This window comes from Haliotis asinina, chromosome 3, assembly GCF_037392515.1.
Source record: "Haliotis asinina isolate JCU_RB_2024 chromosome 3, JCU_Hal_asi_v2, whole genome shotgun sequence".
NCBI lineage: Eukaryota > Metazoa > Mollusca > Gastropoda > Lepetellida > Haliotidae > Haliotis > Haliotis asinina.
This window is the reverse complement of record NC_090282.1, coordinates 19,682,190-19,745,261: the sequence shown is the minus strand read 5'-3', so window position 1 is coordinate 19,745,261 and position 63,072 is coordinate 19,682,190. Positions and strand designations below refer to the sequence as shown.

At 39.3% G+C, this 63,072-nt stretch overlaps 1 protein-coding gene across 1 annotated transcript; it reads left to right on the top strand.

Moving 5' to 3' along the window:
* Positions 1-18,638: 18,638 nt before the first annotated feature.
* Positions 18,639-53,075, top strand: LOC137277621 (protein Wnt-4-like). Its single transcript, XM_067809437.1, has 4 exons — positions 18,639-19,369; positions 45,208-45,464; positions 48,562-48,830; positions 49,432-53,075. Exons 1-4 carry the CDS (start codon positions 19,302-19,304, stop codon positions 49,891-49,893), a joined length of 1,056 nt encoding a protein of 351 aa, XP_067665538.1. The 5' UTR covers positions 18,639-19,301; the 3' UTR covers positions 49,894-53,075.
* Positions 53,076-63,072: the final 9,997 nt, after the last annotated feature.

The window sequence follows — 63,072 nt, the reverse complement described above, 5'->3', positions numbered from 1 at the left end:
AGAGGAGCGGTTGGTTAGTCTAGTGGTTAAAGGTTTTGTCCGTCAAGCCGAAGACCCGGGTTCGATTCCCCACATGTGTAAAGCCCATATGCGGAAATAGAGCCGTCATATGCGGAAATAGACAGGGCAGCATGGGTGCGCATTCCCCTTTTGTCCTGAAATTTTGTTAAATGACCACTGAAACTTGGGTGGAACTGTACAAGTGTATACCCCTGTTTCTCAATAGTGTGCATCTTCCGCTTTCTCGAGAAGCTGTATCCACTCCTGTGCGTGCTACTGCTGACTAGACTCACTCACTGTCAGAACTAGACTGCATGCTGGATACAGCACGTCAAAGTCTACGGATAGGTTAAAGCACTCTATGGCGTCATTTGTAAAGTTTTGTTGCAAGATATACGGTTGATCCGATGACCCCTGGTCGTAAAACACGAGATATATGCTTGAATGTTCTCTAGTAAATCTATCTCTTCTGTTTTCAATGTCGTTGAATAAGCTCAGTATATTTAAGAGTTTCAATATTTGTTTATTTAATACAACATGCGGCGAAACATTTTACAGCATGCGCCATTGTGTAAAAGCCGTTTTTTAAAGCCGTTTTTCGTTTCAGTTTAATTCATGGAGCTAAACGGGTTATAAGCAAACACTATAAAGATACAGATATAAATTTTCGAATCAGTAACTTTCATTATTATGCTGTTTATTGGGTATAGTCGCACCGCGTTGTGTCGAACTCTCCCGGGTCTGCAAAAAAAAAAAACGCCCGCCGGTTATATATCGTCCACGCCGCATATATCTAAATGTCCCGTGTTTGGAGAATACCTGCTTACCTCATCATCTTGTTGTATTGACACTTGTAGATGGAGTCTTGAAGTGTCTAGTAGGGCGTATAACCCATTCTCACGTGGTTTAAAGCATTTAAGCCAGGGAAATCAGGTATATTCGTTCACACAATTGTCAGTCGAGAGGTCAGAGGAAAGTACTGTTAATATTTTAACCACTGTAGAACGTTCACTTGCCACATTTGTTCAGATCTCATTCTAAAGTTGGGTCACACTTATGGAGGGAAAGCGATGCTTAACCTGGTCTTTAAAGGTGATCCACATTGTCATTACAGTGTTCTCTACCAAGCAACACACATAAGCGTCGTACATACTTATTATATCATTGACTTGCCCGTATGGCGCCAAGCCCTACTGGACCATGCCTAATCACTCTGTATTGTGAAACTGGACGAAAGTGCCAGATGGAATCAAGACCATCACAACCACAACCACAAACCTTCGTATGTTCGCTACAGTCAGTCACTCGCTTTTAGGCTTGAAAATAAACTTGCAACAATGTGGACGTAGCTCATTGGTCTAGTCTGTTGGCCGGTTCGAATCCAACAAATTCTCATCAAAGGACCCAAGAACCCATGAAGATCCGGGTTAAAATTGGTCTTCAGCAAACAATGTTTGTCGTAAATCTCGTTAACTTGGATGACACAAGTCAACGTGTCCAGTTGTGTAGATCAGTGCTCATGATGTTGATCACTAGATTGCCAGTGACATAAACACAAAAACTCAACAGCATATTGGACAAACAAACCTAGTGAGAAATTTGATCCTGAGGTCAAAAAGAACTCCCATTTACTTCAAGTAGAGAACGTCAAAATGGCCGACACAATAAACGTGAAGGAAGACAATACCTGTATTGCCAGTAAACCCATAGTTTCTTCATTTTTGTCAAGTCGAACAGATACTGAAGTGTAATCCAGGATTGGTACACAATTCTGTTGACTGGTACAAATCGATTCGTTAAATTAGGTGTGCATTTCTTCGTTTTATTTACCGGGAGCACTACCGGGAATGTTGTCAAACACTATTTCAACCAATGTATGACTAAATGCGTTCAAGGCTGAAATATCCGAATTGTTAGAAACAAGTCCGGGAATTCTTGTTTCTCCAGAAATGTTGGAGTAGTCCAAAATCGTGGAAAAGACTGTGAGCATCAAACTATAAACATAAGTCTCGTGGTCATGTGGCCATCCTCTCGTCAAATACTGACGCAGTATGACGCAGCATGACGCAGTATGAACATGTACACAATATCTCACAATGCAGAAGACACATTTTAGATTTTCGGCTGATGTTGCAACACGCTGGGTAATCTTAACATTTGAAATCTCTATCGCAAGACGTCAAAGCCAGTGCCATTCAAGGGTGCTCAGCCATACCCGCAAACTTGAACACAATAGTTCTACACAACGGGCGTCTCTACCATTGTGTCATAACGTTTACCAACACAATATTATTAGTCTAATGAGGTATGTATGCGAGATACATGTATTCTAAATTGGACCCGGATTACTAGGGGATCAGGCCTGATGCTGTGTGTCTATAGTTCACCTACTAGTAACACGTATGTACTGGTGTTATACTGACTCATCTCATGGAGTTAACAATTATCTATGGCCCCTGCCCTGGTGGTATATCACATTAAGTCTGTGTATACTTGTATCGCCACCTATGTGTAGGGTATGGCTGGTATCACTTGGCAGGCAGGTATCAAACACTATTTGAAGAAATTAGGCCACAAACATCTGGTTTCCTGTTCCTCGGAACCTACTTTTATGTTTTTAATGAAGTTACTCGGCTGCTCGTACAGTCTGTCATTTTGACCCTGAAACAAATATACCCACTGCAGCCCATGCAATTTTCGAATAACTGGCAAGTCTAGATTACAACAGTCTTGGAAAATGAAGGTAGTCTCTAGGCTACTTTGTATTGAATTGTATTTTCATTCAATTTTTTTCTGCAGGTTCATGTCAGAGACTATCTGTTTCTTTGGTGCCCGTATAACCGACAGATGTACTCAGAAAACGTCAAGTGAGTGAGTGAGTGAGTGAGTAAGTGAATCGAGTTTCGCGAATTTTAACAATATTCCAGCAATATCGCCGAGGGGTCACCAGAAATGGACATCTCACTTTGTACCCATGTGGGAATCGAACCAGGGCGTAGACGTGACGAGCGAACGCTTCTACCATCACATTTCAATGTTCATTGAAATGTTGGGGTAGGGTGTCCATGGGAGAGGGAGTGTTATATTTGACAGCTATTTCAGTGTCACTTTCATTGTGTTTGCTAAATTGCTGACACATCTCGACGCGAATATCACTATTCACTCATTTATGAGGATATGCCCCATCATCCAGTAGTTATTGCAAGAGACGACTAAATGAATCAGAGGGTCATTGTAGGTCACCTGGATGATTCCATGCGATTGCATCCTAGTATCGTAATTTGACAATCACTGGATTGTCTGGTCTATAGAGCTGTGGTGCGGGAGGACATGTTACCGAGTGCGGCTTTAAACAATAAACAAAATAACCACTGATGTTGTGTTTTTTCACTTTAGTCAGCATCGATAACAGTTGTATACCTACTTTCACCCAGCAATTAACCAATACCAAACTATAAAAAGCATCTAAGAGGAACAGAAATCCGTGCATCTGCTCAACAAAGAATGTTTCTGGTGTGCATCTAAACAGAGACACGTTTGAATTGTCAGCATTTTCAGCTTTGATAAATCGCGTAAAAAATCTATAACATCTCGTTTCTATAATCCTTCATTTCTTCCCGTTGCTGGGATCGTTTATCTTCATGGACCAACAGCTGCTAAACTGCAGTCTGTTTCATTGCTCTTTTTACGCCGCACAAAATATTTTTGAAGGTTTTTGCATGATTACATTGATGTTACATCAAAAGCTTTTGCCGTTTATTTTTGCTCTCTGATTTCAGTTCATGTTATTTCTTAAATCAATTTTCTGTCTGCATTACGACAAGCACGTCAGGACGCTCCCAGCTTACCGCGACCGGGCACGTTCCTCGCATCAGCGTGATACTGCACGAACATAGAGTCCCTATCAAATTTATACCTTGATTGAACGATTTGCTCAGCCTCTTCCAAACTATACCAGATTCTAACAGAACATTGCCTTGGACATACCAAAGTATCAGTTCCACTGTTAAACCATTTGGCATGTTTGACGTCAACGATCTGTCGTGGATCTCGACGGACCGTGCTGTTTGCGGGAGTGACATTTCTCTGTGAGGTGGCTTTACATAGTATTTCAATGGTTTGGACCATGCCAATGGAAATGACATGTCTGGACGTTTACCGCTTTCTTGTGTTAGAGTAGGTATCTATGTCACACTGTGGCATGTATTATGGTATTTCGGTGGGCTGGGACTATGAAGCGATTATTAGTCATTTCCAGCACAAGAAGCAACACACGTGTAAGCTATATCAGTGCAACCCAAACACTCGTACTTGAAGTGACGAAACTGACGAAACAAGAACAGGGACATGCCCAATATATCTTTATCTTTGCCCTGCCAGAAATGTCCAGAAATATATTTGTAACCGTCACTGAACCCACTTATTCTTGGTCAGTCCCAAACCAGACACAAGACCTTGCCACTAAAAAAGAGTGAAGCTCAGTGTAACACAAGATTATGGTGTACTGGTAGAAGGTATAGTGTACTGGTTATTATAAGATCTCAGGGACACAGGTTATAACAAGAGGGAAAGAAAGTGTGGCGTACCGATCAAAGTGTGGCAAGAGGGAAAATCGTGATACTCTGGTCTACAAGTAACAAGGGGAAACAAAACATGGTGTGCTGATCTTACATGTAACAAGACAAAGCATTGTGTAATAGTCTTTCATGTAACAAGACAAAACGTTGTGTAATGGTCGTTCATGTAACGAGACAAAGCATTGTGTAATGGTCGTTCATTTAACGAGACAAAGCATTGTGTAATGGTCGTTCATGTAACGAGACAAAACATTGTGTAATGGCCGTTCATGTAACGAGACAAAGCATTGTGTAATGGTCGTTCATGTAACGAGACAAAGCATTGTGTAATGGTCGTTCATGTAACGAGACAAAACATTGTGTAATGGTCGTTCATGTAACGAGAAAAAGCATTGTGTAATGGTCGTTCATGTAAGGAGACAAAGCATTGTGTACTGGTGTTACATGTAACAAGACAAAGCATTGTGTACTGGCCTTACATGTAACGAAACAAAGAATTTAGGAGCCGATATTCTCAGTGTTGATTTGCGTCCTTGGGCACGCCAGAAACCTGTGACTGTGGTTTTGAATCCTGGATTCAGTTGTGAAGAGTGCTAGCACCATACGGTCGTGTATATCCATTGTACTTTATAGATGCAGTGTCACACTCTAGTTCTCGTAACATTGCATGCCAAACAAGTCGCGGCTTTCCATATAGCACACTCGCACTGACAAACACGTCTGGACCATCAAAGAATGTTATGTAATTATGTTTACGGTTACATCTGTAATCGCTATAATGCCTTGATTAATGTTCAGCTTGATCATTGTGACACCTTGGCTTAATGCGACCTAACATTCGCCAAGTACCTCAGGTTGTACTCAAGACAATATTGGAGCTATCCTCTACCGTTGCAGGACGAGGCATAAACGGCTAATCTTTCATTATAGACCTGAGACAGAACAAGATTCGTCATGTGAGACAATTTTGGTACCTTCAAACAAACTTTAATCCAAAGCTTAGAGTAAGTGTTAAATTAGGCAATCTGTCATGTCACAATTACGCTGAACACTCAAGCACCAAAGTACTACTCACGAACACGTACGCATGCACAACCACGCTCATACACACGCACAAGTACACAGATTAGCACGAACGCACACGCACGCAGTCCAGCACGTAAAGAAAACGAAAGGTTAGTCTGTTTCCCAAACCCGCATCCTCCTATTGGTCTCTAAGTGAGTGAGTTTAGTTTTACGCTGCTCTCAGCAATATTCCAGCTATACGGTGTGGTCTCCAAAGACTCAAGACACAGAGTATGTTTATCTTCCAAACCTACTCATTCCTGCCCAGTGCTGTCTCCATAGCAACTTGGCCAAGTTCCGCGTATGGTTTCAAATCCAAGCAATCCAACTCAATAAGGAAACCCAGACTACTTTCCGTAGACAGTCCTTCACTGATTAAAACACAATCACACACGCATAGGATCACGTGAAGAGGCCATCCCGTAAGAGGGAAAAAAAATAAATGTTTACCTGTACTTTCAGTGAGTAAATTCAGATTGACACGTGGTTTGGCAGTATTCCTAAATGACGACGTGTGACGTTAATATTGCAGTACTGAAAGAAGAGAGGAAACGGCAGTACAAGTATTTAAGTTCATAATTATTAAGTAAGTAGTCTTTCTGCTACGATCATTTTAAGTCTGTGTTTGCGCATAGAAGGGAAGTTAGTCTTGGCGCTATAACTGTTGGTAAGTCCATATTATTGAATAGAAATTACGGTAGTTTTAGAGCTGGAACTAGGTCCACGTTTTTGTATAGAAGGTATGGTCGTCGTCTCGTGGATTTTAGACACAGTTTTTATCTTCCGCTACAACTATTGTAAGCTCACGATCATGTACAGAAGGTACCATAACTTCGCGTCACGATCGCTCTGTGCCATTAGTTCCATGAATGTTCTCTTTATACCTAATATTGAACTATGTGTGTTGAGGCGCAATGTGGTATGCGTACACCTGATGGATTGTTGTGCATTCTTGTAAACATGTCTCGTTTTGAGGATGAACACGCCAAACAATGAAGCGTGTGTATTTAAAAGCTTTATTATTAAGGGCTAAACATCCTGTCTTACGTGGCCTTTGTCATGCGTCCATTGTGCAGTTAGTGATTGAAATATGTGGCAACATCAAAGCGTATATATGTTTGTTACTGAACACTGCTACTTGTTGAAAAACCTTTGATACAATATGCCAAAAGGTAATGGTGAAAAAGGATTCATCAAGCTATATCATCTGATTTGTGTGGTAGTAGAAAATGAAATGATAAGGTCACATCTGTTTGGGCGTGGGCGATCAGGTCTAATGGGTTCTAATGCTTGAAGAGATGATCGTGCACTTGGTCTTAAGATGTGGAGGTCGAATTCAAAGTCTGCCATTAATATCGGGTAGATCCACGTACGTTGGCTATCCCTTTTGATGATTCTACCTCCGTCAGGGCACCTAACTCAGACAACTAATGGTGTGTGCATTTGGACGTTGTCGTAGATGACTGGCATGAAAGTCCCTAGGGAGTTCGGGTCCAGGCCACTGCAAACTCATGACATGGATGATTAGATTTTGTGGGAATAAGATCACAACCCTGATCTTATAATATGGAATAAAGAAACGTTGCACAATATGCAAATGGGACTACAAGTGATGCAATGGTGTTCCTACTGCATTGACGTCTGGAACCATTGAAACCATCCTGTACCATCACTGACATGTACGTCTGGAACAAACCTCGATGCATAAAATATGACATTATCCGAATTCTCCATTCACTACTGACTTCTGATTTAAATGACAAGGTGTAAGTTGACAATACCACATCCTGAGAATCAAGCTCTGTCTCACTTTCAGCCGATCTCTGATACAAGTCCATTTGCTGCCGATTTCTCAATACCCGTGTTCTGTCCTGGGCTTCAGTTAATTGTTGCCCCCAGCTGTCTACAGCGTCGTCAATCTTCGAGGCATGTGTTTGCTGGTATCGGGCCCACAATCAACTGATGACAAACTGAGAAACATGCAACAATATTCCGACGTGTGACCTGAAAAAAAACTCAAAACAATGTGCGAGTGCTAAAAAATGAGTCTGAGTGTGGATGGTAAAGCTGGCACGTTGATCCTTGTATGTGCTGTTAGAGTTCTCGTATTTCCTGACTGTCACAGTGCCGTGTTATGGAGATTGATTTCTACGGAAATGTTTTTGCCACATAAATCACCGTCTTCCCGTGCCAGACATTCGTGAACGTTCCAGTAGTTTTAGCCAAAACAAAGTTCCTATTTTAGGTTTAGTATATTCGTCTGTTTCCATTTCTAGAGGAACACTCGTTGTGCACTTAAGTACCTTAAATAATCCTGAACATGTCATGTTTCGGAAAATATATTTTGGAAAACCAAAAACTCAAAATTTGCGGCTTATTTCGCACAATTATTGCAGGAAGCATTGCATTTAGTACGTTTCATCTCAAGGACAGTTGTGTCCGGAGGTACTTATTATATATACCCGAGACCTATGTTACAGTAGTTTCTGGAAAGCTTTGTACAGCAGGTATCTCATATTTGGTATAATTATTTCTGACTTCTGTGAGTGACATTTTAGTAGTTGACAAGGTAAATATTGACAAATTTCTGACATTTCGTGACTGCGACGTTTCGATGGAGTATCCGTCGGATGTTGATGCACATTTCTTGAAACATACATACTCGAATCATTTCATAACAATGGTGTCGACAATACCAGGTAATCCACATTATTTCTGATGAAAGCCTCTTCACTTCACATATCTGAAAATTGCTGAGACAAACTCAAATTTCCGGATCCATCATATATTTGTTTATGTGGACACAAATACTACTTCGGCTACAGACCCTTGTTATGCTGCCAACACGAGTAGAATATGTGATGGCCTTTCTTATCTACTGCATCATTAAATCACTAAAAAGATTGGTACAGTAGGAGTGAAACGATACTTACCCGTCCTCACTAAGTCGGTCGATTCGGATAAATAAGGTTTCATTCTACATTACTTCGTGACCCATATAATTTCGTCACGCATCCCATGATATTTCAAAACACACCATACTCTTTGTGGACATTTTAGAATCCATGTAATTTTTATGAAATTCAATGCATCCACGCCCCGTCATTAATCATCAACGAGTAACACGTGAATTATTGCAGAATGGAAACGCGTTATTTTAAACTTAATACCGCAAATAATGAAGACGTTCAATTTACATTAAAGTCCATGCCGACTTGGTCCTACTGTAGAGAAAGAGTTCATATCGCCCGACAGCCACCGACTCCATCTGTACGGGCTCAATACCCAGCATGACTGCCACCCATTGTCAATTCAGTTGCCAACGATCCCCCGAGGGAGTACCCGTACCCCTTCTTTCACTAGGGTTCAGGGGGACAAAGAAGCTCAACACCCTATAATTATATCCTCTTTGCAGGCAAACATTCTATTTTGTCAGTGTTTCTAAAGCGTTATGAAAAATAAACAGCTTCTCCTTATTTGTTTCCACTTGAGTTATTGTCGGAGGTAGGAGGCAAATATTTGTAGGTAATAAAAAGAGCAAGGCTGGGGAAAAATCTTTGAACAAACTCAGGAAATGAGATTTTAGTTCACGTTTAAGCCTGAATTTGACGTATAAATGCTAACATGGTGTTTTTGTTAGGTGGCCTTAGGGACGACGAGTGCTATTTGAGGGTGCTTCTAAGGCATAATATATACAAACAGTGGTTAGGAACACAGGCTAACATCAACACGAAACTACATACCTGACGACTGTATACAGACTTGACTCGGGTAAGTAAAACACCGTATTTCGTGATGCTTTCGTACATGCATATTTCCAGACTGTAAACCATTATAAATGTGGGCGTCCGTGTTTACCATTTATATTTGGCTGGCGCAAACACCCAAATCTAACTGAAAGATACAGTTTAAAACAGACCGGGGTAAATGGGTAAAGGTAAGGGAGTATGCGGAGGAAATGAAATTTTGATACATCGTGTTACATCGAGTTACTATCGGTAGATTTCTTCAAATTATTATTTTGTAACTTAAATAGAATTCGTATAGAAGTGAAAATTATGTTGTAATGGCCGTACCTCGTACCCATTCATCACACAGTGTTTTCCAAACACGTTGAAGATGTATGTACAAATATCCCGGCATTGTGATATTATCATCTGAATCCGATATTGAGTGAGTTAAAGCCAAACACTAGCAAGAAGAAAGTGCTCCACGATACTCAAGTAGGGAACACTGTGTGCTTGTGTCGATACAGCATTGCGATTGTACGGGGAAATATTTGTTTAGTTCATTACTGTGTACCTATCTAAAGTTATACAATAATAAATAGTGTGATTATTCAATATTCACCTTATTCATCAAATATCCATAAACATGTACTTGTGAATGTTTCGTAATGCTTACGTACACACTAGAAGCATGACTAGAAAGGCGAATAGCCACTATGGTATTGGTTGTGATGATTGGTATTAAGAGTATTACTTAAACTGATATACGAAGCTGTCATTCTATGTTGGAGGCGTTTGTTCCACTAATCAAAGGAAATAATTATTAAATTTTAGAAAGATTAGGCAATAAGTTCATGTTTCATGAAAATTTTTAGTAGTAGTTAGGTTATGGATGTAAATCACCCCACGTGCTGTTATGGAAGGTAAACTTTGTAAATATATTTCAATTTTCGGGACCACAAGCCCATTATGACGTCATACGCACTGTGCTTATCTCTTAACAGTCCTCGTAGACATTTGTTCAAAAGTGTTCATAAAGTTAACAATCAATATATCAGCAGCAAATGGACAATATTAATCATAAATGAATATATATGAGTTACTTTGTGCACTGTTGTATGTCAACATGACATTGTTATGTTTCCAGACTACCGTTTCACTAATAACATATAACAGTATAACACAGTAAAAGTATCTAATGCAATATTCATTTGGTTCATAACATATAAATCATGGAAATATATATTTTTATTAACAGTGCAATACTTACCTGAGTATACGTAATATGTACATGTATGTGCCTTACCCCATCTGAACTCCTCATGATCACTCGTTTCAAGTCAGTAAATAACAAACGCCAAAATACACCATTAAGTTTTAAAGAAATGATTTGGGTATCAGCTGTCCATCACCCACTAACACACCATCAATCATTCCGTGCAGTATCTATACATAATGTTAGTGTTATTATCTGTAATTACAGAACGATGCCTTGGCGAAAATCAGAAACCCCATGAATCATTACATCAAAAGGTTAGTTGAACAGTGGGCACTATATTTATATTTATGCCATGATAAACGTCGCCCCTGACAAGCAGGCAAACCTCAGTTTATCATTCTAGTGAAGAGATATGTATATAGACACTAAATCAAACGAAATCCACACCTGAGCAGAAGCCTTCAGATAACCCACGGCGTACTAGACAATCATATTCACAGAAACATTTGTTATCTCGCATGTATTTATGATTTAAACTTTCCAAACACAACCACAGACAACTTAACATCTACTCTGTCTTCGTTTCCTATACAAGACATATTTTCACGACGTGTGGAGCTTTTTGGCAAGGGTCTGATGTAGCTTGAAATGTCATAAAACATACTTCGTAGAAATTGAAAGATATGTGAATGGCGTGTGCTATCACAGCACTAAAGTCAGTTTTGTTTAATCTGCTTCGTTCCCCGCTTTCACTGCTGGTGTCTGCCGAAGTGGTATGTGAACTTTGACCCCCGATATGGGTCATATGTCATGGTGAAATCCTTATTTATGAAAGGGATTGTAAATTGTGTAATCTGCTGTGTATATGAGCTATCGTATTTCAGTGGACGTCCCTCGAGAGGGGCTATATACAACGAATGTCACCTACGAATTATGCAATGAACGGCGATGTCACTGCGTCAAAATAACATAGAGGAGACACAAACTTGCTGTCACAACCTTGCATATATTCTATATATAGAGATTTTATATATACGTGCACAGCTTTGAGATACAGTTACGTTTTCTTAACAGATCTGTCAGAGCAATTTCATCTAATATTTCCGTGTAGCTGATCGCATTAACAAGATGGTGACTGTCCACGTGTCTGTCATTTATGAGGTTCTGTTGAAAACATGTCTCAAAATAAGAATGAATGCGCGCTTTATTTGCCTGAAATGTTCATTCGAAATAAAAAATGCAAGTATGTCAAAAATGAAAGAGTTGAGATATCGTGATTTACACAATACCAAACTCGGTGTTCATATATGATTATTTGATTTGAAGACATGCTGTAAATAACAATAAAATATTCCTGTAAAATCTGTTGAGGGTAATTTTGAGATGTGTTTTTCTTTGAGTGTTTAGTGCGAGCGTGTAAAAAATGTGACGCCGCATCGACAATATTTCAGCCAGATGGTGACAGTGTTCAACATTATAACGATATGAGTTACGGAAAATAACGAGTGAACCACGATACTAACTCCTTTTGGTACACTCGGTAACTTAAATATTCCCTTGATATAAAAGAGAAATATGATCAGTATACGTTACCAATTATCATACCATCTCAGATCAAGATAACTGAGATTCAGCTATATCCATACCATGTCCATTTAACGTATCTCATGCCGTTTGATTACAGTGGCAAATAAGTAAGGAACGGTGCGTAACAGGTTTTACTTGAATAAATCAAGAAGGTTTAAAACATTTTTTCAACACTACCGGCAGTTAGAGTGGCAGTGCCATAACTATAGCATTAATCATAGCAATGAGCTGCAATTAGATTTGAGCAAGAATGTCCCAGACCAGGAGTGGCATGTGATTTTAATAGGGAGTGTTATAAGAGCGTCTTATGAGAAATTCATAGATAAACATATTTATATGACACCACTTTGAAATATAGTATGGTCAGAAACATTGGACGTATGAAAGGTGTGTTCCTTGATTATTGTACTGAAACTGACTGATAGCTTTGGATGATGGACAAGTGCGTTGGACCTTTTGCGATGCGAGTAGAGAAAAGGATAAAGCACCATTATGAAGTATACAGAACCAACCTATTGATGCATTGGCACTATTATATACAGTTTTTGACGCACCAACTATGGTAGATGCAGTATTTGGAATTTTGGGCAAATATGTTCTCAAGGTGACTGTATATATCAGTAGCAATTTTCAGTATGTACACAGGAAAGAAGACGCACTTTACCATGACGCATATGGTATAGTTTTAGATAGGATTGTTCATGATTAAATATTTCCATAAACTGTTTCCTACTGCTCGATGTCTCCCTCTTGAACAACTACTACTGAAAAGATAGTCATGGAAAGATAGAAGAAATCAGAAGTGAGAGTTAAGAATATCGTATTCACTCTTGAGAACAGAGGACTTTGTGAAACAGTCCCACGCCGGCGATATGCAGTCATAGTATTGGATTGACCAGAATCAGCCAGAGACCAATAACTGTCAAGGCAATAGGAACATCAAACAAGACGTAATCTAAAGAAGGCAATGCTTGTTCCAGTAGCTGGAAAGGTGGTAGTTTCCTTTTCTGGGTTTCCATGGAATCATGCTGGGGGTCCACCTCTATGGAGGTCACACAAGTAATGGACACGAGAATGCAAGAAGGCGTGTCTGACTACATGTATCTATTAAGGCTAAACGTTGTGAGTGTGTTGATCCACTGGACAAGTCTGTTGTCGCCATGGTTGCATTGCACGACCGTGGCTTTGAATGTCCCACTATTCACCAGACCACCAACAGGAAATCTTTACAGCAGTAGGATGCTAGCACTGGTTTGCCCCTAGATGATATAATGTTAAAAATAACGTATTTTAGAGTTAGGCTAACAGATTTAAATGTTTTTTTCAGAAGCCTGCATCAAATATTTTGAACACGAGGATGACATCGTAGAAGAACATGAAACTTGTCTATTATAAAATTTACTCTTGAAGATGTTCCCTCATGTAAGCCATGTTGGTTTGACATGAATGATTAAATAGTCTTGCAGACTTGAGAAAACTTTAAACCAGTTTTATTCTCTCACCATGCCAAATCAAAATCACGTAAACGGTAACTGTGTAACTGGACATGTCCACTGGGCAAAGAATAGTCCTCATAACGACTTGTCCTTTCCCACCATTTCCAATGAGCTTTTATAGTCTCACAACAGTGAATCACATCGGAAAACTACGTACATGTGTTCTTCACGTCAAACTGTCGGAAGAAACGTCTTCTGTGTATCGTAAAATCATAAGAAATTATCAGATATGCAAAACTAGTAGAATGGCTGATTATTTTGTTCATAAATGAATCAAGTGTGCTGTGATGAAGATGCACACAAAACATGATTTATCTCAAGTTGAAAGTTTCAAAACTTAAGAGTGAGAATATCTAGCTCCGCTGGTATTCAGTGTTAATCCATCTCATGCCAACACGAGGAGACGTGTGATACAACATGGACACCATCTTGTTTGGCATGCACAACAAACCGATTATCACTTGCTGGTCAGCTCTGTGACCACTTAGACCAGGAGATGAATCGGCGGGGCTAATGGGCGCGAAACTATCTCGACATATGCGATACATCTAGGTTGTATGTCGGACAGCACGGTACAAACAAAGGGCGCCAGAAAGAAGGCGTCGAATTAGCAGGCATGGGACGTATGTATAAGGCATGGGAGAAAGATGACAAGACATTCTTGCTTTTGGATTAAAAGAAGATTGGCATAATAGCGCGTTTCTTTGGATGAGGATGACGGCTCTTGGTTCTCCTTTCGCACATCTAGGAAAGGCATGCTGCGACATAACTCTAATTCCTGGAAATAACAATATTTTGTTACATGATGGCTTTAAAGTCCATGATATCCAGAGGCCAAGCCATTGTCAAGCATCTCCCATTGTTTTGTAGTGTGGAGTATAGCAACGTTCATGTGATACACAGACATTTCGAGCATATTGTCATCATATTTGGACATCATTTCTTCGAAGGCGCACCGATAGTATTATGTAAGTGTTTGTAGATAGATATCCCTATGCAGAAGCAACTTATTAAAATGCAGATGCCTTGAAACAGACGAAAAGTGTATATCAGATTGAAATGGATTATTCAACCGGGTTAAAGCTGCAACCGAGTCAAAACGTTAAAGCATCGGATATACCAATGCTTTGAGCAGCACGTCTATGGTGACATTTTGGCAACATTCGTTAAACATGTGGGCATCAGCCTTGAAGAATTGGCTGTCATTGCAGTCTCTTCGGTTGAACAATATATTCACCGTGGTTACATTTTACCATCTGGGTTTATTGTTTATAGATTTCCTTCGACTGTAAGGGTCGTTCTATGAAACATAATATTATTTTGTTCATTTTCTAACATTAATTATTCATACGAGTAACTTTCGAAGTTTTCAAATATACATTTTTGTAAGGATTCAAACTTTCAGCCTTCAATATCTGTTCAGAGGAGACAGAACAAACTAGTTTTCACCCGCCAAATTGAAACCAAACCAGTGATATAAAAGCCTTACTGTGTTATGTTTATCCACTGCTGCATGTGCATATTGGTTTTCAGCTATCCAGTTAGATCATATTCAGCCTCATTTTAGCGTATACGACCAATGCTATCTGTTTCTACAGAAAATCGAGACTAGTTATTCGCTGCCTTTCATGTGTACTCCAGCAACATTGGTCCATATACCGTTATGTGTTAGCTATCGATATGAATGCAGAGAATATTTATATCAAAGTGCATAGTTTTATCAGTTTGAATGTCGGCATTCTGCTCGGCACCATGCTTAATTCAAAAGTGAAATACAACGACAACACCTACTGAACATATCGTTACATTCAACAACCATTGGCAAACGGGTTGCAAGACCTAGTACACCTGATCCTTTTTCCCAAGCTGTCTGAATCAGTTATATAGAAAAGTCTGTACTCTGCTACTGAGTCTATAGTAACAAATTTTAATTTCAAATTTTCCTATAATAACAAATATTTTAGCCACGCAGATCTGCCTCTGTGCTAAGGGTGTCATCCATAAACTAGACGTATACTTTGCTGGATATAATGAATGTTATTTTAATTTTAACAACAATAACGAAAATACATATTCGACAATTAAGTATGGCCTGGTGGAGTATCTATCATCAGTTTTTTTAAAAAAACAATGTACGGATGTACATTTTCACCTTTCTAAATTTCTCCATGTCTGGAAGAATTTCAACTGAAAATAATGAAATATAAAAAATCCATATAATGGTATTAGTGAAAAGCAGTAACAGTACCAAACATGTATAATTCAACTTCTTATTGCTTTCAACACAAATAACTCCTTTACTAAACATATGTGTCTCTTTCAAAACCAATTGCACTGTACAGTAAAGCAAGTATTCTATCCTATTTGATATATCTAGCAACTCATTATCTGGTATCTATGGCTATTAAATTTGAATGAATGTACTGTACCCTGTTACCTATATGTAAGCATGGAGCACGTGTTACCTAACTTAGTTGGTACTTTATTCTCATTATTCTACCATATCAAAGCGACAGCTTGTAGGTTGTCACAGTAACTTCATACCGCCTGTCTAAAATCGTTTTCCCCCAGGAATTCAGAAAGAATAATTAAATATTCGCAATGTGCAGGATACCTGACTACCCCATATGTCTGTTCTCATGCTTCAGTTTTAACCATCATTACGCCATAAATCTCGCTTGAGCTGATGACGTGTTGATCGTTTAATACCAGGTAAAATTCTTCGGGGGTTGTTGTTTATGAGATGCCTTAAGACTCATAATAACCATTTAACGAACCAGAATGGACGTGACACTTTTATAGTAAAGTGATATATGCTAGATTATGGAATGACAATTAGAAACACATGAAACTCGGTAAATATGTGACTATAATCTTATAGAGATATGCAATGCCTGATGCACCTTTAGTACATTCACTTTGGTTCTTTCCGTCCCTTTCAAAGGGTAGACACATCAAATCACAGTAGGAAACGCTGGTCATTAAGACCTTGTGTTATTTACATCTTATGAACGAAAAAGGTGAATTGTCCTGGTCCAACAGTCAGCGCTTGGTAGATTATTCCCAGACAGGTACAATGATTGGTCAATTACATGTAAGCAGGAAATATTAGTTTTCCTAATACATGTATTGTGAACTGAAAAGAATTTGGTCAAATTGTGAATTCAGTTAAGGACTTGTGTATATGTTATACTACCCATATAACATTTAGACTCAATAGTGTAAGTGCAGCACTTACTTCAGTCAAGTGATCTAAACCCGAATTTGTTAAATATTCCATACTGTTTAAGGGTACAATTTACACATGATCTGATGTATTGTAAGACAAATTGGTAACGTTGATAAGATTATTGTCATTGGTTCAATAAATGATGAAACTCAGTGAAAACTGATGAATTCTATCCAAAATACCACACCAAAACGCAGCTGTTCACATGCAAGATATTTGCACACGATCTTCAGAAATTTGATGCACGATCCTCGTGCAGATCACCTACACAGGGTTTTCAGAGGTTCCCCCATGTCCGTCGAGAAATTCACCTTCAGTGTAACCTTACATGTGTAGTGAGTGTTTTAAATCAGTGTACACTTTTGCTGGATAGTATATAATTAGTCTGTGCTCTGTTTAGGGGATATTATTAGGTTATGCAAAATGACATACACGATTCTGTGAAGTTTGCCTCTCATTAAAGCAGACACATCAGATCTTTAATTCCCCGAAATTACCAGCAGTAGTGTGGCAAATCGGATGTGCAGTTCGACGAGAACTAGTAGCATCATTGTGGAACAGTCACCACCACCACGTTTACATCTTTCTATTGGTGAAATATGGATATAAGGTATAATGATGATACTTGAGCGTATTCTGTAAACGCACGTTTCCTCAGGAATATAACTAGACAATAACTACACAATTACTAGATAGTAATAAACAAATTATTTCAAATTAGCGTCAGTCAAAATATGTACTTTAATCTAAGTGCAAATATCTAGCCCGTACCCGCCCCCCATCCCGCCCCCTCATTAAAAGCATTCAATGCTTGGAACATAAATTGTGGCGGTTAAAGAAATTATGAAGTCGATCTATGTACATTACTCCGAATTAAGGTATATCTATGGCGTATATATATTGATTAAATATTTATTCATAAACAACGATTTGTGTGTCATGCAATTATTCATTTAGTGAAGTCTAAAATGTTAATTATTGAATATTGTCCCATCGGAAGTTATCGGATGATAAAGTGAACACTTTTTTCTGGATGGTTTAATCATGATTAAAACTCCTTCTCTATTACAAGTAAAACAAGAGAATATTATAAATTTTTTACTTTAAAAAGCTAATTTTGAATTTTGGATGAAAATGATGCAATGTGGCTGAAATAAAAAGCAAAGAAGTATACATAAACCACCTTTCCATTTAAATATCCAAAAACGTAGAGATGCCAGTTAATTATGTGTGTTCGGATTAATTAAAATGACTATCCTCTACCAGGTGTTAATAGACGGTGTCAGTTAATGTCGGATTAGATTGCTGAAAAGGTTACTCCAAAGGTAAGGGCCGTGTTTTGACAAGGAGTCGGTGAAGCTAATTGTCCCACCCATTCAGGCAGAAGAGCTTAATAAGATTGGATTAAGAAACACGATATGACTCTTCCATCAATACATGCCATATTGTGTGGTGTGATGGTAATTGTTTTAAGAGATTAAACCACTGAATACGGGAATTGATGGGACACAACACCCAACACGTTCCCAATTGATAGAGAATGGGTGACACCAGCGGGTGGCCTGTTGAAGTGACAGGTTTTGGATAAAGCCGATTAACATGTCAAATACGGAATTTATGCCATTTGGATACTGAAGATATCATGACGTTTCGTTTTGATTTTGCAGGTTTGTTTGGTCAGTATCTTTTGTGCCACTGTCCGGTGCTTTTATTGGATGAAGTTCAGCCACGTGGTCCAATGCAGGTGTGAGAACAGAAGGGGAACAGCCCCAGGCGTTTCAGGGAGATACTTGCAAGAACGTAGTGTTTGAATTCATCAGTTTGAGAAGCCGTCGCGTGTTGATCGGAGCTCGTCCCTCTTGGTGTGGAGGTAGCGCCGTAGGCCGGGCTTGTTTACCTAATTTATTCACAAACTCTCGCGACGTGATTGTAGTCCGCAGGACCCAACGCCAATCACACCATACCGTGGAAACCTCTACTTAGAAACAATACAACGAGAATTACACGTTCCTGTGAGTCCTCTGAAGTTAACCAGCGGAAAATTGGAACTTGGACCATCGAGTATCCTCCTGGCTTATGTAATCGAATTTTGGGTGAATTTGACCAGCAGGCTCACGGTGAAAGATTTGACAAGTGCTTCTCGTGGAACTTTAGCCCTGTGCGATAAGCGCGAGCCATCCAAGCGGTGGTAAGAAACGCGTGTATAGCCGGTTAAATAGGTACCTCCACCACGAGAGCCGTTCACGTGAGATCGACTACATAGCGTACAGTAGCCTGTAGCAATCGCTCACAATTGTCTCAGCAGTCAGATCGGACCGGCCCCTACCTCAGAGCAGACAAGCTTCATGATGTGCTAAACTCTATAATATTTGGATATATATATCGTATGAGTGTTGAACAATGCCGTGTTACATAGTGTACACATTCATCATCGTGTTCGTGCTTCAGATAGTCCACGCGTCCTGGTGGTAAGTAGCATATTTGTTCTATTTTATTGTTTGGCATCATAACGACTTCTCTGTGTATGTTATTCGAATATTTTACCATGATCAAAGGTTATGACTCGTAGAGAGTGATCCTTGCCGTCCTCAAGGACTCGTATGCGACTCCTAACCGACACCGCCGTAGGGCCTTTGCCCACAAATTGTAAATTTATGACCAGTTTTAGCTGTTTTTAAGACACACTCGATATTGTCTGACTTTTAGATAGCCCTGAGTATATTTAGTCAACAGCGAACCGAAGACGGTTTAATGTAGCGAAGAGTAACAGATCTCGGGAGCATTGTTAAGAGCGCATACAACAGGGAAACGGGATGAAATATGGCATCTAATTTGTCTCTGTCTTGGGTCGGGAACACGGATCTCGAATCCCGATTCAAGGGTTTGTGGACTCCGATTCAAATATACAACAACTTGCACTGGGGTATGGGCAAGTTTAACTTCCTTTGTGGTTCTCTTTCAGTTTGAAGTAGGTGCGCGGTTTTGCGTTACATAGGAATGTTGACTCTTGAGCTCATATTTGACATGCAGGAAAATATTATCAGTGTGTGGGAGATACATATGCTTTTCTTGCCATGGCACAGCTTTTACGTGTCATGCGTTATATGTACTCGATGACAATATTTGTTAAATCGACGAGACAGTAATCTTCTTTCTCATCATATTTCCGTTCACCTTTGTGATTAGAAGATTAGGAGATTAGAACCAAGTTGATGCTTGTCAATAGCTGTTGACAAGGGCCTTTACTGGCATTTTCACTGAGCACTGGCCAGCAAAGCGTCTTGATTTATTTCGTGTCACGACTCTCGAATTTTATCCGGCGGCGAATACAAAATCAGAAACCGCTCCAGCATGTTACTCGTCTGGTTAACATTTCCCCTTTGTCTGTGTTTGTATTTATCAATAGATATTCGGTCCGCTTGATCATGTACATTTCGACGAACCCTTTAGAATTAGCACATGACTGTTTAAAAGGCTACAAAAGTTTTCTGACATTAGATATAATGTCATTTTTCTGTTTATACTCAAGAATCCTTCAAAATATCACCTGATAGTACATGATAGTATGGTGTATAAATTACATTATTGTTAAACCCAATGGTTCCGTGATAAGCAATATTTTATAAAAATCAGCAACATTTATTTAACAGATGGTAATGAGCTATTTCTAGAAGAAATGGGGAAGGACGTAAAGAAAAGGGCAACATAAAATTTTTAAATTCAAAGTTTGCTTAAAAAACACCACAGAAGTTGCATGCAATGGGAGGTTTTCTTGCTTTTTAATTGTGCAATGCGGAGGGTACAGTTCGACCTGAACATGTGTGCATGTATGTTTGAGCTATCTCTGTCCACGTCTAGAACCTGTTAAATGGGTGTCAGTGTTATTGTATTGAAAGGAAGTAAATGCATTCCTGCATGCATGCATACTTACTTGCACAACACTGACACCAAACAACACCGGGCTGAAATTTGATGCAATTATTTTCTCCATACACACGAAAGAAGAAAACAGTTATCCTTGTGTAACAGAAGGCAAATTTTTCCCAGTTGTAAAAGTTAAAATTAAAATTTAGTTTGTGTGAGTTGAATTTCAATATTTACGTTGATGATATAGTCGGAATCATACTATGGCCCATAGATTATTTATGAATACTGAAAAGGTCATGCTACGTTTGTTTAGCAAATAAAACTGTCTTGCAAGAAGGTGTCATTTGTGTATATACGACAATATGACTTAGTTTCCAATAAATTAATTTTAATTATCGACAGATTTAATGTGTACCTTAAACAGACCGATGAGTTTAATATGTTCAATAATTATGCCATTTTAGTAAGGAACGATATTTTAACGCGGCGAGGACATAGCAATAATGTGAAAACTACATAGTAACTCCGGAGTTAAAATGGAACAACACCGTATCTTATAGGACAACACTGAGTATTATCATGGTTCAGCGTATGATCTAATCATTTCATCCATACGATCTCACGGTCTGTGTACTACATACATTCTGTTTTCAACGAAATTTCTTAATAACACTCAGGTTCTGTAAAGTAATGATATCAAGATAGGTTTTTGAAAAGAGGTTTCTCAACACAAGCGGTTAAATCTTTTGTGTGACTTATGATGGACCCAGGAATTCGAGCAAATATTGCGAGGTAAATGACTTTTTAAGAAGCACACAGACACCTCTCTCCCACACCTCAGACGATGATAGCGGCTGGTGTGAGCGACACTGGGGACACGGCTCTTCCTGTCGGCAGAGTCTGAAATATTGACATATTAAACTCAAATGTTTCACGCGACAAGGGGTATCATTAATGTTTCCTGTCACAATCCTTATTTCATTTACTGTAAGTTGTTATCCATAATGTGCATCCTCTGCCAGGTAGTTATGACTTTGAGTATTTGTTAACGCTAATTTTAAACACGTCGACAGTTTCAGTCATGATATACACTTACTTATATGTGTATGTGGCAGTTTTCAGTGTTGTGGCTTCTAGATAAGTATAATGTAGAAATGTCGGAATTGCCTGAGAATGATAGTACTTTTGGAACCTATGCGGATACAATTTATATAAATTATGATCATGTTAAGAAAAACACTACTGCTGCTGTTGCTAGTACCACTGTGGCTGCATCTACTACTACTACTACTACTACTACTACTACTACTACTACTACTACTACTAACTACGACAGTAGTTAAACATTACACATCATTCTAAGAAAGAAAGAGATCAGATATTAATTCGAAAAATATAAAGTGTTGATTGACCCATACCAAACATACCAGATGCCGCTTGAAAAACTACATTATGAAAGCGATAGTGTGAATTACGTGTATATAAATAAACAAATTACAGTTGTTCAGGGTTTCCATGCATAGTGTACGTGCGGAATACAGGGTGTAACCCAATTCATCCTATTCACGCAAAAGAAAAAGGAAAACCGCGATAGAGGTTGGACTGAAAAACACCCCATCTTATCACCAGCATTTCGTCGTAGCTCGCTGTCAGTGAGAGAGGACAAATATTTATTATTGCTTCCAGATCGTGATATGTCGTACAAATAAACACAACCGACATCTATTTCACACATTTCAAGAGTGATACGGCAATGGATTATTAAATCTGAATTATCCATGATGTTGGCACGTGAAGACAAAGCCATGAACGGAACGTTGCTGGGCTTATTGGCAATTCCCATTCATCTTGTTTCGTGATACTGTTGGAGAGAAGGGGATTAAATGACATGCTCCTGGAATTCAAATTTTAAACGACAAATTGTGTTAATGATTTTGTGTGATTCATATTGAAGTGCCATTATTCTATGGATCATGTTCACTTGTGTTGACCTTTGCCGTCCCTCTGGTGAGAAAGTTCTCCCAAGGAAAGGATTTAATGTCTGAATTCCAATCAGAAAGCTGTATCCTTTGATGCACCACACCATATCCCTATATCTGTGACTCTACAAACACCGCGAGGCGAGACGCTGCCAATTTACTTGTATTAATGTCCAGAGAATCGCATTAAGAAGTTAAGTAAAGACATGCCTTTCTTAGGGTTCCCATCCAACCCAAAGCTTTTAGTATTGACCATTGCTCATACTGTACGCAAATGATTAAGGTTTTCACACGGTAGGCAAACGACGGAGGAAGCTGATGGTTTGTTTCGATAGGGCTCTTTTAACGCAAGTGTTTAGACGCTTTAACTGTGACCTAACTTTCAGGGGATAAATTTGCGCCTTTTATCAGAGAAACTCTCGTTTTTGCGCCGCATCTGATCGAACTCTGTGCCCTAGCCTTATACGCATAGCACGTTTGAACATTCCACGTGTCAAAAGGAATTGTCTTTAGTTGCTCTCCCTGAAACTCCAAAACTACACTTTTCACACTGTGTTTCCTAGAGAGCTTTGCTCCAGGAAAAAACAACTTTAAAGGCCCCATCAAAGACTCCCATTTCCCTAGCTCCCAGGCATATTTGTACTTCAAATAACCAGCCAAAAATCGGTTTTGAACTCGATCTAAACCTTTCAAATGTGCTTGAAATGAAAATGTTAGTCACTGATTCCACGTGACAGGACAGGTCATGGGATGTTACCAAACTGAAATGGCGCTTTTCTTGTTTGCTTCACCATTTTGATGTTTTTGCAGAATGCCCTGTTGATTTAATTTTCCCGTCATTTTGTAATATATTCTTTTACATTTGTTACATTGCCATATTTTACATCACTGCAAAATAATGTCTGTTTCGCCACATTTTTCACAAAAAGAGACATAGTGAAATCTTATTTTAAGTTCACCTCGGTGCTTTTTTAAACTAAACTTACAGCCAAGGAGCGGATACCATGCAGAAATAATAACTGAGCGCATGTCTTAGCCAGCCTTAGTTCAGCTTAAATTGCTCCTCTACCGATGTGCAATGAAAGCTGATCAAGAGAGCAGCACTTCATCATGAGACTAACACTGATTTCAATTAGGGGATAATTCTACTGCTATCTGGATGCATGTTTATAAAAACGACATCAAACAGCTGGGAGATGAGCTGATATAGTTGAAAGTGAGCATGCAAACGGCATCTAGTTTATTGATCTTGCGAGATGCCTGGATAGCGATGCCAAATTCGTTTCAGAATTTTGCCGTTCGTTCACCATACTGTTTACGAATGTTCTACAAACTTCTAACAAGCAGTCATTTGAAACCTGTAAGCCGGTCTTCCTTTTGCGAATAAAGTGAATTTACCGTTTGTCCAATTTTCGTAACTCCCCGGTAATAAAGATAGTATCTTTTAGACTCCAACACCAAAACACATAAATTTGTTTTTGACATTTTCAAAAGTTAGGATAAGAAGGTTCCCCAGTTTCGTTTGTTCTCTGCCTAAGGGAGACACTAAAATTGGTTTGTCCCTTAGTGTTAATACTACTGGATAGTATCGTGTTCCCATCTACCCATTCTTGCAAAGACTCTGATAATTTTTACAACTTTATGGATTTGGACTTGTGTTGGTTGAATCATCTGATGCAAGACCACTGAGTGACATTTCCTTTTTGCTTGAAAATCCTGAGCTTAGAAGCAGTATTAGGCAGATGAGCCGATGATAGGGTGAGGAATATTTCCTCCGCCTAACATCCTGCTTCGTATGCTGTTGTGTTCCTAACACAGGTGTTCGTTTCTTCAATGAGTCTTGCAGCCAACAAACAAAACAGACATACACTTATCCAAGATTACAGAATATCCGTGAAATACGAAGGTCTGGGCAATGATCTGATATTTCAGTGCGACAGACATCTTGCCTTGGGCATGATAACGTAATACGTCTTATGTACCTGTTTGGAAAGTAACCATGCAATTAGTACCTACCCGTGGATGGTACAATTTCTTCAATTATGGATTGCGTCACACCTGCTTTGATGTGTTTAGTGGCGGTGATCCCGGTGATGTGGAGCTCTTTTTGGATCATTGTTCACCCTCGGCCATCTGTCATGTCTGGGGATACAAAAGCCGGCACGATTGGGATTTTCAACAGGGATTCTTTCAAGCACTTGCTAGTCTTTATTCAAAGTTGTAGAGCCTGTGTGTTGTCTAGTATATTATAAACACCTGTCATTGTGCTTCAAGTAAAATAATCTGTTTTGTATTTTATGGTATTTCCTTCTTCAGTATTTTATCTCCAGTCTTTGTTGTCGGTATAGGTCCTATATCTTACACATGACATAACAAGAATGTTTGGAATATGTAGTGTGATAGCCTATGACATATGCTACTCACATTAGTGCTTAATAAGCACGGAATTCAATTCTCCACACCGTCATTTCTCTTTCACATCATGAGATTACCTGACAATGTTACTTTCCTCTACTGTTATTGTGAGTAATTTATTATGATGTCAAGATAAAACATAAATTAATATAGTTTCCCTCGTGTCAAACTCTAATATCACTTCTTTCTCTTGCAAAACATTACTCAGGTCCCATGAAACACACTGGTGTTGCACAATGCAGCTACTGTCTAAAGCTATTATTTCCTATTCATGACACCCACACTGTTTGTATCTACACACACGCTGATAAGGGTTTCGGCAACACTTATGATAAACCACAAGCTATGTTTCATATGAATGCTGAAATTGTTTAAGAACATCAAGAGGGAAGAAGTCATTATGGAATTTTGTCTGATTCTTTTATAACCTCTTATAAAAGAAAGAACGCCATCACTTCTTATGGCACATGTTGCTCAAGCAGTGCATCCTGCTGTCATTGCAACATCGTCTACAACCGGAGGAAAAGACATCTGTACAGACAACGCGTCATGCCAGATTTGAGATCCGACATTTCCTGGTTAAACATCCCTGTAACAGTGCATCAGTATTTACGGACGCCATGTTGCATATGCTGTCTAAACAACACTTCCTGCAGAAGATATGGCTCCATGCTGCTGCATGCCCTTTGAGGTATAGGTCGAGAAGGGAAACGGAAGAGATGATTGTTCATCAACTGTGTTGTGTGACTGATGTGTGGATAATTATTTTTTCTGTCTTCTTCTGGATGTTATGTTTGTATTCGAGTCTGAAATTTCACCTGATTGTCTCGATTACGTTTACTTCTTCGCACTTGGAACATTTATAACTGGATATATCCCGCCAAAATCATCTGTGCGTGATTGATATCACACTTTTCTTGTCTCTCCTCTTAGCACGATCGGTGTTATGGAAGTATCAATGTAGACAACTGTAACCGCCACACATTTTAACTTATACAAAGAGTTTATTTGTAATCAAACACCAACAGCCACCCACGATGTTTACCACATCCTCGCCAGCAATTATTTTCTACGTCCTCGTTTTGACATTTGAGGATACTCTTTACATTTGTTTATGTTTGAATGTTGTAAGAATTATTTAATTGTTATGGTCATGTGATGGTCGTGATGTTAAATGTGATGATAATTGCAATGATGATGATGAGGTGGGTGATGGGGTAGAGGTGATGATGATGATGATGATGATGATGATGATGATGATGATGATGAACGTTCCACGAACAAATGCATTACTTTATATATACTCAGTATCATGGAGTGCATATTGTTTTCAACATTATATTTGGATAACAATATTTTCATTCCGTAATACATGAGCACATGTATGCACATCCCCGGAAATTCTACATTCATGAATACATGCCTTCATGTATATTTGCCTGTCTCATACAGTGAGGATCTGAGGATGTCCCAAGACGTGTAAAGCATGACATATATGGCCGTTCCAAGACTTCACCAGCGGTCACAACGTCAAAACACCCATAAACATGAAATAGGTCTGATAAAAACTGTCCACAGTCATCAGGTCAGTCTCTGTGTGTGTACAGTTGGCCATTTTTATTGCTGTATGTGTTACCGCAGGGTAACTAAAATAAAAAGAACACGAACCCTATTAGCAACCATGTGGCAAGGATTAATGGCGGCTCCCCTAGGCGATGTAACCTTTTGAACATCGAGAGCTATGATCGTGTTAATCGAGAACAAAACTGTGATGTGTTTTTCTTATTTCGTGAGTGTCATGATATCCGCCTGCGAGCAAGCAATCAAAAACTAAAAAATACTTTGCTCTACTGCTTTTTGTGGTTATTGTTAATCATTTCTGAGGCTGAAGAATTTTTGAAGTATAGTGGAAGAGGCAGCTACTGTAACTGGAGAACCAGTGTGTTATAACATCTGTCTGATGATAGTCTGGTTTTGAGTTGCTGTTGTAGTTTCAGCAATGGAGCAGAAGAAACTACCCATAATGCATCAGGATCAGTCAGTGGTATATAGTATCCAGTTAGTAGTCATTGTACTAGCAGTAGCAATATTATTATTAAAAGTAACACCCGTGGGAGTGGTAACAATGGTTGTAGAGACAGAAGTCTGTCATACAGGATCTGAAACAGATGTTCCAAGAAAGCCCATGCAAGTCTAGAACATGTGATAAATGTGGATCTTCACAGTCTAGAAAAATGTAGAAAGTCTAGTGTTCATTATATATTATGGTTATCTTTAAGACATTTGTTTCAGCAAGATATGATCCATTTAAGAATTAGTCTACACAAGTAGTTCTGTTGGTAGTTGTTCATGTAGCATCAGCTGCAGCAGTACCGACGCAGCACCTCTTATTGTGTATTGGTGGTAATAGTGACTAGTAGGTGGAAATCAGTGCAATAAAGTGTCCACCTGCGGGCAATGAAATTACTTTACAAATTAAATAAACTCTCCTCGCACTACTCACAACTGCTTGCATACTACTCTCTTGTATACAAATATTGTATTGATTTAGGTGGGTTCTTCTTTCCAATAGCAACGCACAAAAAGCATAAATCTTCATTAAGAAAACTCCGTGGGTGCACAGGGAGTAACTAGATTTAAGAGATGTCAGAACAGACCCATATTTACATTGCAAAAGAGAGTTCTTGTTTGTCTTTTTACGGTTCAAGGTAAATCCCCGGTGGCAGTTATCTATAAGTAGGGTGCTGAACGATGAAGTAGCCCAGCACTTGAATGAGATATGCCTTAACTGTTATTATCGGTTAATAAACAGGCCATAGCCACTGGTCAGAGAGTATGGCACGTGACCTCAAATACTGTTGTTACCATAGGATATATTTGTTTAATTTTATGCATTAAACGCCAGTGGTTTCCAGGCGAACACTTGTATGTACTTCACGTGACATGTTTTGGTGAAGTATTTCAATACGTTACTACGTTTTGGGGCATTTGTATCAAACAGGTATTTGTTAACCTTACGTTTCATATTATGTACAGGCAAGAACGCAGGTTATACCTGCTTCATAAGATATGGAGCGCTGCGTGACCCAAGTGTTGAGAGGTTAAGCCTAGGGTGTAGGAGCTTTGATCACTGTCTTACCATACCTTTGTTTAGCCCTTCCCTCACCCGAGATCACCCCATGACGTCATGACAAGAGCTGCTATATCATGAATCACTCGACATGACTGAACGAGCTACCTGCGCCTCTTTTCACAAGGCACTAAGGTGATCGTAAGTCACTAGGGTAACTTTAGGACAATGTTAAAGAATGAGAGTTAAGGTTAACCTTAGGAAAAGGTTGCTTCGTGAAAAGAGACCAAGTTGTGATCATTACGTATCGGTCACATAGGATGCACTTGAGCTAATACGTCAAGCAAAACAAAAATGTGCCTTAAAGTGTAAGTAGCTGCAAATTACACGTTTTAAATGCACGACGTCAGTGTCAGAGAATGACCAGTCACGAAGTTCCATCGAAAAAGATTCAGTTGGACGTAGAAAGCCGTGTAGTTGAGAATGAACGGATCGGAGAATAACATATTGTTTTGTGTAGTGTATGATATTTTAATGTAGTAGTCATTAGATGCATAAAATAGTACGTATCAAGAAATGTAAAAGTCTTATACTTGATAGTGCTATAGCGCCGCTAATAGCTGTGTTATTAGCTTTGTTTTACTTACATATTTTCATCACGTGTTACATGCTGCTCAGTAAGAGTAGAATTACGCATACAAACGCATGACAATTCATAGTCAACGCACTGTCATTAAGAAACAGTACAATTGACATGGCAGATTGTGAACATTTCCTACCATGTGTATATATGCTGAATAGATTTTTCAAAGTAAACATATGTTTTCATAATATCAATTAAAAAGTACATGCTGAATAGGTTTTTCAAAATAAACAAATGTTTTTTTTTATAATATCAATTATTAAAGACTAGTCATGTAAATGTATATGTGTACAGATGGACTTATCCTAGAGCTCATCTTAAATAATGTATAAAAACGTCTTAAAACTCAGCACTAGAGAATAACCAGTCTCCATTTTCCACCCAAACAGAAATACGTGTATTTGATGGGAAACGCGATTATACGTTCTACATATTTATACACGCTGTGCATCCACTTTCCTGTTTCCCTTAACAGCGATCGCATGGAATTTGCCCACAAATTCAGCAGCTATCCAAATATAACTTACAAACATGTACAATCACTGGAATAAAAATATACCAAGCTATTTCTATAACAAATGCAGATAGGTCTTCGTTGTTCATGAATAGAAATGAAATGTCTGTCATGGTGATGTTCATCCTTCTATTTTCATTCGCCATGCTATCTGTTTAGTTTATCGGGGGTAAATACTCCCAGATATCGATGTAAACACTCTCAGGCAGTGTGGGTCAATGTGGTCACTGTTGGGAACTTGTATATACACCTCACAGCGGCTATATACACTCTCAACTTCATTAAGTGCGCTCGGCGCTGAAGAGAGCGTAAAAACTCTGATAACGGTAATTACTCATAAGCGTTTGTTTAAACTGCAAATATTAAACCTCTTAGAAGAATTAAGGTTTTCGACGAGGTTTGTGTGAACATCTGGTTGAAATAGATAATTTGAGAGCAATTCTAGCTACTGAATTTGATTAGTTTGAACCCCATGTCGTGGTTCGTTTAATATATGGCAGCTTGGTTTATGAGTCGTGTCACAGTCGCAGTACATGTATACCAAATCAAACATATTCATTTTTACGATTCTAGAAAATATGTTTATGTCGATTTATTTTGGGAGGTATTTAGAAGACAGCCAATGACACTATTCACATGTTTCACATGTTTCACATTATACAGTACACCTTTTAACAGAAATAATAATTAGTATAATAATGATAATGAATAACACGATACGGACTGTGATTAACAGGTAGGTTTGATATGGCTATCGGAATGAAAATGTATCCTGGCTTAACAGCGCCTATCAAAATAAGTGCCTCTTGATACTGGCTTGAGTGCTCTTCAGCTGCGGCTGTGCTTGACGTCAACCATGGCACCATTGAAACCAGGCTAACGTCTTTGTCCACTCATCTGACTAGTCACTGATCTTCAGCTTTCGGGTCGTTTCAAAACTAATATACGGAATTATTCAATCTTAAATAAAGAACTAAGGTAGACAGAAACGTACGTGTATTTTGTACGTGTAAGTGAGTGATAGGGTTTGGTTTAATGTCGTTGTGATTGGTATTTCAGCTTAATGTAAGACAGGTCTTTGGTGACTATGACACTGAGGTATGACTTTAGTTCAACTAGGATCCTAACTGGTGTTCCGGGGTCACAGCCTGAATCACATTACTTTCCCCATTACATTCCCTGCTGCCAAACCCTTCCTGCAATACTTGAATCCTAAAGTCTAGATTTCCCCAGCCCAAATCTCCAAATTCACTAAGTTCCTTTTCAATTGAAATGGGTTTATTTGTTTCTCTCAATATTGTGTATATTCTGCGACTAGGCGTTATTCTAGGATCTGAAGTACCTAGGAACGGAAATCTGCGAGTAATTTGTGTCCCCCTAGAAAACAGGGACACTTATAGTCCAGCCAAACATGAAGGAACATAACATTTTTGTGAAGGCTGTAGTATGTTAGCAACTGTTGGCATGGCATGGTCGACAGGAATGGTTTTGAGATCTCCCCCTTGTCATACCTCAGGGTAGGAACTACTCTCCCGGACGTCACGGCAGGTGTCTGGGGGAACGGCCATTGTTCCCTGGACATAGTCTTTACACTTTAACCAGCCCGAATAGATTGAAAACTTGCCTTCCCAACGGTGTCAAATACCACCAGCTCTATCACTTACGTTCTTGTGAATTTTGAAAGACTGTGAATATTGGGTTCATACTATCTAAACATCCATACCCTAGAGTTCTGTACAGCGCTGCCCCTGCCCCTGCCCCCGTACACAATACCCTCACAGATGGAGGGAAAGAATTCAATTACATGCTAATACGTACAAAATCGGGCGTTACATCGTCGGGCGTACACAGAGACGCAAGGTAAATACACCTTGTACATCCCACCTGTGGAGTATAGTGAAACGCTTTCCTATTATCACCAAATTACAGAATTGCTCATTCCCCAGTATCAATATATCATATATTTTCCTGTTTTTCATTCACAAGCACTCTGTTAGAAGGGCATTGTAAAGTCGAAACTGATGTTTGTACATAATCGCACATGCATGGCCCTTCTTACCTTTTTGCTTGCAGAGGATTTACGGAACAATCAGCAATTTTCACTTCACAATACCATCCGACAGGTAATATCCGTATGGGTTAATTTGACAGAGCCGTCACTCGTACACTTATGCATGCACACTGTTTGAAACTTGAATGCCACAGTAGGAGACATGCCTTGCAATACTTCCAACAGCTCATGTTTGTTGTGGTATTTTACAGCTTGTACTGAACCATTTGAGTTAATTCTAAACCAAATATTTAATTATCATATGCAAGATAATATACGAATACATTTCCTAAAGAAATGAAAATTTATCGCAAAACGAAACTTTAAGTGACAATCTAATCACTGGTTGCTACAAAGCATCAATTGGAGCTTTGGAGTGTGAGCAGAGCCATCACAGCACTGTGTGTGTATAGCCAAAGCTCCGGTGTTAAGTGAAGAAGCGGAGCCTTCGTACTCAGGTCAGATATACATAGCTTTATATAGGCAGTGAAAATGGAAAGGAATTTTTGCTTTCCAAATATTTCAATTCATACAGAGCTTATTGTGAGAGATTCATCGGAATGCCCGTTTGTTTGAAAAGACATATTACATTCTGTGTGTGTTTTATACAGAGCAATGTATTAGCTTTGCCGTTATGGACATTTCTGTGAATGGCATTTAGAAGTGCTACATATATGGAAGAGTGTTTTATGTATGTACATTTCTTTATTATGAGGCACACAACGCTTCAGAGTATATCCTTATTTTTTCCTGTATTCAGCTGATGCAGGAGTAAGGATATACTAAGAAAACGCTGTGTTCCTCATAGTATAGAAATTGACGTCCATAAAACCTCTCTTCCGTACGTCCTGGGCATGTGTCGATGACATGTGTCGAAGAAGAAAAGACAGCACGATTTGCTTTTAATTAGCATTAGACTGCAAAAACTAAACAAGGTTCTGTTTTACGAGAATAGGTACAGGCCAATTATATAGTTATGAAGATATGCAAAGTCTTGTCTCTGTATCTGACACGGCGACATGATATGTCTACCATGCGGAACTCTCATCAGTAAGTCTATGCTTTGGATATGTGGAATTGGAAACAAGTATGTTTGGCAGGTGTTAGAATCTGTGGTATGGCAATAACGAAACAGTGTTAATTCGGCACACAGGCGATACAACATGGCTTTCGGTTCACGTGACGAGTGGAACAATGGCGGAGTGCCACACAGTGAGAGAAATCTGCCGTAAAACAATGCCGATACGAACCGGAAAGGAAAATGAACTTGAACTAGAATTCGCTGTACGGAAAGATAGCAGAAGCAATTTATCACCTCAACGTGCCAACGTGAAAGGAGAGTACCTCACGGGAGATAACTCTAAATGATTTTGACACTAATTTGACAACAGATGAAAACGCAATACCCATGACGTAAACCCAGACGTTCAAGTCACGTGACGTGACTGGGTAACGATCTTCGAGGTGTTAAGATTGTTCCCTTACAGTGTGGCGTTAGCAGTTCAAGGATTCTAAACCAAATTACTCATGGCAACAACGGTGTGTTTTAATTAACTTGACGCAATTAAGACATCTCTAACATGTTTTCAGCCCAGCGTAGTAACATTTCTGTTTTGGGAGCTAGGAAGATGAGTGGTTTCGACATGCCGTGTTTTATTTTTATTATGGCTATGCAGAACGATGTGTATCTGTGGTTTTTCGCCATGTATGGGTGGCTCAGTTGCGTATATTCGTTGCGCAGAGTGTCGATTTTGACCAAGGATCCGATCTGCTCAACGTGGGCTCCACTACCGGATTTGTCCATTCATGTATTATTCGTTTCTGTTTCCCCATGTCTGTGCTGGTATGTTAGTAAATGGTAGTAAATGGCATCCTCCGTCCCGTCAGGAGCCCCCGTGTGGAGCTGACACCCTGTACACAATCACGAACAAAATATGAAAGACCGGACTAGCACCCAAAATGGTTGCCATGTGGTCAGAGCAATCGTTCGTCACACCAGAATGAGGTTCGATTCCATTATTACAGTGTGTGATACCCATATCTACAATCTCCTTTGTTATGTGACTTGAATTGTTAAATACGGTATAAAACAATAAACACTCACTTTATCCCTGTCATGTTATTGCAGTACTGGTAACTTTACAACTAACGTCCATGATATACCTTGGGTGTATATACTCTTCAAAAAAGTGTAGAGGAACCTGAACTTTGAAGTCTGGTGGAATGAAAACGTATTGAAGAACGTTACAATGACATTCATTTTGTGTATGCAGCATCATTTCTCGTTATAACCACACGCAACACAATGCATGGGAAGCACGTGCACAACATGGGAGCCTCCTACACGTGCATGGAGGGTCATTATGAAGCTTGACTGTTTTCAGGCAGGTGAATAAATCACTGTAGACCATATTTTCCGATAATTTCTTGCATCTGAGCATGGTCATGGTTTTCAGGGTCAGATCACACACTAATGTAACCCTGATAGTTTCATGCCGTGCTCCAGTCAACTGACATGGGAGGTAACTGAACGAATAGCTTTGCTTTGAATGAAATCTATGTGGTAATGCATTCTCAAAACATCCATTATTATTGTATCAACATTGATTCAATCGCATATATCTCCCAATTTCGACAATCGTACATTGAAAGTACAGTTCCCCGTTTTTTGAAGAGTATACTTCTGTCACAGTTCTGCATGATACGTATTCACATGTGTTTTTCTCTGTTACTGTTCTTGGATATACGAACATCGCATTGTGTTATTTACGTGAACGAAATTGTACCAAGAAATGGTATTTATGTGACCTTTCTTGTTACAGTAAATAGAATATAAGGTCCAGTATTATACCTTACTTATGCCGTGATGAAGAACCATTGGTATATGCAATCTGTGTTGTAGTTTTTGATGCTTTTTGTGATTGTTAATTACCGTTGGACGTCCCTGATTTGTGATGTGTCTCGTGAGGTATGACGTGATTTAGTCGGCTGTATACAGGCTGACAAACATCTGCCCCGATAATGCCTTCACCTATTCTCGTCCTGTTATCTGCTCTTTCATTATTACCCTTACCAGTGGTACAATGTAATTAATTGTGTGGCACATACTTCGCAGAGACTCTCCAACCGGACTATTTTTCTTCAATCGGAGCTTTCATATCGAGTTTCTACATGCGTGGCATCCGATATTCTCCGAGTGATCTTTCGCAAAAGCCCGTCATAAAAGTTTTCAAATGCATGCGACTGTGTATATTGTAGAGCTTAAGTTTATAGGATTCTTGTATGAGGAATGCGTCTTAATGTCACAATGAAACTGTAGCACCACCATCCATGCCGCTGTGATTAGATCTTCGTGATTATGTCAGAAAGAAACACAGACCATTTCGCCAAATTGTCTAGCCTTCAATTACAGCGGTCTCTCATGGCTGTGTTATCTTCCTGCTTGCCTACACCTGCAGTTACCATAACGACCCTCCTATCCAATTAGCTCACCTATAGTTTTACGCTTTACGCTGTTCAGAGGAGTCAATGATGATTTAATTGGTAATGCTAAATTTTAACACAGTGTTTTACTACCGTTAGTAGATTTACAATTGATTAATTAGCCCTGTCTATCTGTTTTGATGTTTTAGATCGCTATGGGACTTAGAGTTTATGGGATGCGTGCACTTCGTGATGTGGTTAGAATATAATTAGTAGAGTTACCGATAAGCCCAATGACACTGGAAATTATGTCCTGTCCTCCGAGCATGCGTGAGTGAGAGCATCATTATAACAGTTCGATGGACGGTAGCTGGCCAGATGTGGCAGGATGAACCTTTTAGACTACGGTGACACAATCAGTAGGTCAGATATGCTTATGGAACCATCTACCAGTTAGTGAGTGACCTACGATTAGAGCCACTTTGGACAACGGAGAGTCCACTCACAGCTTAAGCTGAAGCCTCAATAGCTGGCTTGCCGCCGAAAATCTACAGAGTGTCATGAATCTGAAACCTAACACTATAGCTTCGTCTCTGAAACACACACAACAACTCCATTTTACATTGAACAGGAGACACAGTCAAACGGGAGACTCTTGTTTCATTTATTGCATTTAGTTACATTACAGACAAGTCTGGATGGAAGGGGTAATAACAATGATTCCGACAATGCACTGAAACACGTTTCCACCAAGAATATCTTACTAGATATATTTTGCACATTGATTGATATGAATATTATTAGGATTTATCATTGAACGCAAAGCACATTGTCAGTTCTAAACTATTTTTGTGACGGTACGCTACAACTACTAGTATTGATGATTTTGACTTCATCAATGTCTTCAATCGGTGGAATTATATTCTGTCAACGAATGCATCCAATATATTGGAGGGTACTAGTATATTTAGCGTTGCGTTTTGGACATGTGACGTTAGAGCTACAGTCTACTAAATCTAGTCTTGAAAATGTCACTATACCCACTTGGATACGAAAGTAAGGCCCCTTAGTATCAGTATACACATCTTAACTGTCGACATACTAACGACCTTGCCTTCTCCATGCCTGTTTCTCCACCGTATATCCTGACAACCTGAGCTATCTGAATATACGATGGAGCAGTAATAGTTGGTCAAGATGCCAGTCAGGGTTGTTAGCATAACACGTCCAATTAGATTTACAAAAGCTGTAATTCTTAAAGTGTATCCCAGAGACAGTTCCCACCTGGTGTGTAATCGTGACACCTGTAACCCACGTTGTGCTTGTAAGACCTATATGGCTACACCAGGAACCCAATACCCTAACCTTTATTCTCCATGAGGCTCTTAAAACCTTGTCTCAATGCCCTTGTAGTACTCCGAATACCAGCACTCCATAAAGTATCTCTAATACTCTAGTACCCGTCTCAATTTACTGTATTCTTTGTACGTTTCCGGGCAGTTGATTCCGAAGGTGTTATTAGGTATGCCGCATCTACAGATCTAAGCTTACTATAACGTTGTGGCTTGGGGATCTTACGCTTGTTGCCCTACCCGGTACACCGACATTCCTAGCTAATTGTAGGGTAATCTCCAAGCTTGGACTACCTGTACACAGTCCATGAATCATGGAAGGTTGCCTATCAGTGAATCTAAAAATTACTATGGGGATTTAACTAGCTCCACTTGATGTGTGGATTATTATTATTCTGTCTCAATAAGACGTTATGAAGCTGTTAGTGTTATGGCCATTTAGTTGCAACTGTCAATACCTATCAGAATACATTTACTTAGCGGCTTTAATAGTTAGTTTCTTTGATTGGAATTCTAGAAGTTGGGTAAATGAAGAATGAGGACTATTGTTTTATGAATATACGACTTCTTTGTTCTGTAGTGGCAAAGTTTCCAAATAGATTCTCATGTTGTTGTGCTTGAAAACGACATTAGATGCGCAAAACGAATCCATCGAAATTTGAAATTCAGGAAACGTTTGTCTATACTTCAGTGAACATTGCGATAAAAATTATACAATGACATGTGGTAATAATGTAACCACACAAAAGATTACTCTGTTAGAGCTAATAGGAATTTTCTTTACATGAACTGTCTTCGTCTTGTACTGGAACCATTTATGCCGTGTTACCCAAGACTTAGCGAATGATAAGACCAGATGTGAAAGTTAAGATTGGAATATATTTTAATTCACGATTCATAATTATGATATAAATCTGTATCATACAATGGAAACTCTCTCATTTAGATTCTTACGGCATATAAAATATATTTTGTCTGTTAATATTCATCTCATAATAATATATATATCGTCTGTGTTTCTTGCAGTAATTCTGAGCCGCCCTTTACACATCAAGGTACATGTAGTGCCATGTAATTACTGAAACAATTTGGCGTTCAACCCACCCTACTCACGATGCCCCTATGGTGCTTTGTGTAGACACAGTCCTGACTTTGGTGTTGTGATTCAAGGACCAAGTGAATTACGAGAGATCAGGTAGCGGGGTTAGGGATCAGGTGCTCTCCCTGCACGACCCCTATCTGTGAATATCCTTCCTTGCTGTCCCCGTCGCGCCAGACATGCTACTCTGGTCGATCTATCATGTGAGCAGAACATAGTCGTGTAAGGTAACCACTGGCTTCTCTTATAACAATTTACGTGAGATAAATGAGGATTTAAAGCAATATGGCTTTATGGGTTCAATTGCATGCCTTTTGTTGTAGTACACTGTTCGTACATTCATGGCGACATGGTGAATACGGGGGTGCTGTTCTACGATATGAGTTAGGTCCCTTCATTCATGTGAGTACAGGGTGCTAGACTAAGGACAACTGGCAGTCCCATGAATGTGGACTAAGCTCGTCCATACAGCGATAGTCTCTCCCACCGACGCAGAGGGAATATTACAGTTTCACAAATGACACACGAAGGTGTTCGGTTCAAATCTTGTCATGACACCACTGACAACATTATTTGTTAAAACAGCTTAAATGAGTTGAGTTCAATGGTTTCTTTCTCACGCATTTATAACCCGCGGCCGTGGTAGAAGTGACACATCCGAAAATGACTAGTGTAAGTCTAGTAGCTTTACTTACGAAGTTATCCGCCAAACCATGCACTCAACAGAGGGACCTGTCCATTCTTCATTTGTACTGGATTCAACACTCCACAAAACCCTTACGACTGCACAGACAGACATGGATAGATTGGTCGAAGAACCAATTTCTTATCACTAATATAACGGCTGAGCAGGAAACAGCAGACGCAAGCATTCAGATTTAAAACGACAATTAAACTGACCACATCACTGCTTCACGAGAAGGCTTTCACGCCATGTTTGGTAACATTCCAGGACTTTCTGCTTTTGTTGTCTACATGTCAGAACACAGGAGGTTTTCTGAGGAAATACCAAAGAGCGTCATATGACGCTTGCTCAAAAAGTACTTAAGTATTAAATCAAGGCTGTAACAATCAAAGTAGCTGATGAACATTTCCAAATTTTTCGCAAGGGGCGATTAACGAGATCCGGTGGTGAAGCTCGTTGTCTTGGTTGACACGTTATCTGTTCCTACTCGATTGTTAGACCGCCGGCACAGCGCTTGAATATTGCAGCGTGCGGCGTAAAACAACAGACTTACCGACCAACATTTCGTAATTAGCAAATAAAATTATGCCTGATGCCATTGGCGACTTTTAGCCTATACATTCCTGCGTCTTTCCACATGGATTATTTAATGCCTTTCCATGTGCATCGATGGGTTAATTTATGTTCATATACACCTGGTATCATCACTATTTGATAACGATTGCTTAAAACACGGCCACGCAATTGTCGAAATTGTTAAATGAAATCAGCTTAGCAGAGTTTATTTATGAAAATGGAAAGTGTTTAGTCGCTTTTACAAATTTGTAGATATCTGGTGCAACAAACTGCACTACAACCTCACAAGTGGTGTCAGGATTGAATTATACCTGCCCCGGTATGCTGTAATCTCGGCACAGTTTATCACAAAAATGTTTACAAGCTCGTAGAGAGCCAGACAAACACTGCCTCATCTGGATGTTGAGGCAATCAATCTTTAAGGGGGTGTTCACCCCGTCCTCTCTCATGAACGCTGTTCACGCCCTGGCAAGTTGATCAAGAGGGTAAATCTATCCGCACACTGGGGCCTTCGTCTACTGTGGTGTCGGCTTCTTTCCGAAAGCTTATTATGAAGTATTGTGTCCATGCCTTCGGATTCTCCCGCCAATCACGCTGCCATTCTGTAAGACGCATGCTGGGATAAGGTGCACGTGAGGGGTCAGGGGTCATGATATGAAAGCCTCTTGTTTCTGTGCTGAGAAATCATGTTTCAAATGGGAGTGTTGAGTTGCAGGTGCCAGGATAACGACGGATGTCATTTACGTGTTTGAAAATGCATGTGAAATTGGCATTGTTGTTTCGTTGTGTCAGATTGTCACTACAATAGGATGTCGATGTTCAACGTAATTATAAAATGTATAAGTAAGGAGGAATGCATATCTTTCTACTTCTCCCTGCCTTCTTTCCCCGTTTACAATTCCTCATAAAGGTAGCCCAGTAAGCTTAACGCTTGATCGAAACGTCGAAGGCCATATGTGTGTCTCCGTCGTGATAACGGGATAATACTTTTCAAACTGCCATCAACGCATTCTCTATTTCCATCCACCCGTCTACTAATCTGTCCATCCACCCATGTGCCCATCTGTCCATCCATCCTTCCATCTACAAGTCCATCCATCCATCCATCTAACAATCTTCTTCCATCAGCTGTCGGAAGTTTTATCCATCAGTTATTGGAACCCTTTGTAAGTTTGTATCAAACTAGGCAAAGGAAGAATTCTCACTGTACTACTAAACAAAGGGTGAGGTTGATCGAACAGGGAAACGTATTCATGAAATAGAGAGTGGTAAAACTGTAATTAATTGGTATTTATGATGACCATCTAGGCAAATCACGTCTTTGCGCTGACAAGTCTGTCTCCCGCCGTCAGAATAAATAGAAACAGACCAAGCGTTAAATAGTGTTACACTGTAATGGCGTGAAAACATGGCGGTTCCACACGTGGAACATCCCATTAATCAGTCAGATTGTACTCGTGCATTTGTTCACAGTCAAAGATGCTTGGCTGCGTGCTTCAAGCAGATATCCCCTACGTGAATTACATAAACCGGGGGACTTGCATTAATTTCATTAACACCCACATTTCCTTTAATCATCAATCCGTTTTAGAAATCGTGCCCTGGGGACTCTTTTTCCGTGTGTAAATAGGCAGTCGGTGTGCATTGTCACGGCCGTATCGAGCGCGTCTACAGACTCTCTGAAGTTATTTACAGACTTCTAGCAGACAGGCTCAGAACCACTGGTGCTACCAAAGTTCACATGTTAAGCCAGCACCAAATACCAGAGTCTTAGAAACGACTAAATTTGCCAGAACTTAACTTCAATACTTACCCGAGGATTCTTTCACGTTTTAGAATGCTCATCTGCGGTAATTCAATATACCCTCTCGCTTAACTTAACAGACCTTGGTATAGAGCAAGGCCAATCGACTTACCAGTTTAATACAAGAATGCTTTTGATGAGAGTGTCAGGGTGGGATAGTGGTGTCGGTATTGTGTTCGTGTAAAAACAGTTGTCAGGTGGTCTCCATAATCCATGTTACGCATCGTCGGTGGTCTCGAATTGTTTCATTTTTAATATATGCAGAGATATGGGTTTATAGTTACCATCGTGGTAACATTTCTCATGTTAAGTCGGTGTCAGATTATCTGATTTCATCAGTGGGTTTGATCCAAAGGTACGCAGCGTCTTCTTTCGTACTTATTCTGCACACAAGCATCTACACTTTTGAACTGTTGTTTTTCTGCGGATAAGACTCTCCAGCGCATTGTATTTCGTTTTATGTCACTTAGTTCACACTCTGTTATTCATAGTGAGCGAATAGAGGATGTGTTTAAAACCTAGAAAACGATTAACCCTCCACTGCGTATTCTATATAGAAAGCAACAAATCCCTTTCCATAATAATGTGATAATGTATATTTAATAACGAGCCTTGATCGTGATCTAAATCAGGTTAACAAGGTCGTAAATAGCAAAACCGAGGCCAAAAAAGTGATTAGCGTTTTATACAGTACACCAATATGACTATTTCTTCTTAAGCTGGATGATGCATTTCTAACATATGTTCCTCCGGAAGCGACATAAACTATGGCAAGAACATGCTTCTACGGACGATAACTTTAATAAAACGCGTGATTAATGGGAGAGTTTGCGACAAGACAAGTGTGAAAAACATTGGGTGTCATAGTCACATGTTTTTTGTCTCGAGAGATTCGGTACTGAAATCCATCGTCCAACTGCAATTATGAAGCATGTGATTATATCTCCTAGTATGACAGCTGGGATGAACAGGGCTGAAAAATGACACCATCTGGGGTTGTCAATATGCCAGAAAAAACTAGAGGACTCCCATAGGTAATCATTATGCCTGCGTTGTTGTAAGATGGAATACTATCATTAACGTATCTTTGGTATCTTCAGCATCTGGGCAGGTAAAGACGATGCTCAGATAGCACTGCGCATGTCATTTGCGAAAGTTGAGACATCCGGTGAATATAAGCCGTATGGCGGTATGTGGTTTAACTGACTGTCGTTTCGGGGTTTCGGTATGGACTTCTTTTGTGAAAGATTATTTTCTAGTTGAATCAAACAGAGTTCGTTGTGATGTTTCACTGATTACTACGCCACCCATGAAAACTAACCCTGGAATCCTTCAACTTATTTCTCATATCCAACTACAAAGCTTCACATCGAAGATATAGCTTTAGCGGTATGAGATAACATTGTATCGTGCTTGGGGGGTATGACAATTCACGTGTTATGATTTTGATGCTATCTGTGTAATTATGACACTATAGTCATAACCTATCCAGAGGCTATCGTGTCATCTACATCTCGGCTGCTGTCGTCACGAATCACCCAAGCGGCTATTTTTTTGACACATCTCACCCATTTCGTTAAACGACTACAGGTATTTCCTTACACTTGTCAAGTACCCACAAGAAGCATTTGCATAAAAAGTTAAAACCTGTTCATAATACCCACGTCAAGCCCTATCACACCTGCTATCAATCATGCTGTGGTCCAGGGACAAGTCCCCATCCATCATCACAAGACGCTGAAGAAGGGGATGAGACGAGAGTCATATAGGTCCTCGATGTCTTGTCTGATAGTGGCGACTAGAGACTTGCTAGTGTTATATGCTGTAGTCCAGGGACAAGTCCCCATCCATCATCACAAGACGCTGAAGAAGGGGATGAGACGAGAGTCATATAGGTCCTCGATGTCTTGTCTGATAGTGGCGACTAGAGACTTGCTAGTGTTATATGCTGTAGCGAGCTGTCGAGTGGGGATTATAGGGCGTTATCTTCCCACCAGGTAGAAGAGACATAACATGAGATGCACACTGAGCCCGCTGGATCATGAAAGACGTCAGCTGTAGACCATTTATGGCTATATCTGCTTAACCATAAACCACAGGGCGATGCATTGCTACCATGCGTCTTGGGATGCATGGGAACGTTGTCTCGGAATTCTCAGAGTTGTAATTTCCTATTAGTGTTTTGCACAGATGCTTTCACATTTTTGTATGACGTTCTCGCATTTAATGGTCGAAGTTTTAATTTCCTAATGTGACAGCATCATGAAAATTAAAAGAAACATTAAAATAACAAATACTAATGACTAGGCAGTTTTGTCCCGTCAGCCGAAGTTAAATTAACGGCAGCGATCAATCTTATTTAGAATCTGGTGGTTTCTCCATTTCATTTTGAAACGACCAACCAGAAATGCTTTTAATTATGTTGTTTCGTATTTTCTAACATATTTAATTGAACTCCGAGGTGTGTAAGAAACAATTTAAACGTATTGCAAAGATACGTTTGGAGATAAGTGTCAAAATGTGGAAATTTGCTAGAGGTATGTTCACTGAAATGGAATTGCTCTGGTGACAGACTCCAGAGAGCATACTGTTGTCTGAAACAAATTGGATTAGGTGAGGAGAAGGTGAAATTATATCTCTCGAGCCTCACATCAAAGGTGCCGTGCTCCGCAAGGCAGGATTTACTGGGATTACATTGTCTGGTCGCATCAACTTCTGGTCAATACCGGGGAAGGAATGCGGCCTGTAGAAGGGCTCTGTTGCGGAGTAATCTGCACAATCAAACCTTGCTATTACTTATTTGTTATCGGAATGAACCTGTTAGAAATATATCCATGTGATAACTTCATGACATGACTCCAGCATTGGTGGATATCTCGGTTCAGGTGTCTTTATCTCGCCTTGCATTAACATCCTCTTAACCTTTGAGAAGCTTCTACACCTTAAACATTTCAGGTCAGCCGTCAGACCCCGAAAAAGATAAGACTTCCTCTGCAAATGAAATGTTCTGGGCAGATAGGATGATTCCACTATCTCTCGATCATCACAAAACAAAATCAAAACCTGTTCAATGTGCATTTAAAACGATATCCTCGGGGATACACAAGGTCAAATAAGGTCAAAGCCATCGTTGCTTGCTAATCTGGTTCACGGTAGCGCCATCAAATATGTTGCCCACAGAAGAATGCCTCTGTGTTCAGGGCACATAGAGATCATAGTTTCTGAGTACTGTATTGTAACACAACCTGTCTCGGGGACCTTGCTGTGGATTCATTGTGACAGTTGTCTTGTTCGAGTTTTGCATCATTTCCATGGTTGCTGGAAATTAATCACACGGTCGTTGTTACTGGCCATGTTCACCAATAAAATTGCCAAGACAAGGTTCGGATGCACATTGAGCGTGTGACTTGAGAGAATGTCAAAAGCCGTAAATATGCCATCTTCCTATTACGTACCGATATATAATCTGTTCGCATGTACTGGCATGAAACACACATGACATATCTCCAAGTGCAGGATGGGCTTGCTAGAAGCAAGAAGGTAGGGCACAGCGAAGTGATGACGTTATTTTTGTAACTACCAAATAGATATCTCTGTGTAAGTGACGAAAACAGGATAAACACGTAATTACTGATAACACTGTGACATTAATTAAGTTTACAGCATATCATGTTATTAAATATGCCGATAACATCTCAGAGACGTACATAAGAACACGTTAGTAAAACCAGTTAGCATTTCAGCCATATTAGGAATAGTTAGGGAGAGATTGTTTTCACGTTTGCTATTTTCACACATATGCTTCTTATTTATAATAGAAAAGACATTGAGTTGACTTCATAAGCTCGAGCTTCATGGATTCCTAGGGTTTTGGATGTCTTTTGGAAATATCTACGTGCTACGTGCTTTAGAGCTGTTCTATGAACACAATAATGCATAATAATTAAATACGGTATTTTTCTTATCGTTTTATGTAATTAGCAACGCACAACATCATGAAATGCACCTTGCTTTACAATACACACATAAGTTATTGCAAATACAAAATTGGACGTGACAAAACTTGCGACATACAAGACCCAAAGCTGTAGTCTCAGTACTGTATAACTGAAATAACCGTAATACTATAATTTCCAGCGTTATAACTGCTAGCGTCAAATTCATTTTTACCAAGGTTACACCATTAGATGCCTCAGTACATATGAAGGACATTTCCTGATTTGTCTCATCAGTATCGAAAAATACTGAATACCGAAATCCAATAACCTTTGTTTCACTGGTACGATATCTTGTACTGTTTTGATGGTGAACAGCTGACTGTCCTCCGTGTGTATTTGTGACCGGTCCGATTGGTCAGTATCAAATTCCTTGTCGCAAACATCATCACTACTTGACAGTGATACATAAGTGTATGCTCTTGACAGCAGTAGGTGGAGTCGACAGCTGCAGTGGACGATGGAGCTTGTGATCACTTCTAGAAAGGAGTCTACTGCTTTTATTTAGATAGGGAAATGATTTACAGTTGAGGAAGTGTGATTCCCATATAGGACTATGTCTGTCATGTAAAATATGTAAGAGACTAGTATTTTTTTTATTGTTCCAGCTCTCGCAACATAATCGGAACTAGTCATGGTTGTTGTTTTTAATTTGACCAAATCAAATATAATATCTGTCTCCAGACATTCTCACTGAGCTGACCCGACGGAATATAACAGAAAGACTGAACTTTTTGTTACATCCGTACCTACAAACATGAATCTCTATAGAGGCTCAGAACCCTTAAAAACCCTACAGTATCGCTGGCTTCACTGTGGAACTCTGTATTCCAGGTATCTTGGCATGACGAGTTCTTACCAGACTCTGCTTGAGGAACTACAAGAGGTGCCAGTCAGGAAGAGATGTGCCAACCTGCAGTTCTTGGCACCGAAGCAGCAAAAACTCTGCGACCAGGAGGAGAAACTTATTGACGTCATACACGAGGGAGCCAATGTTGGCATTGAAGAATGTCAATTTCAATTTAAAGATCGTCGTTGGAACTGCTCCACCTTCAACACCACCAACGTCTTTGGGCAAGTTCTGAGCACAAGTGAGTTGAAAGAAAATGTTTAAAAAATCCACTATTTTGCACGCCTATGTGATGAGAGTAGTCCCCCTTGCATAAAAAACGTCCGCAATGCCCTTACGAAATAAACGTTTCCACCACATTATAACGCGTGCTACCGATTTAAACAATGTTTTCGGTTTAAGGCAGCATAGGCCATGCCAGGACATTTTCTCTTTATCTTCATCCAGATGTCTGTTGTGAGCGAACAAATCACACCTGTCCCATCCTAGTGCCGGCTCTATTTTCATCATCACTGCATTTTTGTGTTTATTCCAACCACTTATAATTCTGATATATGCCCCATTTCACATGAAACACACGAATGTTATCGTTTTGAAAATAGAATCCCATCTTCTATAAGTGTTGTGACAACACGGTCCTCTGAGAGTAACGTATTTATTTAGATCTGTTTATCTGTGGGCCATCATATGCATTAAGTGTTGATTGATTCATTTAAAACAGAAACAGAAACGATATAATCCCATTCAAACTGCTCGGTGTTTCCACGACTAGAAGGAGAAATGTTTATTGTGATTCAAAGTGTTCTCGTAGCTCTCTGAAAGTCATACTTCTGAGAAGAAATGTCAAAAGATAACACTCTTCTGCATGTTTAGAAATCAAGGCTAGGCGAGTGGCAAGGGATCTGTCTATTGTCTTATCTCCTCGTATCCCCACATAAAAGTGCCAAGGAAGGGGAAGGGGCCGGGCCAAGGGGCGGGGGAGAAGTGTTTCTTCCTGCGAGCGTCGAGGAAACCACGTAAGCTTTCGCCCCGCGTTGTTGCGATCGTCGCGATAACGTCGCGCAAACAATTTTCGTTCTTGTCAGTATCAAACAACGATGTGCCAAGTTTTGACATTTCTCTTCGTTATGAGATGAAGTTTGACTGGGAGACCGAGAGCTAATTGTGTTATGTGGCACGCTCTGCGTAGATATTTGAATGGCGGTCGCGCTTGACAATAGCCAGTGTGGGTTTAACGTCCATTGATTTATCGAGGGCCGTTCTCGACAAAAGTATAATCTTTATCACTGTCAAGTTGAAAATTGACTGGTACTTTTTCGTTAACTTAGCATCAATTTGTTCCACTGTGATATGAAACAGGAAAAAGAACAGTATTTTCAACAAGTCAGGATCGAATTATTGGATCGATTATTTTTTCATTTTATTAGATTTGTTGAACAGTGACAGTGACGATGTACGGGGTGGGGCGGGAGGGGTGAATGTTCTAAAGGATATTCAGCATCCAGTATATATTGTGATGAAAATGTATTCAAGATACGTCTCATCCTACTGTGTCAATAGGCATTCATGCCATTTATGAACCACAGAGTTCTATTGCTTGACATAACCATGTGTCTCATTGCGACATGCAAAGTAAACACGCGAAATAATAAAATAATGATCATTTTCAAAATTATATATTTACATATTGAGTCAAATTTCGGAATACTGCTTGAGTTGAAAATTCATGTCTTTCGTTGCCCCCTACCGAAGATGTTGATGCAGTTTTCGCTGCAACAGTACCTAACAACAGCCATTTATAACCTATCTTCGACAACTGCTTTTCATCTCGAGAAACATCGGCTGGAGTGGACAAGACGAGCTGGGCTGATCTGGGTGTTTTGACAGTTTAATTATCTCTGAAAGACAGCCGTAGCGTCTCTTAACATCAAACATGATTTATTAACACAGTTTGTTTGGACAGCTGTATGCTAGCATTCGAGTTAGCTGGGTGGAAAGGTGAATTAAGTTGAGCGTTCATTCTCACTGGGAAAGGAAAATATGCACATGTTTGAGTTAAGTCAAGCGGTTAAAGCCGTAGCAAGGGTCAAACACGAGGAGAATTATTCAAAGATGGTGATTGGATGTGGAGGCGATAGTGAACATTCTTGTACCTGTGGTCGGGTGCAGGTGCGGGGTGATATGGGATGGGCATTAAGGGCTGTAGGGTCTTGACAATACATCTCCTTCGATGTATCTGCAAAATGTCTTGTAATAGGCTATAATCGTGTTTTTCCCGTCATCTTATAATATGAAGTTAGGTCAATCCTACCGATGAATGTTGGAATAAAATTTGATCCAACGTTGGTAATGATTGGCAATTCGCGATCGGGTTCCCTGAGAACTATTTTGCGACTTTCCATCAAGGTACGTTTCTCTTGATTAACACTTTACAATATATTTCCGACACAAGTTGATACATGGAATATTCTGTCGCACAGTCCCTGAACCACAAGATATTCCCTACTGCCTTAGCCCTCTCTGCAGTGCTAAATAAAGCTCTAAATAAAGCATGTCCAGGTTTCCTCAGGTCCTTAATCCCACTGGGGCTACTTTTCAATTTACTATCAAAATGATATGCATTCAGAGATAACGCTCTAGTCTTTACACATTCACGATTTTAATATTATCCTCTTGAGAGGACTTATATACGTGGTATATATGGGTGACACTGATACAGATGTTAGTATCATTTCCCTGTGTGGACCACTGTGGTCTGACCTTTACAATTTCTCTGGAAGATATATATGTTCAAACTACATCTGAATTATTTGCAGACATGTTACATGTGTAATGAGACCAAGCTTGAACGATTGATAAATAAACTAATTCTAATGTTGAATGATTCAGAAACTCAAACACTCTAACTCTTCAACTCTAGACCTTTAGCCACCCATGCTTGCCGTAAAAGGCGACTCTGTTTGTCGTAAGAGGCGATTAACGGGATCGGGTGGTCAGACTCGCTGACACTTGTCATCAGTTCCCAATTGCGCAGATCGATGCTCATGCTTTTGATCACTGGATTGTCTGGTCCAGACTCGATTATTTACAGGCCGCCGCCATATAGCAGGGATATTGCTGAGTGCGGCGTAAAACTAAACTCACTCACTTCAAAGAAAGCGTCGCAAATGCAAGTGGGTGTAGGCTGATTTAAAGAGATTGTTTTGGCGCCCTTCTTAAAATGACATGAAGTGGCACCATGTTTGGAAGAGGTATTATTTCACGTAGATGTGGTCGCTTCATTATGTTTTAGTGATTCAGTATTATGCAGTGTTTGATATTTTTGGTATTCGTTTCAGAGAGTCGCGAGACAGCGTACATCTATGCTATATCTTCGGCCGGGGTCATGTACAGCGTCACTCGCGCCTGCGCACGGGGCCAGCTTGACCAGTGTGGGTGTGACACGAAAACCCGTCAGCTGGTCACAGACGGGAACTTTGAGTGGGGAGGATGTTCCGACAACATCAGATATGGACAGAGGTTCTCGAAGGAGTTTGTGGACTCTAACGAAATGAAAAGAAACGATTTTGGACTGATGAACGTCTGGAACAACGGTGCTGGGAGAAAGGTAGGAATTACGGACAATGCCAACCTGATCAATGTTCCTCTCGACAACGATTACGTTTGGAACAGGTCGTCCCGTTTGAGATGACGTAACAGTTTCGATCAACATATTTGCGAATACCGTATGATTTTATTCTTCATCTAGGTTATGATGCAACTACATGGAGTCAGTGGGTGGGTTAAGTTATTGCCACTTTGGGCCTCTTGGAAAGGCGAACCATGACCCAGATCTGTCTTCAACATTTTCGTCTGGATTTCGCTCTAAAAATACAACCATGTTATTTATCACGGTTTGACAACTTACGTCCATATACTAGTATATTATATAACGTACTATTTGTTTTCGAAGGTAAGGTAAGGTAAGAACAATGACTCCAGATAAAATAATCCGGTATTTTTTCCGGTAAACAAAATGGCCACCCAGCGAAACCAAGTAGGATGTTCGTTTTGGGCAGGTCATAAGCACAGCAATGGTAGTCAAACTGTAAACTCCGAGTAAACATAGTTTTGATGTTTATGTGTACCCTAATACTAAGACAGAATATGAGATGTCCATCACAACGGCACGTTAACATTTCTTACACAATATTTTCTTTCCCTTCCAGACCATTAAGGACAACATGGAATTTATCTGCAAGTGTCATGGCGTCTCCGGATCGTGTTCAGTTAAAATCTGTTGGAGAAAAATGAAGGCTTTTCGAAAAATAGGCTCAGCCCTCAAGGCGCGCTTTGATGGCGCAAGTATAGTCAGAGTGGACAGAAACAGACTGAAATTAAAACGACTCAATAAAAACCAAAAACGGCCTACGAAGAGAGATCTTGTATATTTAGAGGAGTCCCCCGATTTCTGTAACTTTAATCCTGCATCTGGGTCTTTAGGAACTCGAGGCAGAAAGTGCAACAAGACAAGCATCGCTGTTGATGGGTGCAGTTTGATGTGTTGTGGGCGTGGTTATTATACACTGGTGAAGGAGGAGAGGGATGATTGTGACTGCAAATTTTACTGGTGTTGCAGAGTGGTATGTAAGAAATGTACACGAACTGTTGAAATGCATTACTGTAACTGACAGCGATGTTACAGATCACTGGACCTATTGTAACTGTCAAAATGCATTACCGTAACTGACAGCGATGTTACAAATCACTGGACCTTTTGCAACTGTCAAAATACATTATTGTAACTGACATCGGTATTGCTGTTGGTCACACCCGATTGTTACGGTGGAGAATGTTACTGTAGCTGATGTCGACGTTGCCAATGGCTGCATTATAGTTGTAGATCTACCTTCATCATGAGGACCACTGTTCCCAACAGGAGTTTGTTAGTTCACAATTGAACAGAGCTAGGACCTTTCAAGCAGCGAAAACGTTTCCAAGAATCAGTCTCCAGAAATAATGGTTGTTTGTTTTCCTTAATCACTTCGGATTTGCATGATCGCTCCCACGGTCTTCTTCGTGTCGTGGTTCTGTGAGTTCTGACCACCTTGGTACTGTTCGCTTTCTAATGACTAGGTGACCCTATCTGGAGCGACACTATGGCTAATGGATAACACCAAGCCCCTTCCTCCGAGAAGGTTCCCAGACTTCATGATGTATGATGGCCAGTTTGACCACACTGCTAAGGCATGACTCAGACAACAGTCTCCGCTGCATTTAGTTAAAGTAATAGCTGATGATTCTGGTGCTCGGTATATTTTTTATCATCAACTGTCACCACAGTTACTGCAGTGGAACATGGTTCGGGGAATGCTGATGCCTGAAGTGGGGCTTTGTCGAACGCAAATGAAATAAGAAAATTGATGTTTTCCGCATGAAATAAATTTTTATGGACAAGATACCATTAATAACACTTTTATCTATACACCATAACACCTCGAAGTAGACATTAGATGATATGTGAGAACATCGGCGTGTATCCATGTGTATTTGATGTTGTATTGCAGGATTAATCTAAATAAAAAGTGAAAATAATTTTGCTAGTTAGTCAAGTTCTCAAATTTATTAGAATATTTTGTAACTGATGATTGTCTATATATGACGTAAATACTTCAGATTATGTATACATGCAATACATCAGTGATCAATATGTATGTAATAGTAGTTTGTAACATATAAACATTTCACAATGATATCACTTGTTGAGATTTTCCCAGTAGTTTGGATATGTACTTATTTCTTACCTTGAATAACAGGAAAAACACCGAAATAAAGTTTCAGTATTTTTTTAAAACAAACTCTGTACTGACTCAAGTATACATAATATACTACATTCTGGACTGACATGTTAAAAGATGGGTGAATTGCATCCTGTACGTTTCTTATATGTTGCTGTCTCCTTGGACTAAACTGACAAAGAATATATGGCAATAACAACATCATTGGATTTCCAAATTTGTTATTATGATTCTTTTTAATTTTGCACAACAAGACTGAAATATATATAAAGCGTCCTATGCGTTTTACTTCGAACAGTTTCAGTGTTTAGGCGGCTTATTACAAGAATGATGTGAATATGATGAAGTATCAACAACTAAGCATGTATACTCTACTGAATAATTGTGAATGATGCATAATTTAATGTAACTACCATACAATATAGACCTTATTGACGTGCGTGCACAAACGAAACAAGACTATACAGTGTATGTATACATGACTTGGTCTGTGACTAAATCAAAGTGTGGTTATAACGAGCAGGCACAATAATATTGCCTGTTTAATGACTTTGATATCGTAAATTATTTGAAATGGAACAGGTTAGCGTAATCAACATTATAGTCACAGCTGTTTGTTATCTGATCCAGTGGTCTCATGTCACAGCAACCTCAACCAAACCACTGATATATTTATACACAGCTCCCCAAATCTGATTGTATATATATTTTAATTACCTTGTTTTAGATATCAATTTACAAATCTAAGCGTTAACATTCATGTAAAAGGTTTTACACTAAAAATATATTTCAGTAGCATATACAGATGATATGTATCAGAAAGAAAGTGTATCGTGTGATCATGGTTCTCGTTTTACCATAAAGATAAACTCTTTGTATGGATGCTAAACTTAACACAATCAAGTACCTGTTTGGGTAGCTATTGTCCAGAGTACCGTTTAGGAAAATGTTGTCAAGATGAAACTAAGCTCAACACAATTTATTACCGTTTAGGAAAATATTGTCAAGATGAAACTAAGCTTAACATCATTTAGCCCCGTTTCGGTAACTATTGTCAAAAGTAACATAGGTTTAACCCATATAGTGCGGTATAGGACAATATTGTCTTCACGATCCTAAGCCTTGCAAAAGTAGTGTGCATTCCGATATTACGTGTGATTCTGTGTACTTGTTATGGGGATCCCAAGTCTTAGTGCTAAGAGACCAGTCATGTGGATCACACATTGTTATGATTAAGAGGCGATGGAGTAGCTAAGTGGATTAAGCGTTCGCGTGGCACCCCGAAAACCAGGTTTGATTTGTCACATTGTGTGAAGCCTGTTACGGGCATCGCCTGCAATGATATTGCTGAATTATTACTAGACGCGGAAGAAAGATACTTACTCACTGTTGTGATTTAGGAATTTGTTTCTTTGATTGGACATACCCTATAAATGAAGTAATGATTTTGTACATATCTGAATCACTGTATAAATTTGGTCAAGATTGGAACTCTAGTGTATATTGTGCTTATGAGTAGTTTTATTCGTACTATGTAGCTAATTGTTCAAAGATTTACTTTTAGTACAGTTAACGCCACATTGTAAGTGAATGTCTGAATGATAACCACGCAACTTGTCATTGTACGAATATGTACAAACATATTTTATTGTTACTACAGTTGCCGCCACAATAGTACATGAATTACATTTACAGATAACAATGTAAGTTGCCATTGTACGAATGAATACAAACATATTTTATTGTTACTGCGGTTACCGGCACAGTAGTACATGAATTACATTTACAGATAACAATGTAAGTTGCCATTGTACGAATGAGTACAGACATCTTTGATTGTGTTTTCCTAAATACTGAATACTGAAATGGATTTTGTTCGAAATGAAGGATACGTTGCTTTACCATCTGTATGGATATTCAGTTTGTCAGCTGGTCGATGTTGTTAAAATTAATCTGTTTTAACTTTTCTTATGACATATTATGAAGAAATCTTGTTTTTAACTTATATGGCATTATGAGAAAACCAGTATGCTTTCTCCCAATTTAATACTGTAATTAAAACATTAATATCTTAAGTGTTCTTTATGTTGTTTACTTTCAATACATTGCGTTATTCATTCTTCAAGAATCATGTTTACGTGTGTGGAGATTATTTATACACAGTTTGAGTCTGGGATGTTTCAAAAAGTGTAACTTCAACATAGCTATTTATATTGGACATAGTTATATACTACGAACATAATTATTTATTTTTAAGAAGTATTTTACGAACTGATATTCCAGCATCCAAGTGTACATGAAACTGTCTTTTTTTCACTGAAATAAATCCGACGTTACATTATAGAAGCATGATATTGTAGAAAGTATGTTTTTGAGTAAACAAAGATTGACCTCGAATATTTAGGTTAAAAAGCGACTTTCAGCAACTAGCTGACACTGGCGGTTTATCTCCCCCTTTGTCTAAAATCCATCATCGAGGTACAAAAAACCCCCCAAACAATTCACTCGAGACATATAACCGGAATTCCTTGTTGCTTGTAAGCAGTTCTCTAAAAAATGGTATTATCCTTCTTCTTTCTAACATATTATCACAACACCATGACTGGGTTAAAGAGGGTGGGCCCAGAAGGGTCATGGCGCCGAAGCACGTGTTCACATGACGGTGAGAATGGTTTTCGAAGTTGATGTGAACAAGAAAACACGTTACTAGATGGGTAAAACCGCACCAGTGATCTTTCTGCTATCTTCATAAGTGCCCATTTAAATGTTTCATTAGTAGAACTAACAGAAAAGACGGATAGAAGATTAACTGACCTATTAGAAGATTACAAAGTGAGGAAATATGTAATTTTATCTCCTTAGTAAACAGTTACTGTCAACGACTAATGGTCACACAGAGAGTTAAGCTTATAATTTTATTTTCCTCTCAATCAGGGATGCAATACATGCACAGATACAATTTTATGGGTTAACCTTGATTGCTTCAGATAACTTTATAATCAATAATATAGAATTGTATGATCCTTAATATCTTTTGGGTAGTAAATGTTATTTTTCATTTTTTCATTAAGACCCAACGCTCATGGATAACGTTGCACAATAAATTTAGTATTAGCCAAATATGTATAGCTGTTTAAATATGGTTCTATATATACAGAGGGTCGAAAGAAAACTAGTCTGTCGTACAGACCCTGAAGTATATATATCCAAGAAAGCCCACGCAAGTCTAGAAAATGTGGCAAGTCTAGATTTCCTTAGCTTCAGGATGAAGAAAGCCTCAGGGCTCCATTTCATTATATTATTTTTTTTTCACTATGAATGTTTTTCAGTAAAATATGTTCATTTCAGAGACTAGCTGTTAGTCTAAAAAAAACATATCGACTACGTTAATATTTTACTGAAAATTGAAAGAACTGTTGTTAATTTTGAGAAACCCCCTATCAAATTATGTCCATTTAAACACTACTTATTCTTACAAGAGTTTGCAAAGTAAACTGTGAATGGGTACAATATATCGATGCTATGAATACTTGGCTATTTGAATTTGCAACCGCAGGTGCTTCTACCATTCCTGAAGTGTACAGTCGTGCCGGAAAAAGCAAGCTGATTTTCAGATCAGATGCCTCTTGCAATTTTATTTTTATTTTTATTTTTCCCCCAAATTTAATATTTATAAAATAATACATTTCGAAGTAATTTTTGTTTAATCATGACGAAGTGAAATAAATTCATTTTATAGGATATAATATCATCCATTAAAAACCCAGAGCATTGGTGTATTTAGAAAACTGTGACAAATACACGGACAACCCAGTAAAATATGTTCATGGAAACTAAAGAATGACATTTTACTCAAATAATCGCCTCAAACGTACTATGTCCCAAATCCTTTACAAGACAAAACAATCCCGATTCTCTAAGGTCAGTGTTAGAGTTGCGCTGTGATTAACGTTTTATGGTCTTGCACCCGTGCTATACCAAACGTTCACACTAAAACATCTTACGTCTCAGTGACATAAGTGATGTAGCTTTTATTCTAATTACATTCTTTAATTAGCAATTTGATTTATTGACCTTATAACAAAGGCCTATTGTTTATCATTGAAATGGCTCTCCTGTCTCGATCAGCCGGAATCTGCGACATATCTGTTCTGTTCTTTTCCCCAAATGAGCGGTGGTGTATCGCTCGTCACGCCGAATGCCCGCGTTCGATTCCAGTCTTTAGCACAGTGTGTGATACCTATTTCTGGTGTCCTTTGCAGTGAATACAAGATCTGCTGGGGTATTGTTAAAGCCCATGTAACCAGCATCTCTCATCACTCAAATATCTTTTATATACCTTGTTTCACTCTTAAAGACACGGTGTCTCTCTCATAGATGCATTGTCCAGTTTGTCCGTAACAAGCAAATAGGTATGTTCAAAATCACATGATAAAGCGATCGACCAGAACAACTGCTTCAAAGAAATGTTCCTGGAGAAAAATGCTGAAACCATACCACTTTTCTTGTGGCGATGAAAATTGACTCTGATCTTTGTACAAGCTCTTATGTGTATATCTGTATTAAATGTCACCCTGGCGTACTAGTCTATAATAGTGATAGACATTCATCTATGATAAATGTCTTGAGGACCGAGACTATTTCAAACACCAGAGAGTATGCTCTGGCAAGCATTCATCATCTCAGGACTAGTGACGTGAGTTTATGTAATTCGTAAATACACGTATTACACAACTACATTCTGAGATAGCACGGCGTTGAGTTTTGGAGGCGTAATTATCAGCTATAAATTTAAACATAAAACAGCATTAAAAGATTTGTGAAGTGGATATCTTTGCGCGGCATAACGATGTCTAATTTACCCAAATTGTTATTCTCAAGGGACGTGAAGGATAAACATAGAGCGTAATCCGACCCCCATACGTCTCAAACTGCATCGTCCCCGTGTTATGAATTAGCCTAATTGATAGTTTTCTCTTCAGTTTTGCATATTGCACTCTTTGATGTACAGGAGTAATGTCTTAAGGGGCGATTCCTCATCCAGAAAGAAGATATTTGTTCAAGCGAGGCTAAAATGCGTCTCTGTATTAGCTGTGGAAGCAATTAAAAGATGAAAGCATACTTTGCTATTCTAGCCGACTAAGGTTGATGAGATGGGTTTAACTAGATAACCTTCTAGTTAATATCCTAGCAATTATTTAGATCAGTAAACGTGATATTTGTAAAGAGAAATGCATTCAGAGGGACAGTAATATGTGAGGTCATTAGAAAGAAAAATCACTCGGAAGAAGACAAAGAAGGGAGATAATCCTCAACTATGCTGTCACACCACGACTGCCCTGAAGAGGGCGGCACTAGGGAGGTCGTGACCTTTGTGGTGACGGTGCCACTGGCACCGCGGCACGTGCTGTCTAGAAGGTGGAAATGTTCCTTGGACAGTTTTTACACAGAGAAACAAGTCAGTAATTGGGGGAGGAAATCTGTCTCATTGCGACGTTCCTCTCACATTCTGGACACAGATGATCCCTGATGCCAACATCTATTGCTGTTTATACAAAACAGGGTTTGTTTAGAACTAGCGCGTAGCGTTTCGTTCTTTTTCGGGTTAGCATAGCCAGCAAATCAGGACAATCATCACAGGCGACTTATGGAATCACGTGGTCAGGATCGCTGATTGGCCAGATCTTTGCTCATGGTGGCAATCAGTGAATTGCCTGGTTTAGACTCGTTTGTTTACAAAGTGCCGCAATATAGTTTAAATGTTGTGTAGTGCGGCCTAAAACAATAACAAAAACTAACATAAAACCAACAACTACACTTCCCGCGGTACAACAACAACAACTACTACTACTACTATGAGGACGAAGACGGCTACTACTTCAGCTGCAGCTACTACCAGTACTACGACAACGATGGCAACCTCTTTTACTACTGCGACGACGACAATAAAATAAAAAAAAGAATGGTGGTGAGTGACTAAGTCTACTCGTGCCGAGTTATACCATTTGTTGCTGGTTCAATTCTGCCGATAGCTCAAAGTATTACCATATCGAATATGTATGTCCCATCCAGACACAGCATACTGACTCCTAGCTGTAACTGTAATCCAGTTGTGCCCCAGTCCAAGCAGGGTAACAAAAAGTAACATCTGTTGACGTCATTCATAAGAAGCGCCTCTTGATCGAATGACTGATCGGCCTTTCGTTCTCGCTCTATTCACATGACCACATGCATTCCTAGTCGATGATGTACATCTAATTTTACACCGGTTTAGAAGAAGGTAGTGACTATACAACCAACTGGATATATTTAGATAACAGAGACGCTGAGCGCGATGGTCACGACGCAGCACGACTCCAACGTCGGGCTTCCTGGCTCTCAACCTCACTAATCTCTCTCAACCTGTTCCGTACTGTTTGATCGGATATCATCTGAAGTCCAGGCACCCTGGCTGCTGTGCTCTCACCCGTGGCAGTGCGATCACGTATCTGTAGTACCCGTATGTACCGATCTTAGGTTGCACTGGTAACTCAACGTCTGCCTGTACGAGGACGGTCATTTGTTATACCCGTTTGGTTGCAACGAGCTGCAAACTAACATTCGGACGCTTGGCAGCAGAAGATTGGTAGTCTCCAAAATGCATTCTTTGAATGGCGATGTTCCGTGTCGCAGAGTCAAGACGTGACGTAGTGATTTGACCTTGCAACTCCTTCAAAACGAATGTCAATTTCTGAAAGTATTTTGGATGTATATAGCCAGACAGTGAGTACTCTTTACTGCACAATTTCAACTGGAAGGTGATTTATGTTGCGTTGTGGCGATGTCATTCTATTATACGAAATCTCATCAAAATCAACATTTTCAGGTAAAATCTATCTTTGTTTTACTTGGGTAATTGTGTAGAATCATGTTATCAACACTTTTGTTACATATTTTGATGATGTTTTGGACACAGTAGGTAATTAATACAATTTCAAAAATACAAATCGGCTATGCGTTTCGTTGATGGTATATAATACAGATCAGGCACTTGAATGAAAGAAACGTAATATCCTTAATTTGCACAACTTGGTAAATTTATTCAAAACTCAGAGTATCATCAGAGTATTTACAGTGTAGTCAAGGGTCCGGATGGTCTTTACATCTAAGGGGCCACAATTCGCTATGTAGCCTTACGACCCTTTTACACACTAGAAACGATTGTACATTCGTATCCCAAACTGTTTCACTCACAGTCACTATCATCCAGTCTTTCCAGTTCTTGCATCTTCAAGCACTGCGAACCAATGGCCAGTCAAGACGCTAAAGCACCACACTGGCTGAATCCGATATTGATACAACAGAAATATCTATTCGTTTCCCCATACAAGTCCTGCTCCGCTAACGATTTAATCACCATTCCCTGCCGTATTGTATTTATCCTTAAGAAACAAAGGTTTTCAAAGACATTTCGTAAACATGGAAACACGTTGTTTACTCTGCACCTTGTGGTAGAAATAGGAGAAGGGGAAGCTCAAGGGCTGAGAGATTGAATGGTATGTGGTCTAACGTCTGTTTTAACTGTCTTCCCCTCTGTGTTTGAGGAACGTTCGAGGTCATGTAAGTAGACAATAACCATTTTTGGGTAATAGCTTATTATGACAAACGTGATTATGACTACGCTATTCGAACCAACAAACAGTGGATCCGGGCATAAAAGGGCAGTAACTCTGAATAGCGAGGTGTGAAACCTCATACCACTTTGTCAGAGGTGTTCCTTTACTGAGGTAATAATCTCCATTTAGAGCACGATGAAAGAAGCTGACACAAAAATACCCCAACTTTTCAACAGTTTATAGAACCTGTTCACAACAAATTCGTTTGATGTACTCTATCCCATATGCACAGGATCATAAACCGGAAATATACAATATCACATGGCTCAGAGTGCTAATTGTAAGCACCATTACGTGCATTCATATCAACATTAATATCATATAATAATAACTTTGAAAATTCACTTGCATTTTCTATCAGCGTCGGTTCTAGTTGGTCAATACCTTTACTACAAAGGTACAATTGAAAAGGTCCGCTAAGGATGGTCACTTTATAAGATATAAAGCAAATTGTGTGCATCTGCGTGAAGGCATGGTTAGTGAAGTCCATATACACATGATAACTTGTTAAAATGAGACCTGTAACAAAATCTCGAAAAGCATTCATTGTCAATCGCACGTACAAAATCTACGTGATGCAATCACAGCCTCATATAGGGTTTTCACGCTCCTAATAAATGTCTGGATTGCTACCAAAGAAAAAGTGTTCACCTCTTCAATAAGAACATTGTCGAGTTCGTGGAGTCGTTGTGACCGGGAGATGTTTGTTCCACATGTATGCGATATTGTTGGGGTCTTGTGAACAGGATTAACACTCCATGCGGACGATGGTTCCTGACCCTGGTAGGATAAGATCGTGGGCCATCACCGATTGACCATTAGCACACAGGTGTCATCTTGTTCCGTACGTTTCTTTCTTCCGCACCCCGATACCACAGTAAATACCATCATCACACCACAAGCCTACAACCCTGTGATGTTGTCGTGATCGGCTAAGCCAGAATACCGAAATATTTCTTCTTGCCTACGCCACACACGGCCACGACAATAAGTGAAGTCAAGACTGTATCTCAGTTCATCGGCGAAAAGTACAGGATACTAGTCCTTGTCAGGATGTGAGGTGGCTCAGTCAAGAGCGAACACCGAAGACCCGGGTTCGATTCCAAACACGGATACAATGTGGGAAGCCCATTACTGGAGTATTGCTAAAAGCGGAGTAAAGCTAAAGTGACTCATTAGCCCTTGTCCGTTCAACTGATGCTCACCCAGACAAAACGTGCCTGCCTGTGAAAACACTAATTTCGAGCTTACATGAATGGAATAATTTAATATTATTAACTATGCGATAATCTCAAGTGATAGAGTAATAGTGTCTCCATTCTGAAAACCCTGCAGTTTGATCAAGTAAACTGTTACGCTGCCCATGACATAACTATATATTACTTTACCAAATATTATGACTAGTGAGACTAATATTAAGTCAGTGATGTGACGTTAAAGTCTGCACTGGCTGAATTACGTCAATGACAAAGTGTGATGTTACACTCAATAATAACCTCATTTCGACGTCATCACGGTCTGCATTACGTCGACGATGCATAAGAGTACATAAACTTATTAGCGACCATGAATTAGACTATGTTAACCATGAACAACGTTTCATTAATGTCAACATGAACACAATAAACCGTTTCGTATTACAAGGTCATGGCGGTTCCAAAACTTGGCAGCAGCGCCTACGTTTTGTAATGGCAGTCATTGACTGCTGGCTCCGTTCTATTTCAACACGTGCTACATTCAGAAGAGTGACATACACGCCAGCTATATCTATACAACTGCCCGTTGTCGATTGTATTGTTTAAATGCACCTGTCATTTATTGAGATGTTCTCCTTCTGTCGGCCCCGCATACCTCCACCCAGAGACATTGCGGGTAAAGTCTGACTGGTTTTATGCTTCACGGTTATCTAACCCTCGCGTTCACATAAGATCTGCGTAAAGAAGTCAAGTATTTGGAAACCTAACAGAGACCTATCGAATTAAGCTTGGACTACGCTGTAAGAAAAGTCAAGCTTTGATAACACAAGGGGACCTTTTTCTGCTGGGTAAGTGGGATCTGGTGAGAAAAGAATGCTTGATTTCTTTTTTATGTGGATTGTACGATTGTTTGTGTGATAGAAGCCGTAACGGTGTGGGGCCTAGTCTGACTAAGTTGTTATTGCCAGATGGAGCCATTGAGTCTCTTTTAGAAGTTTTGAGGTAATGTCTATGTTTAACAACCTGCATCAACATTTAACATAGCAGAACGTTGTCATTTTCACTCTGACCCATAAATGGTACTTGTTGCATACCTCCAGTACCTGTGCATAATACACGCGCTAAAACATATGACTGTGGATCCAGTAGATGAGTATGGTCTTACATCGTGGATAGCAATATTCCAGCCAAATCAAGACAGTTACACCCAAAATGAGCTTCACAAATTGCACCCATGTTGGGAATCAAAGCTTGGTCTTCGGTCTTGGTCTTCTTTGGACGCTTTAACCATCAGGTTGCCCCACAGACCCTGTGTATAGATCTTATATTGTCATTCATCAATGTAGGTACATGTGCGCAAAATGCTGCAAGAACGTCATATGTTGGTACTGAACATCTGTCGACGAGTATCAAACTGACGGGCAACGAAAGGTATACACCCATGATTGATAGTTTTCAAAAATTACACAAGCAAAGAAAGGTTCTTCGGTAGTTTATCGACTACCTCATAACATATTCATATCAACATGTCTATTAAATGAGATATAATGTATGTACTGACTTTGTGTTCAGCGTTAAGCAAATAATAAAATTATAATTGAATAAAATTAAATTGTAGTCCCTCACATGAAGACACCATACACATTAAAAAATCAAAGCAAACTAAAAAAATAAAAAAAATAAGCTAAAACAAACACAGAAAAAAACAAACAAAATAAACACTAAAACATCTACAAACAAACAACAGCCACCAGCACAAAAACACACATTTAAAGTAAAATAACAAAACAAATAGGACAAAAACCTAATAAAACACAAAAGCTAAAGCATACAAAACACACTCTTTCGGGTAAAGTAAAACACAGCCATGGAGTTAAAAACGTTTTTTCATCTATTTATGTTTCATGCTCAGAATGTCAAAGGAGACACATTGCAAATCTGTATGTATAACTAATGACAAATATATATACACATATCCGTTTAAGCAAAGTTGGCGGTCTGTGCACTACTGTCATTAACGGATTCTACTCAGTGCAATGTTAAGTGTATCATTCTGCTGTCTGAAACTGAAATATCTTAAACTCTCTTGACACACTTAAATTGCAGATATGTATCTTTCAAAGAGTAGCCTTAATGGAAACGGAAACGTCTAATTATCCGATGGTGCCTGCACACATTTCACTTTTCTAAACGAATTGGATATAACTGTGTGTTAACATAATCCACAGTGATTTCGCTCTCTTCAGGGTAAAGGTTGGGGAGAATGTGGGGTGGTTCTTCTTGATGAACCTCTTTTAACCCAACATGCCTATTGCATCAAGAAGTATACATTGAACAGTCACCACCACTGACTTCAGTTGCACATTTTTTCAAAGGAAAATAAAATTCAATAATGAAAAAAACCCTCATTTTATACTTCGTCTTGTTAAAAGAATTCAGTTAACTTTTCTTTCAGGGCGAAAACTTTCAGAATCGTCTATTGTTGTGAAAAGAATATTACGTACTGATCACAAAATCACTAAGTTACCCCTGAATTACTATATTACCGTAGGGATTTGTCTGTTTTAACTGTAACCAATGCTGTAATATTATGTTATAATAACATACTTCGTTGATATAACATTTGTTAGAAGCAATTACTTTGGGATTCAGGATTAAAATGCGTCCCTAGCTACCTATACTGCTAATACCACGTGACAAAATGCCCCTAGTGGTCAAGATCCCACGGCCGCCAAACCTGACGGAGTGAAAGACTGTGCGTATCCTCTTCGATACTTTATTTGAAGTATATAATTCTTGTAGCCACAGTTGTTTGTAAGAATATGGCACGATGGGAGGACTCAGACAAATAAAACGATAAAAGAAGCGTTGACTCGTTTTCGATCCCACCAAAGTCTCACGTTTTGTGTCCCTCATCGTGATTTTGCTAGAACCATGCAGAAACTCGGCGGACATCAAACTAGCAAACTCACATGTGATCGATATCCTTAGACACACCCCTGAAGATCCGGGTTAGAACTGATCTTCAGTAACCCATAAGAGGTGGCGGGATTGGGTGGTCAGGTTCGCTGACTTGGTTAACACGTCGATGCTTATCACTGGAGTGTCTGGTACAGACGACCGCCATACAGATACAATATTGATGAGTGCGGCGTAAAGGTAAATTCGTTCAATCCCCTAAAACGCAGGTAGGGACTAGTACAAATAATGTGACAACGAAA

Bases quoted from the DNA above. Each gene is read 5' to 3' on its own strand.
- LOC137277621 (XM_067809437.1), top strand. From the start codon at position 19,302: ATGCCGTGTTACATAGTGTACACATTCATCATCGTGTTCGTGCTTCAG. The intron at 45,465-48,561 runs GTGAGTTGAAAG...TATTCGTTTCAG, and splicing joins TGGGCAAGTTCTGAGCACAA to AGAGTCGCGAGACAGCGTAC. The intron at 48,831-49,431 runs GTAGGAATTACG...TTTCCCTTCCAG, and splicing joins ACAACGGTGCTGGGAGAAAG to ACCATTAAGGACAACATGGA.